This window comes from Pyrgilauda ruficollis, unplaced genomic scaffold (genome assembly GCF_017590135.1).
Source record: "Pyrgilauda ruficollis isolate IOZ18807 unplaced genomic scaffold, ASM1759013v1 scaffold46, whole genome shotgun sequence".
Taxonomy (NCBI): Eukaryota; Metazoa; Chordata; class Aves; order Passeriformes; family Passeridae; genus Pyrgilauda; species Pyrgilauda ruficollis.
In genome coordinates this window covers 4,925,994-4,996,807 of record NW_024526155.1, presented here as the reverse complement: position 1 = coordinate 4,996,807, position 70,814 = coordinate 4,925,994, and the positions used below count along the sequence as shown (strand labels likewise).

The 70,814-nt window shown below is 54.1% G+C and overlaps 1 protein-coding gene across 1 annotated transcript; it reads right to left on the bottom strand.

Annotated features, from left to right (window-relative positions):
* Positions 1 to 19,087: 19,087 nt before the first annotated feature.
* On the bottom strand, positions 19,088 to 68,378 carry CDH22 (cadherin 22). Its single transcript, XM_041478719.1, has 11 exons — positions 68,154 to 68,378; positions 63,899 to 64,193; positions 54,238 to 54,357; positions 44,987 to 45,154; positions 43,841 to 44,028; positions 42,769 to 43,022; positions 35,647 to 35,783; positions 28,564 to 28,685; positions 28,177 to 28,294; positions 21,015 to 21,266; positions 19,088 to 19,626 (listed from the first exon to the last, which is right to left on the bottom strand). The coding sequence occupies exons 1-11, from the start codon at positions 68,376 to 68,378 to the stop codon at positions 19,088 to 19,090; spliced, it is 2,418 nt and encodes an 805-aa protein (XP_041334653.1).
* Between the last annotated feature and the right edge of the window lie 2,436 nt (positions 68,379 to 70,814).

The window sequence follows — 70,814 nt, the reverse complement described above, 5'->3', positions numbered from 1 at the left end:
CAGAGCAGCCAGGTGACCCCACGCAAGAGATTGGACCTTTTAAAAGAGACAGTGACAAATGAAGCTCTGTTCCACTCGAGGCACAGAGGAAGGGGACAGGGAGGTGCTTCCAGGAGCTGCAAGCTGAAGGTCACCCAGGAGCCAGATGAGGCTGCCATGGGGCAAAGAGGGGGGGTCCAGGAGGGGACAGTGCAGGACAGAAAGGTGCAAACACAGTGGGACGGTGGATGTGGCACCTGAAGGACAGGGCCAGAGGTGCAGCAGTGCTGGGAGGAGCTGACCCCACCCCGGGAGCAGGGTCTCTGTGGATGATGCTCCTCAGCACCCTGGTACATGCCTGGTGCCAAGGCCTGGCCATGCCAGCCCTGCCCAGGATGGTCCAGCCAGACCCACTGTGGTCCTGGCAAAGCCCCCACACCAGTAAGTGATGCTGCTGCTGGGGACTTGTTTTCCCCTGATGAGCAGGAGCCCGGGGAGAGGAGCACTGTTCCTTGGGGAGGGGAGCAGGCTGTGTGGCCAGGCAAAGCCCAGTGAACCAGCCCTGACACTTTCAAGGCACCGTTCCTGCTGGGGAGCAGCCTCCAGCCAAGCCCTGGAGCTGCACCACCCAGGGCAGGAAAAGGCCAGCCATGCCAGGCCAGCAGGTGCCAGTGGAGGCAGGGCTGTAGGAGCAGCTGTTATTACTCACAGGAGATCCTTAGTGCAAGACATACTCCTGCAGAAGACAAATCACAGCCGACACACAACACTGTTACTCTGTGTTTATCTCCAGCTGCCTGAGGGCAAAAGCAGGTGAAGTTACAGAAAATGTGGGGTGTCTGGAGCTTAGCATTGCTGCAGCCCCGGGCAGATCCACAGCCCTGTCTGCACTGGAATCACAGCCAGCCTCTGTCCCACCAGCCTGGCACAGGCAGGGACAGAGCAGAGCCCTCGAACTGGGGAGGCATCTCCATCACTGCTGTGGGGCTGGATTTGCTTCTTTGGGTGCTGCTGCACCAGCTTGGAACCCAGCTGACCACGGAGGGTTCCCATGCCATCGTGCTGCCCTTGCCCCAGCACTGCACTGCAGCAGCCGGGCTGTGGGACCTGCTCTGGGAAGGGTTAACAGCCTTCCACACTGACACTGGAGTGGAATGGAAAGAGTATCTCAACAGCTGAGATTAAAACAAGAAAATGAGTATAGAAATTATGTTTGTTAAAGCGAAATAGCTAATATAATCCTCAAAGGATTTTTCCTTTTGACTTAAAAAAAATCTAATATCTTCATTTCCATACCTTTTTTAAGCTAATTTGTGGAAAATTAAAATGGTGAACCCACAAAGGCTGCAGTTTAATTGAATCTTGCATCAGCCCTTGGTGAGCAGTCTCTCTTGGATTCCTTGATTAGTTCCCTCCATTAAATCATTTTTGCATCGTTTAGCTGAGATACTGTCTTCTGGCGGGTCTGGGACTCAGGGACCTGGATAACTCAGTCTCCATCTGAGCAGATGTAAAACGACACGCCGTGCTCTGGAGAGCTCTCTTATTTGGCCTCCTGTGTCCGTGGGATTCGCTCCTGTGGCTGGCTGCCTGGGCAGGGAGCGGGCACGGGCTGCCCTCAGCACCAGCCCTGGCTGCAGGTGGGTGCAGAGCCAGGCTCTGCAGGGCTCAGGCTGGAGCGAGCCCTGGCAGGACAGGGAGCAGAGGGAGCAGAGGGAGCAGAGGGAGCAATGCTTGGCACTAGACAGCTTGGAGGGGGTGCGCTCATCCGGCTGTGGGAGGTGTGGGGTGAGGTAGGGACCACAGTGTGACATCCTGGCAGGGACAGTCCTTCCTCTCTGCCCACCTGGAATGCCCTGTGCAGTGCTGTGAGCACCAGCCCCGGTGGAGCCACCGGTGCCCAGCATGGGTAAGCACACACATGTGGCCTCAGCGCTGGCAGTCACTGAAGTTCACCTTCTGTGTCTCCCTGCTGAATCCCCTCTTTTTAAGTGTGGATCAATTACACCTAACAGGGATGGCTCTTCATTTAGAGCATTTGCAGCCTCCCCTGTCCCATGGCACAACAGTCCTACAGGGCCACTCAATCTCTCTGGGGGCACCAGCAGCAGCTGCACACCAGGACAGCTGGCCTGGCTCTGGTCCCAGTGAGCCATGTTCCAGCCCTGCCAGTCTCCTGACCCCGCTGCACTCAGACTGGTGGGTGCTGGATGAGCCAGCTCTCCCTCCTGCATCCCCTGTGCAACTCTGGCACCTCTCACTGCCCCAGCAGTGGTGCAGGAGTGTTCTGATGGCCTTGTCAGGCTATCATGTCCCATAGATTAAAACAGATTTATATAAAGTCCTTTTCACCCCATTAGATTACTCTGGATTAACCTTGATCTCAGTAATAGATGCTATAAATGTAAGTCCCGCTCAGGGGGATTTTATCCATATGTTCTTGGAAGGCAGAAAGTAGATAAATTCTTAGAGAAGGTCTTACTGAGCGATTAGAAAGATTTAACCTCTTCAGAGTCAGCTGGAGCTGCCTGTCCCTCTGCAGGGCAGTGCTCAGCCCCAGCTCCTCAGGCAGTGCCCCCCAGACCCAGCACCCCCAGACCCAAGCTGGGACACATCCTGTGCTGTCTCCCAGGTGGGGACACAGCGTGTTGTGCTATGTGACCTGACACTCTGCTGCTGTGTGGGGCTGCCCCAGGACTCTGCACCCACCCGAGAGTCCCACTGCAGTCATCTGGGGGGGCTGGTGGCATCCAGCACCTGAGCTGTGCTCATGAGGCCCCTTCAGAGCCAAGGGCTGCCCGATGCTGCTGCTGCCCTTGATTTATGGCCTGTGCTTTCCTTGAGAGCTTTGTGCTTTTCCATCAGCAGAAGGGCCAAGCCTGTTGGGCAGAGCCAGCTGCAGCCCTTCAGTGTTTCGTGGCTGAGAAACAGTTAATGCGAGGAGGGATGAAGGCAGGACAAGGAAATTCAAGCAGCTGTTCCAGCAGAGGAAGGGGGGAGCCAGCACATTGCACTACCCAGCACACGTAGGTGTGGCCCGAAGGGGTGGCAGCAACCAAAATTAATTCCCCATCCCCTCCTGCTGCTGATATTAAATTGCTCTAAGCGCAGGCTGGAGCCAGAGCCAAGCTCAGCTCCTCCAGGAGAGTCTGACCAGCAAGTTGCCTTCTGCCTGCTGATCAGAGAAGCACCTAATGGAGGAAGAAGAATTTGGCACTGGGCTGGGCTGCAGAGAACTGGCCCTGCTGGAGCCGCTGCGATCACGCAGCCCAGGCAGGAGAGAGGAACGGGCTGTTGACAGCACACAGTAATGAAGAGGAGTCAGCTCTGTGGAGTGGGGCAGTGCTGCAGAGCCACAACATTCAGGGCGGTCTCTGAACTCTCCTGGGGGTCCCTGGTGGGGGCTGCAGTGCTGCTGCAGACCCTCTAAGGTTGGAGCTGGTGGAAGGGTTTGACTTCAGCATTAATCACTGACTGCCTATCAGGCTCCCGGCAGGCTGGACAGTGGCAGGAAGGGGCTGCAGTTTCACCTGTTCAGTCCCAAGCCAAGGGGCACAGGGAGACAGCCCTGATAGACACAGCCCTCTCAGTGCTGCCCACCCTGTGGCTTGCACAGGCAGCCTGGACTGCAAATCTGTACTGCAAGGGCACCACTCGCTGGGCTGGGGGGAGGCAGGGCATTACCCAGACCTGCCTGCAGCACAGGAGGACCAGGGGGAGCATGTCATCCTGCTGCTTTTGCCCCCAGCCAGGCACCTCTGTGCACACAGTGGATGTACAGGAGGACCTGCACTGTTAGCAAAGTTTGATGCAAATGTGCGTGGTCGGCAGCGTCCTGCAGCCAGGGCTGCACCTGATGAGCTGTGGCACAGGGACAGACCAGCCAATCCAGCTGGTGTGAGCAGAGCTCTCTTGGAGGCAGCAGGCACAGGGGATGCAGAGTCAATACTGAATCCTCTGCCCTCTAGGGTGGGTGTGTTCATTACTGGAATGACCTTACTGCCTTCCTCCCACAGTGGCCATAGCCACACACACCCCCAGGGAGGGGAAGCTCCATCTCCCTTGGATCAGCCAGGACCCACACTCCATCCTGGCCCTCATCTTGGACAGGAGACATGGCTCTGCAGGGCCATGTCCATCCCACGTACCACAGGGGCCCTGAGCAGGTACAAGGCAGTTTTTGAACCATGATTTGTGCTGCAGGAAGAAGCACCAGCAAGGAGAAGTGACTGCTCCTCATAACCATCAGTGGGACCCAGGCTGATGGCAGCAGTGTGGAAGCACCTCTCTCAGCAGTCTGCCCTGACCTGCTGCAAGCCCTGCAGCACTGGCCCTGCCCTAGTGCTGCTACCCCTGGGAATCTGCAGGGCACCTGTGTGCAGCCCAGCAGGCACCCTGCTTCTGTCTGAGCCATGACTGCAGCGTGGCTCCGTGGGCTGTGCCGAGCTCCATCTCTCTTTCCTGCTCACCCAACTGCTTTGCATGCTCAGCCGAGCCTGCAGGCTCTGCCCACACCCCTTGCACTGCCAGCCTGCCCAGACCCCTGTTCTTTCTGGCTCAGGAGCCTCCTTCACACTGCCACTTGCTCGGCCTCTCCTCAGGATGAGGCTGCCACGGCCATCACCAGAGGGCTGGGGAGTGCCAGCTCTGGTGTGGAGCTGGTGGGAGCCCCCAGTGCTCTTGAGACACCCCACTGCCCTGGTGCTGACAAAGCAGGGTGGCTACAGGCAGCACAGGCACTACCTGCATGCTCCAGCTCGCAGGGAGCAGCTGGAGCAGAACAGCATCAGCCTCCTTCCTGCACCTCCACTGGGTCACCAGCCCTGGGGAGCACAGGGAGCCCTGGCCACGCTCACCATGTCCCAGCCTGCGCTGTCCCCAGCCGCTGCCGGGAAGTGCTGGGGTTTATCCTGCTGTGCTCCCCCTCCCAGGGGGCCAGGAGGTCTAACCGAGACATACAGAAATTCTGCCTGCTGCCATGAGCTGTCACCTCCGATTCTGCTGAATATTTAAAAACCGCCTGAATCTGAAGTGACAAATCCATCATTGACCATCTGCCACTCTGCACGGTCACCCTGCAGCAGTCCCTGACATTTCCAGCTCTGCCCTGACACGAGCCAGTAACTCAGAGATGGAAGGCATCAGCCTCAGCGGGCTGACAGGCGCTGCCCCCCGCCTGCCCCAGCCCCTCGGCAGCCCACGCACAGGGACAGCCGGGGTCCAGGGCCCTCCTGCCCCTCCCTGCACAGACTCCGTGTCCGTCTGCCGCCTCCACCGAGCACACGGCTCCACGGGCCACTGCCAGCTCAGTCTGGGGACAGAGCCAACGGGACACCCTGCTGAGGGCACGGCCATCCCCAAAGCTGGCTGTGAGCATCCCCTGCCATCCCTCAGAGGGTGTTGTCCCAGGGGACAGGGATTGCTGCAAACCCCATGGGCAGCACTGAATCCTCCTGCACCTGTACCAGAGGTTCCCCCAGCACAGCTGAGAGACTGGGGCTCCACTGTGGGCCCCCAGAAGCCTGTCCCTCCCTAGGGCTGCACAGGAGTCCTGCCACGTCTCCATGGCCAGCCGGAGCAGCCAGGCTGCCTCATACTCTGCACAAGGGTTGGGGGAGATGACAGCCTGGCGTGAGAGACAGCCCGTTCCAGGGCCCCTCCTGTTCCTTGACAGTGCCTGTCCTGTGTACAGCAGGCAGGACAGCATGGGATGTTGGGATGGTGCAGAGAACAGGCTGCTTTGAGGCAGTCATTCCCAAGAGAAGTGCACGTGTTCACTGCCACACATCCCTTGGCAGCACAGTGACCACATTCACTTCTCGGCTGTAGCCAGTCATCCTGCAAGGTGAGCCCATGCTCAGCCATGTCTCCCTGCCCCTCAGGGACAGGTCTGGGGGTCCCCTCTGAGAGGTGGTTTCCCCAAGGCTGCTCCCCACACAGGATGCAGGAGGAGTGTTACAACTACTCACTTTCCAGCAAGGCTGCTGCACCCTGCACACCTGGTTTGGGGACCCATGGGTGGCACTGCTCATTTGGGCACCTAGCCACTGCAATCCAGGCTCCAGCATGGAGCAGAGGAGGCCCAGGAGCTCTTCTGGAGCAAGGGATGCTCTGGGAAGGCAGCATGGCTCTTATACCCTGTGGCCCCAAGAAGGGCCAACAGGTCCTCTCTGCAGAGCTGCTCCTGGCAGTTCTCCACAGAGGAACTGTACTAACAAGGCCACAGGGCTCCTCACCAGCTCTCCTGTGTCTGCAGCAGCTCGAGGGGGAGGCTGTGGGGCCAAGTGCCAGGAGACCCCGCGGGAAATGCTGTGGGCCATGGCCCTACACGTCCTGCTTGGCTCAGACCCGAGCAGAGACAGCCGGGCTGCAGGAGAGCTCCCGCCAGCCACTCACTCCGCACTTGTAGCTGGCACAGAGCTGCAATTTACAATCAACCTGCTGTTTGAGCTAATTGTGCTGTAATTGCTGAGCTGTGCTCCCTCCTGTTCCACCAGCGAGAGGCGGTTCTCACACTTCTCTTGGCAAGCTGGCACATCCACGGTCGGCCCCGGCGCGCAGCTCGCGTGCTTCCACCCCAGCCATGCCCCAGGCAGAGGCAGTTTTCCTCTCACTCCTCTGCCAGCAAACAGCACCCCGTGCTTGGCAGCTGCTGGTCTCTCTACAAGCCCTCATTGGAAGCAGCTGCCAGAGGCCACAGGATGACCAGAACCACAGAGCCTCGTACACGTGGATGGGCAGGCACTGGGCACTTCACTGAGATGCCTCTGCCTCCTGGGAAGGCATCTTGCCAAAGTTTCCTTTATTCTGGATAAAATGTGGGCAATTGGAGGAGCAGAGCAGGCTGTGCTGGGTTCAGGGAGCGGCTGGGTAGGGCCTGGGGTCCCATTGTCCTGCTGCGAGGCAATGAGCAGATGAGCACTGGGGAAGGGAGATGCCAGGTCATCAATTGTAATTAAAGGACACTGTCACTGCCGGGGTTGGGCTGGCTCCCAGCAGCTCCTGTCACTCCCCCGTGCTGACACGGCAAAACTTGTACATCCTCTGTGCTATTTAAAAATCCTATCTTTAATAACTCGGAGACATCAGGAGCCTGCATGACAGGCACAGGGGGATGTCAGACACCAAGGGGACAAGCACAGGGGGAAGTCACTCCCTTGGGAGCAGGGCGTGCTGCAGGTGGTCCCAGCCGCATGTGAACAGGCAGGCGGCCCCCGGGCTCAGTGTCCCCTGCAGGCTCAGTGTCCCCTGCAGGCTCAGAGCCCGGGCTGGGTGCCCTCCGCGGTGCCCTGGGGTGGCACTGGTGCGGGGTCGCGGTAGGCAGAGCTGCAGCACCGCAGGCAGCACCGCAAGCTCTCGCCGCTGCAGGCGGCGTGTGCGCAATCAATCAGCGCTAATCAGGTCGCTCACTAATTGCGGGGCCTCCCGCAGGGTGGTAAGGACTGGGGAGCGCTGCCCGCCCCATCCCCTCTCCTGTCCCGGGCAGGTGTCACATCTCGTCAAAGGCGTCTACGGAGAGTGGGCGTTAAACACCCACAAAGGCGCTGGGATTCTTTCAAGTGAGAAGGGTTTGAAAAGTCAACTTTACTGAGAAAATTCATCCCTCTTCACATCCCAACAGTTTTTCTCCAAGGACACTGTACCACTGTGTTTTTCCCCCAGAGTCACTTGTGGTCCCAGCAGTGGGCAGCCTCATCCTCACTGCCTGCTGTCCATCCTGGCTGCCTGCTGTCCATCCTGGCTGCCTGGTGTCCATCCTCACTGCCTGCTGTCCATCCTGGCTGCCTGGTGTCCATCCTCACTGCCTGCTGTCCATCCTGGCTGCCTGGTGTCCATCCTCACTGCCTGCTGTCCATCCTCACTGCCTGCTGTCCATCCTCACTGCCTGGTGTCCCTGTGGGATTCCCAGCAGAGGACATTGGCTGGGCACTGACCCTTCTGGCAGGGAGTCTTGCCCAGCACACCTGGCTTGGCAGGATGCCTGCAGCTCATCCTCATCATGGGTTTGTGCTTTCAAGCTCATCCTCACCTGACAGGCTGGGGCCTATGTAAATTCCCACCATAGTCACACTGAGAGCTATCAAACTATCTAATTTAATTTCTTTGTGAAAATAAATAGCTAAAGTGGCCCTAGGTACATGCATAAATACTTCAGCTTTATGTTGGGCCTGTTATTACTTCTCCCAGCTCGTGCAGTTGTAATGCACACTTAATAAGTACATATTTATTGCATGCCTCATCCTGGTGGAAGAGTAGGGAATTTTTGCTGAATAAGCAGGAAAACAGCTTAGTCTGTAATAAAAAAGGGAGGGAGTTAAACAAAAATATGCTGGGTAATTAATGATTGAGCTTTGAATGGCCATAATTTTTTATTAAGCAAGTATGCAAATATGGCATAAGTGGCTGTGTTAGTATTCAATGGCTTTTTCAAATATTGATGGCTGATCTCTGGTAAGACTGTCTCTTTTCTTCATGCCTGTGTGCATGATGATGAGCTAACATGAGCACTCCTGTGTGTCCATGTGGGAAGCTGGGAGCACACACCCAGGGAGGTGTGCTGCTCCTGTGCAGCCCTGGCCAGCTTCACTGACCCACACCCCCTCATCTCCCTCCTGCCTGCTGCCAGCCGCTGGCTCTGGCTCCGCTGCTTTCTTTGCCTCCCCAATCCGTCTGTGGCACGCTTCATTAATCCTGATAAATGTGTGGGTTAGTGCTGGGAGAAGCAGCTCCAGGGATGCTGCCACCGTGGAGCTCCCTGTGCTCCGCTCCCGCTCCAGAGGGTCAGTGCTGGCACCCACCAGCCCTGGGACAGTGTCCTGCTGTGCAGCTGGCACCTGTGGAGCAGGGAGAGCAGGGGACAGGCATAGGGAGAGGGATAATGGGCCCCAGGCCCGTGGAGCAGAGATGTCCCATGCAGAGCTGCCGTGTCCCCAGGCACCAGCACCACAGCCATGTGAGCCAGGGCGGGCATGCAGGTGACAAAAAGTTACTGAGCTGTGGCCAAACCATCACTCCTGTGGGTACCAGTGACTGCTGTACCCTGAGCAGACCCCGAGTCACAGCAGGGCAGCACAAGAGGTGACACAGACTCCATGAGTAGCTGGCTGCCCCTTCTCTAGGAGGAGGGTCCCAAGGGTCATGTGGCTGTCCTGGGGCTGCAGAGGGCATATGGCAGCACTGTGGGTGTCCCAGCCACAGGGGCCAATCGAGCTTTGGGGACTGTTGTTGTGGCACAAGGGAGCCCTGGAGATCCTGGGGACTGCCCATGGACAGCACCAGGAGGCTGTGCTCCCCAAATGAGTCCTGCTGCTCTGTGGTCAGAGAAGTTGGCTTGGTGGAGTGGTTTTTGACATGCCACATGAACCCCAGGGGGAGCAGACCCCGTGTCCCTCTTCCCATCAGAGCAGCAAGGCAGGGAAAGACACCAGCCAGTGAGGACAGCCAGGCTGCAGGAGTGACAGGGCCATGGCAATGCACACAGCAACGCTGGCAAACAGCAAGCTGATCTTCCCATTAGCCCTCATTAGCACGTGGCTGAAAGACAACACGAGTTTAAATTAAGAAGACATCACAATGGTCCCAACTGTGTTACTGCTGTGCTCGGGAAGAGCCGACAGCTGCTGTTTAATACACCTTCAAGATCTGTCAGGGCACACACAGGCTGCACAGCACAGCCTCTGCCTCAGCACACACATGCTTCTGCATGGCTGCACAGCTCCACAGGCACACAGCACCTGCCTCTGCACGTGCCCAGCACCCTGCACATGTGTGTGCAGGGGTAGGACAGCCACGCTCAGCCCTGCTGCCCAGGATGCGTCCCTGGGGCAGGAGGTGCTTCCTCCACTGCCAGAACACCTTGCTGTGGCTCCATGTGTGTCTCTGTGCTGGGCAATGGATGTGTCCCTGTATGCCTTCGTGTGTGGCCACAACACAGCTCTCTTGCACTGTGCCCTCCTGGACCCGGGGAGCAGGAACGAGCCTGTGGATCTAAAGAACACCCAGGGTCAGACTGATGGGTGGGAGCTGCCAGGGGAACAGTGTCAGTCTGGGGCTGCTGCTCCCAGCATGGCAAAGTGGGATATCAGCTCTCCATATTTACAGTGCACATTCCCAGCGTGATGCCTGCCAATGACTCCCACTGCTACGGGGGAGCTGGTGGCTGTCATGAGAAGGAAGGAAAGAAAAAATCTGTTCGTGGGCATGAAGGGAGCCAGAACCATGTGATGGGAGCTGTAGGGGGCTGATGCTGGAGGTGTGAGCTTGCCCCTCTCCACAGGGACAGAGCAACCTGCTGATGTCCCCCATAGGTGTCCCACAGGGGTGTCCCATGAGTATCCCACAAAGGTAAGCTTGCCTGCAAGCTCATCTGCCAGCCCACAGCTCATGCCTGAAGGTCTGCAGGAGCCCCAGTCAAGGATTGCACTTGCCCTTTGTGCCAGGACTTGCAGAAGGGCTGGAGCGCTCTGGCTGGTGAACAGAACGGGTGGCAGGACTACACCGTGGTGGGGCTCACAAAGGACAGGATGTCCCACTACTCATGGCCAGGTGAGTGAGGAAAGCTGTGCTCAGGGATAGATTATGCTTCCAAGTCCACAGCAGCAACAAGCACTCTCAGCCATGGATTGTGAATTTCCCACACATTTAGTGATAGTATTGGAAATGCATCTGAGTACATTAAACTATTTCAGATAGCATTAACTGTGCTGGCCATGTGCTGGCACAGGGACACCTGCAGGTGCTGCCCTGGGCAGCTCTGGAAATTTCAACAGATTGGGAAGTGCTGGGCTGAGACAGCCAGGAACTGCTCCTGAGTCCCTGAGATCACTGGGCTCCTCTACCCTCGTGCCAGGGTCTCCCCACACACCCACACGGGGCAGTGCCCCAGGCAGGAGGCAGGAAAGGCAGGGTCTGGAGCCCGATGGTCTGCACTCAGCTCCCTGCAGGGAGCAGCCCAGACCCCCAGCCCTGGCAGCACAGCCTGCCAAGGCAGCAGAGAAATCAGTGTGGGGACAAGTGCCAGGTGCCCCTTCATGTCTAAGATGGTGAGTGGGAGAAGGAGAGGTCATCTCCTTCTGGAGGAGCAGAAAGCTGCGGCACAGAGCTCAGTGCAGACCTGCTGCCTCAATTATTTATAGGTACCATGGGTAGAACATGTTTTAATGACATTTGTGCTGGAGCTCAGCAGTGCGGATCCGCAGCCAGCCAAAAGGAATATGTCAGAGGCTTTATGGCCGCTAAAAGCAGCGTGTCAATCACAGTGGCATGCTCACCTCAGCCCTGGATCCGCTCCCCCTGCCCTGAGGAGAGCCTGCCGCTGCTGTGATGGATTGATGGGCAAACCCACAGACACACCAGCGTAAGTCACCGGGCCTTTTTTATGGGTAAATCACAAGTAATAAGCTTTCTCAGTAGAATTAGAATGACATCCTGGAAAATTATGCTCTGGTTTTACAGCATGTGATGGAAAGGCAGTGGACACTTTGGAAGGGGATGCCTGTCCTACCATCAGGCAGCCATGGCTCGAGGCTGGGCGTGGATGAAGCGAGCCTGGTTGGTGCAAACTTGAGCAGGAGATGAGACCTGGGGGTGTGATCTGCACTGGACTGCACCAGCTCTGCACACAGGACCCATCCCAAGCCCCAGAGGCCCTGGGTGATGGCTGGGTGCTGCTGTGCATGGGCAGTGCTGTGTGCAGCCCTGGGTGGGACAGCCTGGCAAGGAGCACGGCTGATCCCAGCGATGTCTGCAGTGACAGGAAAGGGATGTGTCTCTGCCTAACCTTGTACTCTTGCAGCCAACTTCTCTGTGCAGCTGGTGGGCTAGGGGTCCGCAGGCCAGGGCCCTGGCAGCCAGACCTGAAAGCAGATGAGATTCCAAATCAAGCCATCTGGACACAACACGCTCCAGCACCTCCAGCAGCTTCCCAGAGACGAACCTAGGACACAGAGCTCTGGTGCTGAAGCACCTCCAGCTCACCAGTGTGTCTGACAGCATGCCTTGTGCTGGGATTTAAAGACAATTGGCCCTTGTGTCTTTTTGCATTTCTGCTTGCAGAGTGTCATTTTCTTCAGAAAATGCTCTTTTGCAATTACTGTGAATTACACATGAAAAGCAAGCGACCACATATTGATTGGAGCCCAAGAAAAACACCAAAGCCATTTAGAGTAGATTAACTTTTTCTGGAAAACAGCTTCACAATTATTTAAAGAGATTAATCAGTTCATTTTAGGTCATTTACCATTGTTTCCATGGCCTAGACTGGAATATCCCCCTCTCAATTGTGGGTAGAGCCATAGGCCTTCTCAGGAGGAGGAGTGCCAGGAGGAGGAAGGGGGGTGCAAGCAGATGGTGCTGCTCTCTGGGTCCCCGTGGAGACTGAATCACAGCTGCCTCAGGGCAGGGCACAGGGGAATCCTCCTCAGCCAACCCAAATACCTGCCTGCTCCATGCCAGGTGCAGCCAAAGAACAGGAGAGCAGAATTCCTGGGATACATCCCGGGCCATCACTTGTGCACCCTCACTCTCCTCCCACTCCCCATGCCAGCATGCTGCAGGCAGAGCAGGCTCCTGCCCTCGAGTATTTCAAAGCGTTTTTTTCTTCAGGAAGAAAGAATTGAAGTCAAATAGCTCCTGTGGTGGAATACTTCCCAAATGTCAACACAATCTGTGCTACATTACGGGTAAATGTGATAATCTTAACGCCTGGCTTCTTAATGTCAGTGGCACTGAAGTCTGATGGATTGACAGACTGCCAGAATGACACGCAGTCATAGCTGATAAGGGCTCTCTCCAGGGAAATCACAGCTTTTTAAAGATGTTGGCAGCTACTAGCAAGTACCTTTTTATTTAAAAGGATTACAAGCATTGATTGCACTTCCTGTTTTCTTTTTATCACATTCCTGCACCAAGTGAAGCTTGTGCTGGGAGCTGAGCTTTTCAGACAATTATTCTGGAATAATGAAGGCGTGTCATGTTGCCTGTAATGAGTGTTTTCAATGCCTAATTTGCGTGCAGTGTGAAGGGATTTCAACAGCTGCCGGGCTCCTGGCTAAAGGTGAGTGACTCCTGACCGGGTGGAGGCTGCCGTGGGCTGCTCTGCCGGGGTGGGTGGCAACCGTGCTTCCCCCAGCAGAAGAGGGATTAAAACTCCACAATCACCACGCTTGAAACACAAGCTAAGGGGATGTGTTGTGCTTAGAAATGGCTGGTGGCTGTTTCCCCAGCGAACAGCTGGACCAATTCATGCTCACCTGAGCAGCTCCTCCACAGCAGCGAAGGAGAGAGATGAAAAATGGGTGTCTATAAAGCTGCAGTGTAGCTGGACAGGGCAGTTAACAACCCTGAGCCACAAACACTTGCTGTCACTGACTGCAGATGAGGGATGTCTAAGAATCAGCACCGGGCCTCCCAGCCACGGCCGAGGGGCACACGCAGGGGTGGGTGGATGCTGAGACTCACTGCACAGCCCAGGGGAGGCAAACACCAAGGCACTGGGCTCCTGCTTTCACCCCTTCTTGCTGCCCAGTGTCATGCTGTCAAATGCCAGATTTGACCCCTCACAGCTGGGTTCCAGTGTTGGCGAGGGCAGGTGGGATGGGATGGGCCACGGGAAAGCCAGGGCTGTGTGATTGCTGTGTGGGGAGCCCTGGTTGTGCTCTGCTGTGTATCCCAACTGCTTCAGACTCTGCCCACCCATGCTGGATTCAGCTTTGCAAAGCCAAATGTATTTCCCTAAAAATTTTGTTAGAAGAAGAATCCTGCAATCCACACTCATCTGGAAAGGAATTGTGAGGCTGGAGAAAGCCCAGGCTGGGATGTGTGAGTGACATGATGGCCAGCCTGGCTGCTCAGCATGGCTCCAGCACCCCGACAGGACATAGTCCTGCTGGCAGCAGGAACACCAGCTCTCCTCCACACTGCCCTGGCTGCTCCAGACAGTGAGGGGTGATTTCAGCCCCACTGACTGCCCAGAAGCACAATTCCAGGGCCCAGTGAAATTCAGTGATTTTGTTTCTCTCCACCTTCTCTGGCTGTGGTGACAGAGCTGTGACAGCTGCCTGGAAACACTGCTCTGCTCCCACCAGTGAAGAGGGGAGCAAGAACTGCTGCTGCTGAGCACAAAGCTGGGTCATCTCCAGATACTGGGAGCACTCCTGGGATGGGCTGGGAGGCAGCAGAGGCACAGCCAAGATGAGAGCACAAACCAGATTTCTGTGACAGCAAGAGAGCCCTGACAAGACAGAGCTGCTGCCTGCACCAAGCACAGGGCAGAGATGTAAAACAGATTTTGCTGAGCAGGGAGAGTCTGACACCAACCCTGAAAGCAGCTCAAGGGCTGGGTAAATGAAAGGACGTAGGGATCTGCGATATTAGCTGTGGTGGAGGTGGTAAAAGGAGTCAGCTTTCTGGTGATAAAGCAACTTCCTCAGAGGGTATGGGGAGAGAAGGAATCACCTTCCAGAGCAAGATATTGCCAGTGGGAATGGGAGGTAGAGGTTGACATAGCCTTGCTACATTCAGCTACCAGAGATGGATTTTCCTCCTGGGGATGAAGGTATCACTGCCCTTTTTTCACTTCCTTTTAATGATCCCAGCAGATCACATCCATCTTTTGCAAATACCTCTCTAGAGGAGACCTGGACACCTTGCCTTCTGGAGCTTGCCATGGCTCAGTGCAGACACTGGAGGTGACTGATGCAGCCTCCCTGTGCTGGGGATGGAAAAGGGGCTGCAGCAGCCCGTGGCTGATGGGACACAGCAGCACCAGGCCTGGAGGACCCCTTCAGAATGTGTGGCAAGTGCCACTGTCCTTGGCCAGCACTGCCAGCAGACAGCCACAGGTCACATCCCATGTGGTGAGAAGCATCATCTGCAGAGCAGGACTGGCTTCCCCTCCTGCAGAAGGAGGAGGAGAGGGACCTGTCCTTACCCTGCTCTGCAAGGAGGCTGTGTGCAACTGCTGGAGAGAGAGAAGCTGCCATAGAAGAATTCCCTCAGAAGGGCTGTGTTGAGGAGGCATGGAGCTATTCAAGCATCTTCACAGATGCTTCTGCAATCAAAGCTCTCAATAATCCTCCTCTTTTGTAGTGAAGGGTCTGGTTCTGACTGGCATTTTGTTGCTTTGAGCTCTCTCCATTTCCCCACAATATACAAGAAGCAAATCCTCCTGCACAGCGCAGGCTCACACTCCATGCCAGGCACTTATCACCTCCACTGCAATGAGCACGGTGACTGCAGACACCTCCTCCTCCTCATTGTGGAGTCCCCAGAACACTCCAGACCCCAGCCTCTAGAATCTCAAAGTGTTTGGGTGCCTGAAGTGGGACAGCAGGACTTGGAGAGCTGCAGCTGGATGAGAGTTCTTGTTGCCAAGGACCTGGGCTGGAAACTCGGCTACAAACACTCAGCTCTTTGCAAACAGCAAGGGGCCAAGTGTCCAGACCTGCCAGAGCAGGTGGCTGTGACCACAGCACTGACTGACTTGCTGTGAGGGGGCAATTAATGGTGCAATTAATGGTGATGCTGGCAGAAAGGCTTCCTCAAGGCTGGCAGCTGTAGAGGCACTCACTGTAAGAGAGAGAAGGAAAACTGCACGGACATTGAGGTGACAGCACACCCTGTGCCTCTGGAAAACCCTCCGGCCTCAAGACTTCCCCCTTCTGTCACAGCATCCACTAACTGCTGTCATCAAAGGTCACCAGATGCTTCTTCCATAACATTTAATGAATAATCAAGGGAGCAGGACGGAGTGGAGGCAAGGGGATGGTGAAGGATAAGGAAACACTCAAAGACCTTGGGGAACAATAATCCTGTTTTGGAGCCAGGACTGCATGATGCTGTTTAAATGACTGTTCCTTTGTGGAGCAGTTTTAAAGTCTGCCTGTCCTATCTGCTGACCCACACTGAGGCCACCACTGAGCTTGGCCATGTCCCCTCTCTCTGTGCCTCCTCCACCCCTCCATGGGGTGCCACTGTCACACTGATGGGTGCTGGAGCATTTGCAGCCACCTCAGTGAGGCTTCCCAGGCCCAGGGAGGGTCACGCTGCTTTTCCATGAGCACCTTGATCTTTCCCCAGCCCCTGGCCATGAAGGAAACCACCAGCAATTGATTTAGCTGGGGTCAGGCCGGAATGTCATTTATTTGCATGATTTCAGTATTAAAACTGAGTTTGAAGGAGGGTTTTTTAGCTGCTGCCAGTAACTGAACACTGCTGCAACACACAGCATCACCAAAATGAGAATGGGTCAGGTACCAAAGCTGTTGACAATGCTCAGCTGTACTGAATCCATCAAGAATTACAGAATCATACAATGGTTTGGGTTGCTCAAAGCACAAGCCAACTTTCTCCTGAAAGGGATGGAGAACACCAAGGCCATTTTTTTTCATTGTTCATTTTCATTTTTTTCAAGTTCAGAGAGAAAAAATGACCCTTCTCTTGAAGAAGCTTTTTCTGATGAGCATTTCAATGAAAAATGGGAAGAAGCCAGAGATGCAGCATCCTGCCAGTGGGAACACGCTGCAGGGGTTGGCTGTGCCATGGCCCATCAGCCACCCAGCCTCTCATGGAAGGCACCAAAGGGACCACAATGACAGGCCAATGTAAGGAAAGGAAAAAAGACAAAAAAAAGCACATAAGACTCAGGCTAGACGACAAGGAAATAATTTATTTCCAGGTCCTAGAAAGACCTTGAAAAAAAATAACAAGGGTGAGGAAATCAACCTTCCAATTTCATCTGGGTAGAGAAACAAACCCGAAGTGACTCCATCAGGCACGGTGGCAGCTGCCAGCTCCTCCTGCGGGGGCGGGCAGGGGGTGCGGGCACCGCGCTCCTCCCGTATTTACAGTGGGACAGAAACTAAAACGCAAGCGTGAGTGCATGCGCGGGGAGCACGGGCTGCTCGGGATGGGGAGAACCCACGGAGGGGTGCTAAACACCTACCCTGTCAGACCCCATCTCCTAGGACAGAGCCCTGCTATTGCACAACACTTGGCTAGAGGGTGGGCCAGTGCCCGAGGGGCTCAGCTCTGCAGCCCAGAGGGAAAACACGAACACATTCCTGAGGAAAGAGAGGGATTTCTCCGTTCTCCTGCTTGGAGGTGCGGGGTGTCGCGTGCTTGAGATGGTGTGGCCAGAGCTGGCACTCGAGGGCCCCGCTGCCTCCCCAGCATCATCACAGTGAACCAGCAGCACGCTGGGCACAGGTGCCAGCCGCAGCACCATCGCCTCCTCAGAGGGACCAGAGAGGCCACGAGGGGCTCCTGGTCCCAGCATGAGCCAGGCTGGGGCTCTGCACAGGGGCCATGGTGGCAGTGGGCAGGAGCAGCTGAGGGCAGGCACTGTGGCAGAGCCAGGTCCTGTCCCTCTCCGCTGCTGGCTCTCGTGCTGCAGCCAAAGGACCAAGGCCAGCAGCCGGGAAGCAACACACAGTAAAAAATGGACACGCGTGTACATCTACAGTCAAACCTTCTCCAAAGAGAGAAAACAGTGTCTGTAGTTAAACTAAAAGGACAAACCCAATGACAAGCCCAGGATGTGTCAGGCCTTGGGAGACAGTATCTGTTACCTATCAATGATATAATTGATTTTTTCCCAACGTGAACAGATAAGGAGCTGCACCAGCCAGGATGGCCTGAGGTGCTGTGCAAGGACATCACTCTACAGGCTGTTCAGTTTTCCCTGTGGTAATTGGCAGGCTGGGAAGGCACTGGGCACCCAGTGCTTTCTTCCAGCATCATCTGCAGCCAAGGAGCAATGCACATCCCACTGGCACCTCCCTCACCTGCCTCCCAAACTCAGGAATTACATGCAAAAAGCAGTCCTGCTGGGCACTCATGCTGGTTTGCTGCAGGATACTCTGCTGGGGGGGGGACACCCTGGGTATCCCGAGGTGCCACAGATGTGCTGCCCAACCTGCAGCCAGCTCAGCCCCAGAGCTGTGCCAGCAGGTTCTGGCCTCACACACATCTCCTGGGGATGGCTGTTCTGCTGCTAATGGTGATGCTCTGCTGTCAGCTGGGTGCAAGCAGGAATTATTCTTCCCAGCCAAGGGCCAGGGTTCTCCTGCACCCTGCAGCAAGGTCCTCCATGGAATGCAGCTCTCCCCCAGCCACTGTGGGCCAGGGAGCACTGACATCTTGCCTGCTGCCCTGTGCAGCTCACCCCATTTGGTGACAGCCAGTGCCAGGCTGGGAGCCCTGCAAACGCCAGGTCCTGTGTGAGGGGCTGGCAGAGCCCACTGGGGGTGGTACTCTGATGGCACTCCCCAGCACTGCAGCTGCTCTGTGGCCCAGGCCACAACATTGTGCCTTGGTGACAGGTGGGACATCCCTGTCTGCCACTGGGGCTGTGGGGCACACCAGGACTTCACAGACATCATCTGCTGTGCAGGGAGTGTTGGGGATCCCCTTCACATCACCAGCACCTCTGTGATCACCAGGCAGGGGTGAAGTGATTGCAGCATGGAAGGGAAACCTGGTTTGAGGTGAGCAGCGGTTCTGCAGGATGTGATCCCAGCGTGGCATCCTCCCTCCAACACCGTGCCCGCAGCCGGGGGCTGCTGAGAGCCCCACAGGGAGCAGCGAGAAGGAAGACTTCAAAAAGCAAGTAAACTTAGGAGGGGAAAATCTGAACAGAAGTTAAAAGCTTGTTTCCCTCAGCAAGGAAAGCTCTTAAAGAAATCAAAGCTCTTTAAATGCTCTGACTCAAGTGACAAAAACAATTTAGACAACAAAAGACTCCCGGTTTGCTCTTCCTCTCCTGGATGGGGATCACCGAACAGATCTATTTAAATGATAATTTGTGGGGGAGAAACCCTCTCCAAACCCTCTTGAATTAGATTTTCTCCTTCTTAAGTCAACGCGTAGTGCTTTAATGGAGACTGGCTTTGAGGAGATGAGGACACCCCGGTGGCTCCTCCGGGCTCCCCAGCCTCCCCACGCGGGTGTGGAGCCCCCGAGCCGAAGGCAGCTGCAGAGGAGCAGTCGCGGTGCGGCCTCTCGCCTGCAGCCGTGCAGTCTGGCCCAGGAGCACACGATGCCCGTGGGACCTCGTGCCCTGGAGCCCCTGTCCAGGAGGTGTCCGGAGCCCCCGGGGCCGGAGGGGCAGCTAGGACTCCTCGCTGTCCTCGTCGCCCCTGCGCCCCGCGTACAGCGCTGCCAGCTGCCGGAATCGCGGCCCCCAGCCCCCCAGGTAGGAGAAGTCCTGCTCGGAGCCGCTGGACCAGGTGTTGATGGAGCTCAGGGAGGGCACTGGGGAGTCCGAGCCCTCGAAAGCATAGGTCTGGAATGAGTCATAGGGCGGCACAGAGAGGTCCTCGTCCGCCTGCTCCACCTTCCTGCAGATATAGTCTCTGAACACAGAGAAGTCCAGGTCTGGGCTCTGCACCCACTGTGGGAGGGCATGGAGCTCGGAGGCTGGGCTTCTGCCTGGGCCCCCCTCTCCTGGCCCCCCGCCTCCATCACCAGCTTTGATCTCACTGAAATCGTAGAGGCTGCGTAGGGCTGACATGTCATAGGCCTCCGTGTCCTGCTCACCACCTCCTTCATCGTTGTATTTGATGACATTGTCCCTCATGTCCTCGTCATCCTCAGAGGTCAGGTGGCTTTTGTGGTGCCGCTTCAGCGTGAGGATCAGAAGGACCAGCACTGGGAAAGGAAGAGACAGTCAGAGGGGGCAGAGTCTCGGGGACGCTGTGCTCCTGCAGGGCGAGGATGACCCCTGCTCCCTGGCAGGGGTGGAGGCACAGCACCCCTCTGGCATGGGGAGCCCTGCCAGGATGCCAGAGGGTTCCCACCAGCCAGGCTCATCAAGCAGCAGCCCTGCTGTGTGCTGTCTTGGAGAGAGGTTTGCCTGGCCTCCAGGGCACACCAGGAGCTTCCCTTGCCATGCAGCGTGACCAGTGAGACAGGAGGGAGCGATGGATAAACACACAGCTGGACAGACAAACGGAAGGCTTCTGCAGAGGATGAGCAGGAAAAGGGGGTGCATGATTCATAATAGCAGCTGAATGTTGGGAGGGTGAATGTGGAGCAGATGGCACAGAGCCTGAGCAGCGAGACGCAGCTGTGTCCTGGATCATCATCCATTCAGCCCATCACCTTTAAAGCACCAATGTGCACTTTATTTGTCTGGGCAATTAGGCAGAAATTTGTTTGCACTGCGTTGGAAAATGAAACCAGTGTAAAGTGCACCCTGTGGGAAACGGTTTTCTGAACGGAGATGCAGCAGGAGACAGGGAGTGGAGCCATGCCAAGGAGAGGAGACCTCACCAAACAATGTGCTGCCTCCCACAGGTGTCTGGACAAGCCTTGGGCCAGCCAGTTTTGGGGCCACAGAGGGCTTTCAGCAGCTGCATCCATCAACTGTCCCGTGCTAAACCCGAGGGCATTGCAATATCCCTCGTTCAGAGCCTCTTCCCACATGCACACAAGCACATGCTCCCCATGCCCAACAAAGCTTGTGCCAGTGTGCCAGTGGCAGGCAGCAGCATTCCCAGGGTACAGGTCCTGACCTGGGCAGCAATCTGGTTTGACCACAGCCCAGCTCTGCATCCTGCCCACACACTCACACATGCTCTAACACTGACCTTTTCAGGTAAGAGCACACCTGTGTGCCCCACACCCACCATCCTGCCCAAATGCCAGGATCACACAGCCCCATCTGCTGTGAGATGCCTGCTGTGGGCACAGCATGGCAGCTGGCAAGCAGCTCTTGGCTCCTGCTGTCCAGGCAGGGAGCGAGCCAGCAGCTCTCCAGGCTCTGCTGGGCAGCATCACACCTGCCTGGCACAGGGAACTCTGCTCTGGCTGCCGTGTGGAGCCCAGCACGCATGAGCTGTGGCAAACATGGGAGCTTCCCCCCTGGTCCCCCCAGCAGGGGCTGAGGTTCATGCCCCCCATGCTGCAGCTACCAGGGAGAGAGAGATGCAGGGAAGCTCTGTGCCCACAGCACCTGCCTGCACACATTCACGTGATGCTGATGGAGAGGAGCTGGGAGAGGACAGCGAGGACTCAGGGGACAGGCAGGCACTCACCAACCAGAATGAGGACGCAGACCAGCAGCGCGATGAGGGCGCCGGGGCTCAGTGTGGCTGACACCACGTAGGCTGTGCTGTTGCAGGACTGGATGGCCCCGTTGCTGTCACAGCCACACACACGGATGGTCAGAGTCCCTGTGCTGCTCAGGGCTGGGGGGCCGCTGTCCACCACCAGGATGGGGAGCAGGTACACGTCCTGCTCCTGGCGATTGAAGCCCACTCTCTGTGTGTGCACCGCTGCCGTGTTGTCTGCAGGGAACAAGCAAAGCTGCAGCAAAGTCACCCCCACATCACAGCCTGCAGCACCTGCCAGGGGCTTCTCCGTGCTCTGGATGAACAGCAGCTATTCCTGCACCCCTCCAGAAGCTGTCCTGAGAGAGCCTGGGGCCTCCCCCTCCTCCATCACATGGACCCAGCTCATGGCTCCTTGGCACTGCAAACCCCCTCTAGCCTGAGTGCCTGAACATGGCCAGCTCCACTCCAGCACCTTCCCCTTTGCCAGCAGCACCTCAGGGCCAGCCTGGCATCTCCTTTGTCACCACACCTGGGAGTGAGCCTGGCAGAGCAGCAGCAGCACATGAGTGTCTGAAGCACGCTGACAAACAATGCAGGTGGCACAGACAGAGGGGAAAAACTTCCTAAAGACCCTCTGAGAGTGGAACAGAGTCAGGATAAAAATCAATTGCTGACATGTACACAAGAACAGACAGGTCTGCAGGTGGCACTGAGACTGCAAGAGCAGACACTGCTTCTTCCAAAGCCAAAAGCCATGAGTGAATGGTCCTGCCTCAGCCGGAGGGCCAGATACCCCTGTAATCTTCTGTAACTCCTGAAGGAGTAGGCAGAGCTTCTTCCAAGCCTCCCAGCCAAGTCAGGCATCCTCCTCCCCATCTGCTTACACCCTGCTGCTTCAGAGGCTCAGCTGGCACAGCACAACTCGTTAAGATCCCATTATCACAGCCACTTCACGGGACCCTCCAGGGCCCCGGTGCCAGCAGTGAACCCAAGGAGCAGCTGCTGCCGACCAGGAGCAGGGAGGGAGGGAAGGACCAGGGACTGACATTGGGACTGACTCCCTGCTCAGGGGTGCTGCAGGCTGCCAGCCAGCAGCAGCGTGGGCAGGATGGGGCTGAACAGCAGGTGACAACTGGAGCCAGGTGTCACAAGCCACTGCTGAGTGTCTGCAGCCTTTATCTAATAAACCATGGATTGGCCCACTCACAGCAAGGTGCTGCTGTCTACAGCCTCTCCTCATCAGACCTGATTTATGCCAGACCATCCCCTTTCTCTATGAATCAGCTCTTCCATTGGAAAAGACATGTACAGTAACTCTGGCCCTTGGGCTGCTGCCATCACGGAAATTGCTGTATGGATTGGGTGCTGCATGAGAGCACACAGGGCATGCTGGGGACAGGGGGTGAGCCAGGATGGAAAATCTGCTGGTCAGCCAGGAAGCAGATCCCAAAGGCTCTGTGTGGCAGCCAGGGCACTGCAGAGCACAGATTCCTGTCCTGTGGGACACCTGCCACTGTGGCTGAGACTCCTGGAGCAGCATGTGGCAGCAGCACCATGGCAACTGGGCAGAGGTGTCAGGAGGAACAGGGGAGCACTGGCACCTGGGTGCAAGGAGGCTGAACAAAGTGTGGTGGCAGCAACATCTCAGAACTGCCTGTGGCCTACCAAAGATGAGCTATGAAAAAAAAATTATTGTTATGCTAATCGTTTGCACAAAGGTAATGAGATCTCATTTGGTGCTGTCCCCCCTCCTTGCTGCAGTGTAGCAGGGGGATATAAATAACCTTAATGGCACTATCTCAGCAAGAGACCAGGACTAACTCCTAGCTAGTCCAGCTAAAAGTAAGCCTCAGACACCTGGATTGAGTGGGGATAAAACCACAGGACAAAAAGGAGAGACCAAAGTGCTGTAAGAGAGCAAGGCTCTTGCCACAGCCCAGGAAGGTCGCCTTTGCTGTCACTGTCACACCAGCCAGGTGACCAGCCTGGGGCTGGGGTCAGATCCTGGCTCAGAGGATCCCTGAGCACACAGCCCTGCACCTCCACTGCAGCTCAGCCCAACCCTCACACAGGGCTGATGGAACACAGTGCTTGGGAACTCCCCCAGCTGCTCCTCAGCACTGTGTAAACACAAGGGTAGCACCAAACCTCTCTGGAAATGCAGCAGGAGGCTGGCAACTCCCTTCTGTTTACAGCCAGCTCCAGCTCCTGTTAGGGACCTGCGACAAGGCATGCTGTATTTTTAGAAACAGTCTCTAGAAACCAAGGGGAACTGCAAATGCAAGTGGCAGAGGGGCAGGCACCAACCTCAGCTCAGCCCAGACAGTTTAGGCAGCCTGGCACCACTGAAAAAGAAATACTGCCACCCACCAAGTCAAAATAAAGAACACGGTACTTAAATTTAACAGCAGCATGACAGACAGGTCTGCTCAGAGAAACCTCGCCTCAGGAAGGGGCTGAGGGCTTGCCCTGTGACCCAAAACTTGATGCAAGGGAGCAACAAAACCACAACTACAAATGCTGCTTTAAACATCATGAAACTATATTTTATCTCCTGAACAGGATGGCAGGCGCCCTTCATCCCAGGAGGGAGATCCACAGAAATTTCACGTGTACAGCAATGAAATTGCTCACCAAGGCTCAACAGCCAGAGCCCAGCCTGTCAGGGACCACCTGCCTCTGGCACTGAAATGGCTCCACCACCTGCCCACCACCCCCTGCCCCCCACCACCATGAACTCTTCTCTGTTGGGTGTTTGCACCCCTGTTACTCGCAAACTTCTGTGTTCCCCTCTGAAATACTCAAAAAAAAGGGCTCTGCTGTATGTTTGCAGTCCTTTTGATCACAGAGCTGGGAAAATTTTGCCCAGGTCTTGGAACGTGTATCCTGGAAAATGCATCCAAAGCAACTTCCTACAAAACAATTGTCATTTCTCTTGGTGCAGTATTTTACACGTAGCTGACCCTCAGCAGCTGCTCTGGGATGTGTCTTGGTGCAGATTTGTTTGCATTGGCACAGCCCAGGCAGCCTTGGCCCCGCAGCCCTCGTGTCTCTTCCTCCGCAGCAGTTTCCTGCCAAATCCATTTCTGGGGTGATGAGCTGAGGAGCAGTGCTTCTCAGGAGCAGCACTGGAATGTGAGCAGACGTTAATCCGCAGCTTTCCTGAACAGACGAGTCTGGGTCTTCACACTTGGTTTCCTGCCCAGTCCCCACAAAGCTGCACCTTCTGCTGCGGCTGTGCTGAGTGTCCTCTGATGCCCCAACCCAAACCTTTTACTATCGTTGCTTTCTTGCTGCACAATTTGACATTTTCTTCATAGGTTTCCACTGCCACCCTCTCTCTGATCACGCAGTGACATTATCCTGTGTTACATCACATCACCTTGTGTGACAGGGCAGGACAGGCCCCTCTGTCCATCTGAGGAGCAGGACACTGGACGGGACAGGAACTGACATGACCTGGACACACAGGGACTCATCAATACTGTCCTAAGAGGAAAGTTTGGGAAGGCAATATACTCTGGCAGTAGCTTAATGTCACTAGGAATAATAAAATAATTAAGTCTCCCAGACTCCCTCTCCAAAGAGGCTCTTGGCAGCCTTGAAGATAGAACTAATAAATCCTTCTCATAACTCAATCTCAAACAGCGCCAGCAGAGCACGAGGGATTTTGATGTCCCTTCCCTCTCCCCCACTCACAGGGCCCTGTGAGCACCTGCCTTCCCCTTCTCCAGCAGCTGCTCTGCTGCACCAGAGCATGGGAACACTGGCTCTGGGGAGGAGCACCAGCACCTGGCTGGGCCTGCGGGCACACTGCTGCCAGAGCTGCCCCAAGGGAGCAGACCTCCTCCAGCCCCAGGTGGTGCAGCTGGTAGAAGAAACATCCTGTTTTTCCCTTCTGCTTCTTCCTTCTCTCGAGTTCTCTGGGTACCAGGCCACAGCACCACTGCTGCTCCTTTGCTGTTTGCTCAGCCCCGAGGAGGTTTGATGCTCTTTTACACACACACACCCCAACCCTGCCCCAGTCAAACGAGCATCTGCGCTGCTTGTGCTGAGAGGGGCATCCCTGCGGGGCTGCAGGAGGCTCCTCTATCCTCAGGCAATCCTCAAATCCTAACGTTTTGCTTTTGATTGTTAGGATTTTCAGATCTTCTATCACCCATTACATGCTCTTAATGAGACCTGCAGAGAGTTCAGACATCTGCTTGCCGAGCCCTTGAGCCCTGGAGTCAGTAGCTCCATGTGTCACTCCATATTACCTAGCACTCCTTCCAGGTTGCTGGGCTTGGATGCTTTCTACCATCCCTTCCAACACAATTAGCATTTCTTGGAGAACATGATTTCAGGCTTTAATTGCCTTTGATCCTGCTGTAATCAATTTTCTTAGGCCAGAAAGACCCAGCAAAAGGCGAGTTAGGAAACAGAGGATGGTGAATGCTTTGGAATGGCACCAGTTGGATCTTAATGTGGTCAGCTTCTCTAATTCCATCTCTTTCTTTAGTCACTCCATATGATGGGCATCTTCTTCCTGGATGCTCGCTGCTGTTACCACAGGTGACATTTGTTCCTTGTCTGATGAATCAGGAAGTGTGTGAGAGCTCCCTCAGACAGCAGAAGCAGGGGAAGAGAGGCACCAACAGGCAATGGTGCTGATTCCAAAATCCCAATTTGCCAATCCCCTGTAACTCAGCTATGTGTCTGCAGGGACTCCCTTGATATTTGCATCTCCATCCCAGAGCACCGGAGCCAGCACAGCTCTGTGTGCCACACCCAGGACCCCTGGAGGGAGCCCCAACAGTGCTGGTCCCCACCCTGCTGAGAACAAGTCACTCCCCGAGGTGGCTTTCTGGTGCCACAAAGGAGCCAAGTGAAGTAGGTGCAAAGCAAAAGAGAGGATTTAAGCAAGAGCTTAGAGAATCCATCTGTGCTGACATCCATCAGTGTCACTCCTTGGCTGCAAAAGCAATATTTATAAATCACGTTTCAAAACTGGCTACAAATTTGTACAAAGAAACAGATGGGCTGGTGGTAGCAGTTTGTCACCGCCGATATTTGCACGGGGGAGTAGAGACAAGTGCATGGTGAAGAGGGGTGAATGCAGGAGAGGCAAGCAATGGGGGAACACAAGGGAGGATGCAGCGAGGTCACCTACGAGAGCAGGGGCAAAGGTGAGTGTACCCAGGGCAGGTGATGGACTGGAGAAGGGGGCAGAAATCAAAGGGAGGGAGATGGCACCAAGGCACCCTGCTAGAAACGAGGGGTGCCTCCATCTGCCACAGGCAGCCACCTCCACTTGCTGTGGAAGACAGCACTGCTCAGCAACTGGGAGGGTCTCCAAACACTCTGGGAATAACCCTGCAGCAACAACATTTGTTTTCCCAAGAGCAGGAGGCGGGAGGTGATGCCAGCTTTTACTCATTTTATGCAGTGTTACACCACACAAAAAGCTCCAGGGATCATTTAGCACAAAGAGTTACCCCGTGCCACAAGAGCCTCATCCCACTCAGGAGAGCAGCAGCTCTGGAGGAGATGGTGGCACACGTGTCCTGCATCTACTGCAAGGCCAGCTCTTGGGCCACTGCTGGTGGACCCCCACATAGAGCCACAGAGCCAAGCAGCCCCTGCCAAGCCCATACACCCCAGCCACATGCCCTGCCAGATGAGCAAAACAGCAGTGGTGGCTCTGGGATGGAAGCCTGGCCATGGCAGACATCCTGGCCCAGAGCTCGGAGCCTCACAAGGGTCTGGGCAGGGATGGACACCCGGGTGCAGCTCAGTGTGTTCAAGCACATTTTCATAAGGTTTTTCAAAGAAAGTGAGGGAAGTTAATCACTGGGTGTGGGGCAAAATCTTGCAGAGGATTAAAGCCTATTTACATGATAAGAAGCAAAGGTCTTCTGAACAGCTGCCCTTGAGCAGAGGGGGAGGGACTCAGGTCAGGGACAGCTGTGCTACTCAGGACACAAAGCAATATCCAGCTGTGCTACCATCACATCTGAAGCTTTTCCATTTTGACTATCCCTAATAAAGCTGAACCAAACTGAGCAAGAAGGATCTTACGTCAGCAGAAGGCTCCTGTGATAAGCTCAGAACAAACTAAACCAGGCTTTTGACAGATAAAGCTGCAAAAGCAGAGAAAGAGAATGATTTTAAAAGAAAACCCAACCAAAACCAAAGAAGAATTTCAATGTGATCTGCTGGCCCCTGTGACAAGCACATGCCCATGTGGCTGGAGAAGGTCCCCAGTATCTGCAGGGGACCCTGCTCTACCTACTGCTACAATCAGCACCCAAATTCCCCTTAAACACCAACCAAAAAATAGGAAGCATCCTGATAACTACTTTTCTGGATTGTTACTGTCTACACAAACGCAGCCTGCAAAGTCCAACAGCTGCCAGGCTCAGCCAGCAGAACCTGCCTGGCACCCCATCGCTCCCAGCAGCATCGAGTCACTCAGGATGAGCTGCTGAGCTCAGGGAGGCAGAGAACCCCAGAGCTGCCCAGAGGAACAGACAGGCTCTGCCTGGCTGCCTGTCCCAAAGGAGAGGATGAGTCCCAGGAAACAGAGGAACTGCACCCCAGAGCCATCACCTGACAGGGAATCAAGCTGCGCAGGCTGTGTCCCAGAGAACCCGCAGTGGCTGTGGGCTGGCTACAGCATGGCCCCACTGCCTCCCAGGGCTCTGGAGCTGCTCCCATTTGTCAGAGGCACAGGGCTGGCCACCCACATGGCAGCCCCAAGATGACCCATGCTCCAGGATTTACCTTGGAGAGGAATAAATCATAACGCTCAAAATGGGAGTGTGCTCTTCTATAAATCCACATCATCTCCTTGCCTGCAGGCAGGTTGGAGATTTCCCATCAAGAAAGGGACTGAGAGCCCTGAAAATACCAAAGGCTTAACCAGGCAGCATGAGAGGAGCTTTGTAGCTGCTTGCAGCGAGGAATAAAGCTGGCAGAGCCTCCTTGAGGAAATCCAAGCTGTTAGCTGATCAGTCCCACCATTTCAGGTTGACAAGAAGCTCTGCAACATGCCCAAAGCACCCAGAGCTGACACAGAGAGACCATAACCCACCTCCCTGTCCATGGCCTGAGGTGCTGCTCAGCCTGAAGGATTCTGGGCCAAGGGTACAGCAGGACTCACCCTGAATATCCAGCAAAGAGAAATGGTGGTTGTTGGTGGCTTCAGGCGCCAGTGTGAAGTAGAAACGGTGGCCGCTCTGAGGCTCGTCCCGGTCCACAACACTGATTGTCTGGATCAGCTGCAGGGAGAAGGCAGAGGTGAGCACCAGAGCTGCTCCCACAGCCTCTCCCAGGGTCCCACGTGCAGGATCCAGCCAGCAGCATTGCTGGCTGCAGGCAGAAAGAGCCTTCAGCCCTGCAGACGGGCTCAGTGGGACAGCAGAGTGACTCCCACTGTGACAGGGGCTGCACAGGAAAACTCTCGGGCAGAAGGGGACAGATGGGCAAGCTGGCACTAGTCCGGAGTGCTGCCTGCAGCCCAAGACCAGGGCTGGGGGATTCTCACTACCTGGCCTGGCTTGGCATCCTCACACACAGCGGCTTCATAGGGGGTGGCAAGCTCAGGTGGATTGTCATTGACGTCCAGGATTCGGATACGGAGAGAGGCCCTCGACACCTGGGAGTGATTATCTGAAACAGAAAGAGAAGCAGGGCTTCAGGACAAAGGGACAGCTGCTGCTATCAGGAAGCACACCCCCTCATTCTCATCTGTCCAGAGGCCATCGTGGCTGCTGCCAGCACTGCACCTCTGCCTGCCTGTGGCACAGACTGTCTGCAGTACAGCAGCACCTGTAGAGCATGCTTCAGCCCCACTGCACCCTGCAAAAGAAGCCCAACCACGGGGCTGTGTGCCAAGGAGTCCTGAAACACCACCTAATCTACCTCTGGAAAACTGGACCAGCCCAAAGCTAGTCCCAGCCATTAGGGTCAGGATCTGTGCTTCAGCAAAACAGCACCAAGATGGGACAGAAAACTGGGATGTGAGATCCCCCTCTGACCTGGAATCCTGATCCATAGGCACTCCAGACTGGCAGCAACATCCCAGGGCCAAGCAAATGGAGCTGGGATGTGAAACAGCGGCATCAGCTAAGGGCACAGGTTGGTGGTGAGATCTGTCCGTCCACCCCTGCTGTGCCCAGGTGACCCAGGGTCAAATGTGCCCCACTGAGGCACGAGGCTCTTGCCCAGGGCCTCAAGCCTCTTGTTCTGACACTGGGCTTTTGTTGCCACTGCAGCCTGAACTTAAACACAGCACTGTCCACCAGCTGGCATGAGGGGGGTACGCAGTAAGACTGAGGGCAGCTCTCTCACCCTGGCACTCACCAGCCCAGCCTCACACAGGCAGTGGTCCTGGGGACCCCCCTCCCTTGGGGTTCACTCTGCCTGTGGGATGGGGCAGCATTTACACCTCCACTGACTGTAGCATCACTGAGCTGCACACACACTGCTGAGGGACACCGAGCCCGAGCCACAGGATTATAAATCACTCTGGAGGGCCTGATGTTTGCTGAAGCACCTCATATATCTCCAGAAATGAGAACTCCCTCTTACTCCATCTCCTTTGTTTTACCCAGAGGCTGCACCTGTGACAGAACTAATGCTTCTCTCCACACTCAGGCAGGAGTTCTGCTGCCTGCTTGTCTATAACATTAATAGTGGCCCCAACTGATCAGGTGGGGGAGGACCGAGGGGAGAGGAGATTTAGCGCTGCTCCATAATTAGCCAGGAATGTAAGCCCCCTCCCCAGAGCTGCCTTCACCCGGTTCTCACGTTATCACTCCCTCTCACCCAGACCAGCTGCTCTGGTGATTAGATAGTTGTTTTTGGGGGAGGGAGGCTGAAGTCGTGACTAAAAGCCTAGAACTATGTGTTATTTTAAAAGGCATATTGGTGCAGTGAAATTGCTTGCAGGAAGAGAGAAAGGGGGAGGCAGTGGGGTGAGAAGGGAGCCCGGGGAGGCGGTGGGGTGTGTGCTTGATGCCCACAAATGAGCAGGAAGAAAAAGGGTTCAGTTCCTGCAAGAAGGAGGATGACAGCGTTTCATCACCCCCTCCTCAACCCACAAGGAAGATGGATAACCATCCCTGCTGCTCAGCTCTGGAGCAGGCTGAGATTGCTGAGAGAAAGAGGAGAGAAAGAGGAGAGGAGAGGAGAGGAGAGGAGAGGAAGAGGAAGAGGAAGAGGAAGAGGAGAGGCTGAAAGGAGGAAGAATCCAGGACCCCAGCTCTCCTCTTCCCAACTGTAACCCAGAGGAGGAGTTACTCCCTTGGTGCCCCACAGTGTGGGAGCCAGCTGCGAGCAGGAGCCCATCCCAGCGCTGCCAAACCCAGGACCTGCTGGGATGGTGCGTGCCAGCTCTGGATATCCAGGTGATCCTGAGCAAAGCAGCTTCTCTTCAAGACCACCTCCCCCAGCCCCTGAGGAGGGATGTGATCAGCGTGTTCAGAGCCAGGCAGAAGCACAGGGCCGTGCCCAGCCCCAGCTGCCAGCAGCGGGGTCACATCCCTGCCTCGGCACAGAGCTGGAACCTGCACCGACCCCTCCCCAGCCAGGGCTCACCTCCCGCTTCCCTGGGCACAGCTCTGAGACAGTGACCTTTCTAAATGCACCCTGTCATACAAAAACTCTCCTTCTGCCCTTCCAAAACTGCTGAAGCCTGAGGCTCGTGCTCACTCCTGGCTCAGTGACGGGATCAAAATTTGACGTGTCCAGGAACATCGAGGTTAGAAAGGCAACTGCTGCATTCTTGTCCACCTTTCCAGTGAGGCACACATCAGCTTCTTTTTATTTTGGCTGTACAATGTACATTTGAAGGTGTCTCAATGCTTTATCAACTTCCCTCATCCTTTGAGCCAGTACCTGGATTTACGGGTGGAAAAAATGAAAAATGGTTGGATGTATTTGAAAGAAGTTATCTTCAAAACATCTGAAATATGTTTTTCATAACAGTGGCATAAACTGGTATTACGATGGTCAGAAGTGTGATTGAGATTGTTGGAGCACACCTGTGATGAAAGGCACAAAGCACTCAACTAACACAGGATTCACATCTGCGAGGTCAGAAACTCTGGCAGTGCTGTGTGCACGCACCCAAAATGCCCCAGCACAGGAGCAAAGGCTCAGCAGGCAGCTCCCAGCGCCAGAGAGAGAAGCAGAGAGGGTGGATGAGGCTGAGGTGTGGGTGCTGCAGGCACCTGCCCTCGCAGGGCTCTGTGAGGAGCACCTGGCCCGTGACTGAGGCCAGGGCAGCACGTGCTGGCTGAGGGCAACCGGAAGGGAAAAGAACCATCTTCCATTGCAGTATCTCTCCTCGGTATTCCAGCTCAGCTGACTGACATGCAAATTAGTTTAATTATTTCTTCTTCTAAAATAAATTATATTTTGCAGTGGCTGCAATATGTTGTGTCAGGCAAAATTACATTCAATATTTTTAAACTAATTGATGTCAGCCTTGAGAAAACCTGATTGACAGCAGCGAGAAAACTAGGCTGCTACCTAAACGCTTCCCTAAATTAAAATTAAACATGCCGTTTTTCTGCATTTCCTTCAGGAGTTGGAATGCTATTAATCTGAAAAGACTGAGGAAAGAGACATGGAAAATACACAGAACAAGAGGGAGATGCTGGAAGCACAGCCGTGCAGTACGGGAGCTCCAGGCTGGTGACTGGCAGCTGCCTTTGCCAACATAGGAGGAATTATTTCAGAGCCACTGGAGCTGCTGTGCTGTGGGACAGAGCTCTGCCCAGTGTTTCCACCCTGCTGCATCTGTGCCTGCCTCAACACAGCCACCAGCATGGCTCAGGGAGTGACAGCCAGACACCCCTGCCCAGGTGCCATGTAGCAGAACAGGCAGGACTGGCAGGGATGGGACAGGCAGTGCCAGGATTCAGGAGCATGAGATGGTCACAGTCCTGCTGCACAGCAACCCTCAGGCCAAGAGTTAAGTGCTTCAGGGGAATCTTCATCCACATCCCAGAGCATTTCCTTATTTAATTAATCATGTAAGTAAGTAATCTCAACAGGACAATATTCTCCTTTTAAATATTCAGATGCAAAACACCAACTTGGCCTCTCCCTGAGCTGCAGACAGCTGAGTGCTCACAGGACTGACACCGAGCAGCTCTGGGCAACTGCTCAGCAATGCTGTAGCCCTGCAGCAGCTCCCAGGGATGGGAAGGGATTGACAGTGCTTGGTCACCCCTGCTGTGGCAGGAAAGGAGGGGACTTGTGGCTTCTGCTGTGCCAGGATCCAGCCTTTACTCCTCCGGACCCTCACACAATCTCACAATAAAACACTTTGCATTTTTACACCCAAAGATCTCCCGCGGAGCTCCAAATCCAGCAAATGCCATTTCCCCTCCTCCCCACACACACCCCAAAGTGCTCAGCAGCTTCTCTGGGTCTGAGGAGAGCCCAGGGGAGCGTGGGCTGCCACATGCAGCTGCAGCACCTGGAGCAGACCAGCTCAGGGACACTGCTGGGCACAGCATCCAATCTGCTCTTCTGTGTGGAGACCAAATTGGTACAATACTGAATTCCAAATTTTTACATTAGTAAGGAAGTCAGAAGAGGCAGGAGTGGAATTTATTCCTCACCATCTCAGCAAACTGGCAGAAGAAAATGCAGAACAGAAGACTGGGATGTGCCACTCTGCTCTCTAGCCCTGATGCCATGGCTCTGGGGCACAGGGTGGGTTTGTAGCTGTTGTGCAGCTCCTGCCTGCAAACCAGAGTGCTGATGCCAAGGACAGAGCAGGGGCATGCCAGGGGTATGACTTGTCTGACAGGTGGCTGTTTCAGAGGCTGCAGCTGAAAACGTGGCCCCCAGCTGAGGCAAAGCAAAGTGGAAGCAGCAGTTAAGCCAAGTAACATAAATGGCTCTCACCTCTCCTGAGTCCTACCCAAACTCAGCAGCATGAGAGTCATTAAATTGCATCCAAACACAATGCTCTGATTAAAGCCAGTCTCCAGCAGGAAGATTTATCATCTCAATTACCAGCAGTGGACACAGCAGTCAAGGCCTCATCATTTTACATGAGCAAAGAGGAAAACAGGAAGAGAATCACTAATATTAGCCCAAGGAAGGTAAACAGCTTGCGAGGGAGATGAAGATTTATCTGTGGAAACGCTTGGCCTGGTCCCAGGCCAGATTAGCTGAACAGCCCCCATGCCTCCTGCCACACTGCAGGCCAAACGCTGCTGGTCCCTGGCTGGCCCGGGCAGCTCCTGCTGGGGGTGCCTGCCTGGGGGGCAGAGCTGCCCTTGCTCCTCACAGCACCCCATGGGCACAGCTGGGCACCTCCTGCAGCTTTTCTTACAGCTTTCAGGGGCAAATACACTCTGCTATCCACAGGTGGGAAATAACCTGCACACGGTCTCAGCTGCAGCAGCAGCACTGGTTGCCAGACAAGGCTCTCCAGGGAGGGGCACAGCTCTGTTTGGAGCTGCTGAGCCCCACAGGCTGCCTGTGGGAACAAGTGTTGCCAGTGGGGCTGGCTGTCCTTCAGCCTGCAGTGGTCAAACCCTGCCCAGGACAGCCCTGACAGCAGACCAGGAGGGCAGCTCAAGGATGCCACAGGGATGAAATGTCTTCTTGCAACACGCTCCAGGCCATGTGACTGGTGCCATGAGAATAAAGTGGGTCCTGGCACCATGGGAATACAGTGGGTACAGTTTCCCACCAGCCCCAACAAGCTGAGGCACCAGACACAGTCCTGGGCAGCCGGACTCCCACTGGGTTTGTTCCATTCCTCCTGCCAAGTTTACATCTCACTGAGGAAAGAGAATATACGACCACTTGCCTCTGATGGAGTTGGTGACGTCCGGCACTGTGGCATCCAGCTCTGTGAGCACCACAGAGCCCTGCCAGCACCCAGACACCTTTGTGCCAGGAGCTGCACTGCTGCACGTGCAGCTGCCAGCCCCCAGCTGCCCTGCATTCCCCACTCCATGGCTGATCCCCCTGTGCCGGCACATCCTGACAGCTGCTGCACGGCCCTGATCCCAACCCCTCCATCACTCAGAAGGCTGCACCTTTACAACTGCCCTTTCCGCCAGAGGATTCAGACATAAATTGTACTTTAAATTCAATATCAGTCATTAATATTTCATGATTACAAAACGTTAAGGATAATGTCACTGGGAAGAATGTCTGGGCAGCTAAAATGGATGAGTCAGAGCTCACCATGGGAGAAGTCAGAGCACTGAAGAGTCTCCCTGGCTTTTGAAGCGATCCAGCCTGACAGGCTTCCCTGCCAGAGGGGAGCTGCAGCATTTACTGACTTGTTCTGAAATCCTAGCCACAGCGTGTAAATATTGTCCTTCTGATTCTTGTCACCTCACGTTTCCTCTGGATGCTGAGCTGTGCTGCAGTGGTGCCATCCCCTCCTCCCTGCAGAGCCTCCCCATGGAGCCCCCAGAACAGGTCACAGCAGGGCAATGGACTGCCCTCCCTGGGATGTGACCAGGCAAGGGCTCACAGCAGTGCCACAGCCAGAGAGTGCAGGGGTCAGCCACTCCCATCACCCAGCACAGAGCTTTGGCACAGAGAGGGACTGGGATGCACCAGGGAGCCACAGATATCCCTTCAGGGCACTGGGGATCTGGCCAGGGCCACTGACCCTTCCTCTCCCAGGGCTACAGGGCCTGTGCCCTTGCCTGGCCAGAGTGGGTGGCAGGATCTGACCTCTAGGACCCAAGTCAGGCCTTGACCTGGCTCCTTGAACATGAACAGCAGTGTCAACACTCAAGAATGAGCAAAGAAACACTCAGAGCAAAGCCTGAAGAAGGCTCCTGCCCACAGACAGACAGGCCTTGGGACATGGCAGCAGGGATAAGGAGGTGCTCTGCAGCTACAGCAGCTCCCTGGTACCCACTGCAGGGCAGAGGCAGAGCACAGCAGGGCCCAGGCTACGCTGGTGACTTGCGCATCCAAAATATGGAAATCTTTGAAGAATATGGCAATGCGTTTCATTTCCCAGCATGGTGCCTGGGACATGCTGCTCCCACAGTCCCTTCCCACTGCTGCAGCCCCAGGACCTCCCATCCATTCCTTCTGTGCCCAGCCTGCACCACCCCAAGCACACAGAAGGCATCCAGAGCTACACACCCAGGTGCAGGTACAGTCTGTGAGTCCCAAACACTGAGAGCTCTGGCAGAAGCAAGTGCTGACAGTCCTGCAGTGCCACAGGGCTCCAGCTTAGGGGACATCCAAGCATGGCACAGGACTGATCTGGGGGGAGGCAGGTGATGTGAGCACAGCCCCCCGGGAGCCCCTGGTGCTGCTCAGCAGGTGTGAGTGCAGGCAGCAAGCTGTGCAGGGATGACTGGCAGAGATGGCGCAGAGATAACACAAATTTGATTAGTGTTCATCAAATATACTATTCGACCATGCTCCCTTATTAATGCTCGACTCAGGAAGAGTATTTTTAGGTTGTCTAGGGAGATGTCAGACTCAATGCTGCTGCATTTATTTTTCTTTTTTATTTCGGTGTTGATTAACACTCGTGTCTTGGCCACCCCTGCAATGACAGCACTCATATTCCTCCTCCTGCCCCACAGACTCTGCTCCACACAGCATTCCTCCACCTCACCTGCTTCCATGGCCAGGACAGTGATGTTGTGCCACCCTGCTGTCTCCCTGTCCAGGACCTTTCCTGTCACAATAGCTCCTGTTTTGGCATCGATGTCAAAGATCCTCTCGGTGTCCGTGCTGCGGTCGATGGCGTACCTGTGACCAGGCAAAAGGGGAAACCATCAGCAGCTGGAGGTGCCCAACCTTACCACCAGCCCCAGGGTACTGGAATCCAACACCACATGCCCTGTGTCACTGCTCTCCTCATCCTGTGTTGCAGCATGGTACACAAAGGCCACGTTTCTACTGGGCTGCAAGCCCAGAGCCTTCAACTAAAATTAAAGTGTGGCTTTTGGTGTGTAAAGTGGAACTGTGCACAGACTTTGGACAAGGGGAAAAACCTGCTCTGATGGGAACCTTATGCTTTGGATAGACAGAGAAATACAAAAATTGTGGGCTGTAACTTCACCTCTGACTCTGGGAAGCTTCAGCAGTGTAGGTTCAGGAAAAGCATGAACCAAACTGAAGGTGGGCACCCCTGCTTGAGGAGCCCATCTCACCTCTATCCTCTACTGCTCCTGCCACTGCATCCACCCAAGTGACACACCCAGAGGGCAAGAGACAGTAGGCTGTAAGCCACATCTGCAGACACCTCAACTGCAGCTACAGCTGCAGGGTCTGGACTGACCATGTGCAACTGGTGCAGCAGTCCAGACAGCAGGGCAGTGGGCAGCAGCCAGCATCCCCCCATCAACACAGCACATGATGCCAGCAGCCCCAAGATTTGCCCTATTTCAGGCTTCCTGTCCCACAAGGAACAGGCTGATGAGCTCCTCCAGCTCTGGCTGTGTCCAGCTGCTCAGCAGAGACACATCACAGGCAGCTCTCACCCTGCTCATTCTGCTGCTTCAGTGCTGCCCCAGACAGCCCCTCCTGAGGGTGGAACACATGTACTCCCTGGGCCATCTCCAGAGAGCACCATTCCCACTTCTCCCCAAGGGAAGCCCCACAGCTCGTGAGGAGTCAGACACCAGGTTTGGCCCTGAGCCTTCACCAGGACACCTCAAATCCATGCATGTCCCAGTGGTCTGTCCTGCATTTCCAACCATTACACATGGAATGGAGCAAGCCAACATAAATCGAGGCACAATGAGGTGTGAGCTCCTGAAGGAAAGGGCTGGAAGGGAAGTCTGATCCAGATGAGGCTGTTGAGCACAGCCATAGCACAAATAACACAAACCACCACTGCAATCAGAATTAGAAATCCAGAAGGCCTGCAAATCACAAACAATACAGCATAATGTTATTGTGTACAGCATCTTTCACACACACTGAATCCCAGAGTGCTTCACAGAATTAAATAATACAAGACAGCAAAGAGTACAAAGGATAAATTACCAAAAGCAGGGCTGTGAATAAATTAAAGCCTTCAGTCACATGTCCAACCACAGAAGGAAGATAAATATAGGGACAAAGCAAACTGGAAAGCTGGTGAGGTAGGACTGAGAGGCCACACTGGACAGGAGCAGAGCAGGACAGGCTCCAGGCTAGCAACAGGTTCAGGACAGGGGAAGTGCTCCATGTGCTGCAGAGCGGTTTTCCAGCTGTGGGTCCATCACCCACATGGCTCACAGCCAAGGAACATCAGCTCACCTTCTTCATGACCAGAGATGCCCTGTGCTGTTCTGCCCCACGCCCTGGGATGGGACCAGCTGCAGATGGGAGTGCCTCTGGCAGAGCCCCTGCCCATCCACACAGCTCCAGCTCTGATGGAGGCACACAAAAAGGCATTCCTACAGTCTAACCTGTTATACAGTACCAGATTACTTTTCCTAGTTTTCCTAGCTCTCTCCATTTCAGACAGATGGGGAGATGAGAGAGTAAATACAACAGCACTTGCTTGTAGCCAAATAAAAACATTCAAAAGTCACTATCTAAATTCATTTGCACCCAGCCACCACCTAGTACTTACATAGCTGGATTCTTCCTAGCCCCTTGCATCGAGAGGTGATGGACATCTCTCACACAAAGGCATGTAGAAGCTCATGTATCTCAAAACCAGCTACTAGGAACTGCCTGCATTTTCTGCCCCAACTCCCAGCTGGCAGCAGAGCTTTTACAGGCACACAGCCAACTCCAAAAGGGACAGTGACACTGTGCTGGCATGTACTGCAGCCTCTCATCCACTCTCTGCTCACTCACTGCAAAGGAAAAGGAGAGGTATGGCCACTCTGAATTGTACAAATCAGTTCTACGTTCTGCTGGAAAGAGGACCAGAAACTGGGATGACAACAGCTAATACCTTTCCAATAGCATAACTAATTCTACCTAACTGCTTCCACTGTTCTCCCACACCCCCTGACCTCGAACATGTCCTGCCTTCCACTCCACTTTTTCATGCTGTTAAGTTCAAGATGGTACTTCACCCTCCCCATGGCTTCCCTGCCTCTCAGAGAAGCACATGGCTGTTTTGATCACACTTCTGTCATAAACAGAGACATCAGAAAAAAATATTTTAAAATCCACACAGAAAAACCCAGTTAGTGATGGGAGACACCCCCAAGCCTGGACACATCTGACAGGGCTGCCTGCCAGCCAGAGGGGAGGAGGATGGCAGGGAGTGTTCAGGGTAATGCCACTGGGATTCTGTTCTTATGCTTCTCATAGCTTTGTTGCTGAGACTGTCTTCTGTCCCTTCTGAATAGTCTGTAAAGGACATGCTGCCTGTACCCCATGGCCAGGCACAAACCAAACCACAACTCTGATCCCTTTGCCACCACTGCTACAGAGAAATGTCACCTTCTCAGTGTGCCCCAGGGAAGGAGACAGAGCTCAGCACACTGCCTTGGCCTGACTGACTCTGCTGCCACTCACTGTGCCTGTGGAGGTGGCCAGTCCAGGTGGCTCTGCAGCTCTCTGCAGGTGCCAGAGGCCATGGATGTTCTGGAGTACTTGGCTGCTGTGGGAGTTGGGGACTGGGAGGGTGGCACAGGGATGTCCATCAAGCCCTGCAAGCCACAGCCATAAGCTGCTCAGAGCTGCAGATCTCACAACAGAGCTCACCTTCCAACAGCTTCCATCTCATCCCATGCTGGAGTGAGCCATGCTTTGCTGTGCTCACTCACATCACTTTGTGCAATACAGCCTCCACCACCAGCCTCTCTACCTCCACTCCAGCTTCATATTCACCCATCCCACTGCAGTCAAACAGTGCTTCTCACCTGGGAAGAGGCAGCATTTAATCCCTCATCCTCCAGGGACTCAGAGACAGGACCTATGCTCATCTCCTGCAGCTGCCTGGTGCTCTAGAACTGCAGTCCCCAGCTCTGATTGGGATGCAGACCTTGTACTCCATTTCCCTCTCTTCCTGCTGGCACTGCCTGTTGGTTTGGATGCTACAAGTGACTGTTTAATTTCAACAGCTTTCTCGGTGCTCATCTTTCCCATGAATGCGTTTCTCAAGCAGTTTGTTTCACTTTTCCCCTGAACACAAGAAAAAGCACATTTTATGCCATGTGTTTTGTTAATAGGGAGCTTTTCAAACACTGTATGAAAAGCTTTTTGTTGTGTTTGTTTTTTCCTCCTCTCCCTTTTGTATTGAAGCAGGTTGTAGTTCTTGCTGTGCTGTTGGAGTCTATAAAATGCCCATGTCCAACACGTGTCTCCAGATTTTGTGAATGCCAGACAAGAATATCTCTGAGAACCTTAAATCCCAAGCAACATCTTCCCAGTGCTGATAAAGCCTGGAATGCACACAATCAGAGCACAGGCTCCCACTGCAGAGAGAGAAACAAAAGGCTCCCATACAAACAGCCTCACACACACAGACAGTCTATCACTGTATTACTTCATACAATGGCTCAGCTGAGAAAAACTGCACTACGCCCAGAAAACACACAGCTAAAGCCAAAAAGCTAACTGGAAACGAATTTTTTTTTTTTTCTGAAAAGAAACAGTTCCAGCCTTTGATAGGCAAAAAACCCCCTCGAGGATGGACTAAAATAAAAAGAACCAGACCTTTAGGAGGGCATTGCCCACACTGGTACCACCGAAGGTTTTGTGCCCCACAGAGGGTTCATACAGCTGCTTGGCTCAGCATGGCTCCCTGCTCATGCACGGGTGTCACTGGGAGGGTGTCCTTCTCTGAGAGATGGGGTGATCTCCAGGTGCATCCTCACACCCAAGGCAAGCAGCTGCCAGGGGCTCTGCAGGCAGAGCGCAGCTGGAGTGAGGCAGTGAGGAGGTGCCTCAGGGACACCCCTTCAATCCTCACATCTTTGAAACAGGTCACTTCGACCCAGTCCAGCTTGTGGGAAGGGATTTGTTCTCAAACCAAGTCGCTGCATCCTGTGGGACACGTGGATCTCCAGGAGGGCAGGGGAACATCAGGCTGGAATGTGCCTCTAGCAGTTGCTTTGGGCAGCGCAGCAGGAGTCGCACAGCCTTGCTCCTGCTGGCCTGGAGCTGAAAACAAAAAGCCAAGGGCACCTCCCTTCCCGTTTGGCTAAAAATACCTCCTAAACCTCGTTACTGGCAGCCTGGTGTCAGCAGGACCAGGAAACCCTGACAGAGCTGATTTCTGCTCTGCTGTCTCTGGCAATCCTTGTTCTTTCCTGCCTCAAGGGGAGAGTGCATCTCGACTGACAGAAGTGGTGGCTGTCCCCTATTCACAGGCAGAACCAACACACAGACCCGAGTCCGGGAGAGCAGCCCCGGCAGGAGCACAGCCGTGCCTCTGCTCCCACCGCTGGCAGATGAGGAGCTGGAAGTTAAAGGGATCCACTGAACTGCAGCAACTTCAAAGGGCTCATACCAACTTCAAGGCACCGAGGATCAAATGCTGGTCATGCCGTCAGGACCAGGTGCTCTCTAACGTATCAGAGGTGAAGTACAAGTGCTGGCTTCTTGTGACTGTACTTCCAAGCAGCACACTTGAAACGAGAGGTGACTTATTGCCTTTCCTGCTGACGGGTTAGTGTCACATCCTGGTGCTGCAGGGTGCTGGCATTAATGTCTGTGCACTGCTTTGAAGCTGTTAACAGCTGCCTACGCAGCAAAGTATTTTATTAAATTACCTGGCTCGCCAGAGGACAGGGAAGCAGGAGAGATCCAACTCTACCTTCCTCTTGCATTGGTGCTCCATCAGCACGACCAATATCAACCTGCAGCTGCACTGGGTATATGTTAAATGTCTCTGAAGGCTCACCCTGCTGCACTGCCACTGCTCATGACAGCAGGGACTGCCAGCACCAGGGAGTGAAGGGATGGACCAAGTCCCACAGGGCAGCATGGGGGACACAGGATGAGCTCCCTGCCTGGGGATAGCTGGAGGCAGGACACGTATTTGAATGCATCAGCCCTGCCAAGGGAGAACACATGACAATTCCCAAGCTGCAGCAGATGCCTGGGAGTCCTGTTGGCTGGGTCCTTGTGTCTGAGCACGAGGCATTGCCTTGCCAACACTGAGCTCACTGTAGGAGAGACTCCCAAAGCAAAGTTTGGGCTCTCACCATCTCGTTCCTGCCCAGTACTTGAATCTGCTTCTCTCTGGTCCAAGTCTCCAGTGCCTTCTGTACAGCATTAAGATTCTCCCTTCACTGCTTTCTCTTGGTATGTCTGAAAACAATGCAGCAAGCTCCACAGGGAAGCAGCACAAAGAACAAGAAAAAACAAGAATAAGAATAGTTCTGTCCCCAAGGTCCCTTTTCTACAATTACAGATCAGAAAATAAAATCTATGTTCTGCAGCACTGCTAGAAACAGTCAAGTGAAAAAGCACATGCACATGTGCATGCACACAGGTGTGTGGACACACCACTCTCCTGAAGGGTGTGTGCTGGCAGACATGTGCTCAGGGGCAACAAAAAAAGAAATCAGACACATAGCCTGACTGGAGAGGGACTGGAGAATCACAAGATGAGGTGAGCAGACGTATGTTGAGAACACATTCGGCACTCAGCAGCCACTAGTGCAAGTGGTGCAGCACTCACATACACAGTTCCTGGCACACCAAGGCTGATTTCATTCACATTCCCCCCAAAGTCAACTTTGAGCATCCAGCTTTGTGACACACTATTCTCTGCTAGCTGCCAGGTATCTGTAGATGGCAGCTTTCCATGTGTAAATCCATTTCTGAGCTTTCTAATCATCATAGTCTTTGTTTGCACAAGGATCAGGAGACCCTCCTCATCCTACCATGAAACAGAAACCCATGGTTACACAGCACTGAGCTCAGTGCCCCAAACAGGCACTGGGGGACATCACTGAATGCAACCAAGGGCTGTAACTGAGCCCTCTCTGGCCTGTCCCCCTCCACCCCACATCCCCATCCCTGTCCTTCCCAGTCTCTTGCTGCGGGGCTGACTCCCTGCAGAGTTCTCAGTCACAGCCAGTGCTGCTCCCTGGAAGTGAGCGGCTCCACGGGCGCCTGCAGCCCCGCCGGCACCTGGCACCAGAACACACATTTCAAGGAAATTTTCCACACGTTGAGGATGTTTTCTGAACACCAGATTTCCAACCCAACTGCTCGTGACTCAGGCCAGTTGGCAGGGCCAGAAGGCTGCTTTGTGCCTTAGGTAATAACAATTTAACAAGGTAACAATCTCTTTAGCCACAAATTAAATGGAAATGGGAAATGTCCTGTGCAGATAAGCTGCTGCCTGGATTATGTCCCCTGCCCAAAAATAAACTCCTCTGATCTTTGATCCTATGCACACATGCACGCACACAGAGTCGGGCTGCAGCTCTGCACCTCCCAAGCCTCACCTCATTTATCACTCTTCACCACTGTCCTTCTGCCACTCCTGCTGTCAGGTACCACTGCAGATACCTTGCTGTCAGCAGCAAGGACACACAGGTATCACCCAGCCACCTTCCCTGGCACTCCCTTGAACTCACAAAGCTGTCACCTGTCACTGACGTATCTGCCACCTGAGAGACCACTGTGGCAGCTTGCACTCACCTGCCAGCTGCCCGTCCCACGAGACACACACACTCAGCCACACACTTGCCACTTTTACCTGCACTCTCCCACCCCCTCCGCCCCAGCCATGGCCACAAGCCTTCCCAGGCCATGTGTCCCTTGCAGGTGACCCCATGCCCACTGCTGGACTGGCTGATGTGAGGGTGGGGCGGTGCTTTACCGGACAGGGTGGTTCGCTGTGTCCGGGTCCAGGGCAGTGACCACCCCCACGACAGACCCAACGTGTGCATCCTCCTGGACCTCCATCAGGTTGGAGGGGGGCCGGAACTCGGGGGGCTCATCGACGTCCAGCACTGAGACCCGCACGATGGTCTGGTCCCGAAAGGTGCCCAGGTCCACAAACCGTGGGTCCACGAACTTGTTGAGGGCCTCCACCACGACAGTGTGCACTTTTTTTGACTCGTAGTCAAGAGGCTGGGACAAGGGAAGAGGGTAAGCCACAGCCAGCCCAAGGAGCCCCTCTGCTGCCCCTTCCTTCACCGGAGACATCGGGGCAGCACTAGAGCCACAAATCTACCTGCCCCCAAGCAGTACCTTTGTAGCAGCCTGGGGGCTTCTGCTTTCCCCTCTGCCAGCAGCACCCACACCAAGGGGGCAGGAGGAAGCAGAAGCCTCCAGCCCACTCCCCTCAAGGCCCCCAACAGGGTGCCCAAGCTGTGAGCAGCCAGGATTCACTGGGAAGACAGCACAGTGTGTGCTGCACATGAGCGAGTTCTCATCATTAATCACCCTGCTCTTATTTCTACAGGGGAGGCAAGCTGCATACAGTGGCCTTGAAGAACAATCATTCTTCCCTGCCTGCACCAAGTATTTGCTTGATTGTTTTTGCCACCAAAAGCAGATACAGTTAAAGTGCTGCTGGTCAGGTACAGGAATTAGGTGGGCATTTTTCTCCTCTAACAGGTGCTATCAATAACAGCTGTAAGCATTCCTCTCTATGCATGGTGCTTCCTCTGCACAGCTCACTGCTTCACTGCCACTCCCAAGCTGGGGGACTCCAGCAGGCACTATGTGCTGCTTCTTTTCAGCATTTTCTCCCAGACACAGCCCTGTGTTTTGCCATGAAGCCAGAGCAGAGCTCTCTCCCTGCATCAGCAGGCACAAAAATGCAACTGTAACTGCTAGAGCAGCACTCAGACCATTTTCTTCAACTCAGATTCAACAGCAGCAGTCCCCAAAGGAAAGGGTCCTCCTAGGGAGCTGTGCCCTCCCTACTCAATCAACACTCTCACCTTCTGTACTGTGATGACAGCCTCTTGGGTGTTGCTGTCGGTGGTGACTTTGAACATCTCCACCCCTTCCTCATCCTTCACTTGATATGTCATGTCCGTGTTCTCCCCGACGTCAGAGTCCTCTGCCTTCACCCTCCCGATGGCAGTGCCCACGGGGGCCGTTTCAACAATGCTGAACTGATACATCTCTGGAGGAGAAATGGGCACCAAGGTCACTGCTTCTGCCGTTGAACTGCCCCCACCCTTCACACACTTCCCTGGGGCACCTTTGGGCTGGGAGGGTTGCTCAAACCCCACCGTGTCTACGGTCCAGAATGCCCCAACAGGAGAAGTAAATACACCAGCCAAAAACAAGGGCTGAGGGAAGATAATTGGGGAGCACTGACATTCCAGGTGCTGTGTGAAGTAAGGGCTGATTTCTCTGCGTGGACACTGCCCTGCAATCAGTGCTCTCAGATTCCTTGCAAAGATTCTTTTGCAATTTCTGATTTCCAGGAGATGCAGCCCAAGAGCTGAGCCTCCCCCAGCTGCAGACCCTGCCCTGCCCTGCCGTGAGCTGCCAGGCCACTGCTGGAGCGCACTGCAGAGCCCTCACAGCCCACTCCTCACAGCAGGATCACCCTGCACCTTGTCTGGGGAGGCTCCCAGATCAGACACCAGCACCAGCCACAGGCCATTAGCAGCAAGTTGGAAAGCAGAGCTGTGCTGTGACAAGGCTGCTGCCCCTGGGCAGTGTCACTGTCCTCGCGCTGGGGCAAGGGTGTGACAAGCTCTCACACAGCAGCCAGGACAGGCCAGGCCAGCAGCCAAGTTCCTGCCCCAGCTCCCAGGGGACAGCAGCATGGTGGACCTTGCTGGCTTCCAGCTGCTTGGAAAGGCTCAGGAAAGGGCTGGCCCTGCTCTCCTGCCATGCAGGCCATGCTTGCTTCCAGGCCCTGCACTGGAGCGGGGATCTGGCACCCTCTGTGCTGCCAGGAAGGAACACATTCAGACCCAGGCCAGGAGCTGTGTGTGCCATGGACCTTTGGTATTGCCACCCTGCCAGCAGCTGGAGTGGCCAGGCTGGCTCAGCCTGCAGGTTCCATCCCACCACCCACAGGAACAGGACGTGCCCCAGAGCCCACCCCCATGGGCAGCAGGACTCACTCTGAGGGAAGCGTGGCGGGTTGTCGTTGACATCAGTGACCACGATGGTGACCGTGGTGGATCCAGACAGGCCACCCAGCTGTCCTGCCATGTCTGTGGCACGGATCACCACCTCATAGCGGTCCTGCGTCTCACGGTCCAGGTCTGCCACGGCGGTCCGGATCACACCTGGAAACCAGCAGCACAGCTGAGCACAGGCAGGCCACAGAGCCACTGGAGATTACTTTGGACAAGATCCAGACCTAAACAGGATCAGCTGGATCTCCCTCCTCACACGGGGCAGATGCTCCAGTATTGCACCAACCTTCATGGCCCTTCCCTGGACTCACTCTGGTAGGCCCACAGAATCGTATCTGCTGTCTGGTACAGCACTTGCATCTCACCAGTGCACAGAAGAAGGGATTGTCACCTCCCGCGACTGCTGGGGACACTCTCCCCAGCCACAGCCCTGGTGCTGCTGGCTGCCTCTGCCTCAGGAACACACTGCTGGCCACAAACAGTGTCTGCTGAACCCTCTGCAAGAGACCACGTGAGCAAAAGCAACTAAGGGGAGAGAAGGGCACTGGGGAGAGGAGCAAGCCCAGGAGGTTGTCAGCCAGCCAGAAACATCCCAAAAATCCTCCTGAAGCCCAGGAATGGCCACAGGCCCAACCTGCTCCCAGCAAGTCTCCTCATGAAGCGTGAAAGAGTCCCAACTGCTGCTTTTCCTGAGGGCTACTTGCAGCTCCCACCGGGTTAAACCCTGGCACAGAGGAGGTTTGTGCTTTCCTCCAGGGTGACTGGGAGGTGGGTGAAAGATCTGTGGAGGTCAGACGGTTGGTGGGGGCAGGAGAAGAGAGGATTCATCCTCACCCCCATCCACATGCGGGGGTTGTGCTGGGGTCAGCCTCAAGGTCTGCTCTGTAAAAACCCAGGCTGAGTCACAAAACCCTTCTGGCACAGATCTGCAAGAACCCACTTATCTTGATCTGCTGAGCAGGAGCCAGGCTTGCTGCAGCACCCCTTAGAGAACAGGGGTGCCCCTGCCCAGGCTCTACCAGGTACCATGGCCTGGGCATGTCTTGGGAGGACTTGTGTGATGTGGAGAATAGGGGGGAAGGCAGCACACTTCTAAAAGTCTGTCTGCACAAAATCCCTTATTTTCAAGTGTCCTTCTAAGTTAAGGAGACCAGAGACGACAAAACACACGCTCTGTGTCAGAGAATGCACTGGAGCTCAACAAAATGAATGGTATGGTACTACTTCTTACAAAAGTAACTCTCTTAAAATCAGTGTTTATAGGTCTCCAGTATTCATCTGGGATTGGGGAAATGACCAGGACTAAAATATAAAGGAATGTAAAACAAGAAACAAAGAGCAGTAAAAGCCTGAAAACTCTGTGCATGGCAGAAATTATCAGTCACCCATGACTGTTTCATTTAAATGGAAACAAAGTAGGGAAAAAAAATTTGAGGATGAAAGGAAGAAAGAAAAGACTCTGGCCTGACATGACACCAGGGTCAGGAAGGAAGGAGTGCCTACATGGATACAAGGTCATTAGCAACACATTCCAGTCCCACTGTACCAGCAGCAGCCTATAACAGACAGGAATCAGCTTAAAATCCCCTCCAGCGCAGTTTTTTAACATTCCCACAGATTTAGACATTGGTTTATGTTTTTGTAAATCCTCTCTCTTCCAGCGTTTTCTGTTTAACTATCAGCTTTACCTCCTCCTACTGTGAACTGCAAATTCATCTCTGCTTTGTTTCACCAGTAATCCTGCCTGGTGCTAAGGACAGACTGGAGGAGGCTGCTGGAACGGGTCCCCACTGAGGGGTCTGACCCAGAGGGAACAGGGAGCTCCCCTCTTGCTGAGCAAACAGAAGAGAATCATCCAGTGGCCTGAGCACCTTGCAATCCATTTGGTGATGTGCAGCACATCAAGCAGTGCTAGAGCACCACAGGTCCAAGTCACCAAGAGCACAGCAGAGGGGGAGCTGAGTTCCAGCAGGCTGCAAGGAGCCAAGGTATGGCTACAGGGATAGACCCCAAGGCTACCAGGTATCTTTACTCCACAGCCAGAAGGTTTCCAGTTTCCCCATTCATGTGTCTGGTGTGGCTTTGTGCACCTCCAGACAGGGGCTCACACTATGGAGCCACTGGTGCTGTGGCCCAAAGGCAGCCAGAAATGCCACTGAGCTGGGAGGATGAAATTCCTGCCCCTCGCCCTCTGCATGACATTACAGGTGCAGCAGGAGCTGGCAAAACTGTTCAGGAGACATTTATCACTCCTTCCTTTCTGAAACTAGCAATTATTCCAATGATTAGCATTGTTAGGATTTATTATAAAGACATAACCACCATTTCAGATCGTTGCCATTCTCCAGCTCTTGTGGATAGACACAATTGTCACCCAGCTTCCCTTGTCCCTCTGTCAGTTCAGGTTCTGTTTTACCTGGACTCTCCTGCCTTCAGCCCCATAGATAAGGGAGCAGGTGGTTATCCTGTGATGGGGCCCAGGGTGAGCTCTGACCCCCTCATTCACCCTGCTCTGCTCAGAGGAAGCCATTCAGCAAGGAATCCCAGTTCCCCTCGCACAGAGAGGCAGAGGGGACGCCCGAAAGGGAGGCAAGGACACCATCCCAGCAAGGATGGCACCATCCCAGCAAGGATGGCACCATCCCAGCAAGGATGGCACCCTCCCACCTGGGCAGCAGGGCCAGCCCTGCACAGACACCCAGGGCTCAGGGGCCAGCCCCAGCTGCTCGTGCTGACAGGCCTCTCCTGCCACTTCCCCGTGAACACAAAACCGTTATTTCTGGGCCAGCACTATCTCATTGAAATTTAAGCAATTCTGTTAATTAACAGGGTCTGAAGCATTTTATAATGAAAATGATTCATGTCAGCACAATAGTGATGAATTGGGATGAGAGGGAAAAAGCTCATGCATTCACCAAGGCTGTAATGACTTAACTGAGCTGCTTGTAATGATATAGCTCATAATACGCCATGCAAGATGGGAGGAAAGTGCTCAGGCACTTCCCAGAACACCTCCAAGGTCACTCGTCCCAAGAGGGAGCAAGTCCAGGCCGTTTGGCACATGCAGAGTAGGGCAAATGTCCCCAGACAGCTCCTGTTCTTCCAGCAGCACAAGGCAGACAAAATCTCTGCCTGTGGCAAGGGTGGAGACTGATCAGAAGCTCCCTCTCATGGTGCTGTGTGTCCAGTCCATCCTGGAAAGGTGGGGATCTGCTGCAGACAAACTGCCAGACCTCCAGGAGCCCATCAGGATTGTCACTGGGATTTTATTCCCAAATTGCATAGGCCACACCAGGCCACCAGTCCAGGAGTCAGGCTGGCTTTGTCTCCTAGGCCCAGGTCCTGCCCACCATTTGCTAATGGCCATGGCAAATCAGGGTCTCCACACAAGCCCCACAGCCATGTGGCACTGCCTCAAACACCCACCAGCAGCAAACCCACATGGTCCCATCTTCCAGAGCCAAGATAGTCTCTGCTCCCAAAACCTGACCCCCAGGTTTCTTCTCTGCAAAGAAGCTGCAAGGGATGGAGAGAGACCTTCCTCAAGGCTGTACAGAGAGCACAGAAAAGTCATTGCTATCATCTCCCAAGATTCACCTTCTTTCCAGCTGGAAAAACTGACAAACTTGGTCTTTCCCAGACACTGCTAACAAAGCAAGAACAACCTCGAGCTCAGACTTGTCTCCCCCATTCTTGTCACTATCTGTTATAGCTGAATAATGTGGACACATGGTGGCATACCCTCTGGTACAAGGCAGATGTGGCTTTCCAGCATGATCCAGATTAATCAGTATAATTACCAGGCAAGGGACACTTAGAGCATCACATAAATACCACTGAATCTGCTCCAACAGCAGACTCTCCTCGGGTGACAAAAACAAAGCAGGACAAAGCACTCAGCAGGTAACTGCCTTCCAGGAATCCCATCATGATGGGCTTTGCTCTGCTCTCAGGTACTTTTAGGTCAGATATCCACATCCTCAGAGACTGCCTGGACAAGGCACCTTCCAGCTGAGGGCAGGAGCAACAAGGCAGAAAGTCATGGAGTAACAAACAGGGACCTATCCTAAGGAGCTTCCTGATCCATCACAGCTCAAAGCAGGCAGTCTTCAAAGGCAGATGAGATTACTCTGGGCCTAAAGAATCAAGTTTTTAGTATCTCCAGGGATGGAAGCGCCACCATCATGGTGACAAGCCTTGATTTCCTGCCATTTGGGTCTCTTTAGTGTGCATACCTGAGAAGAATCTGGGTCTGTCTTCTCTATCCCTCTCCTATTTAGCTGGATAAAATAGATTAATTTCTGCCAGCAGCCTGGTCAGTTAGATCAAACCCATCTCTGCCTCAGGCCAGGAATGGCAAGACACCTGCCAAACTGACTGCAGATTCCTCACCTGTGCCCTCACCTGCCTGCAGGGACACAGAAATACCAATATATCTGCCAAGACATGAGTCCTGCTGGAAGCACACATCCTGCAGGAGGTCAGCCCTTGCAGAAGAGGTCTTGGCTCCAAGAACCAGCACTTCAGTCTCCCTCCAGCCCCCATCCTGTCCTTCAGCTCAGCACAATTTGAGAGGCAGAAGCTAAAGGTGCTCTGAGTGAAGTATGAGGCACAAAGGGTCAGGAGGTTCATGGAGCACCTAACAAGGGCTTGTTCCAGGCTGCAATCAGCCTTGCCCATGCCAGTGCAGAGCCAGCACACTCACCCTTCCTTTGTCCCTTCTTTTAGCAGCTAAGTCCCTCATCACTTAACATTAATTCCCTCAGCACATTAGTAGACACACTCTAATTTCTTCAAGATGACCAAACATACAATTTGGTCCCAAATCAGCTGAAGTTCCTGTACCAGTCTCAGAAAAGGGCTGTTAATATTCAGTCTTGCTAACAGGAGGAATCCTCTTAAATAAATGTGGTTTCTCTGCAGACTCTTGTGCCTTACACTCAGACTTGTGCCTGTGCACAGCTCTGGTGGATAAGGGACAGGGATGGGGCACAGACCTGCACAACCTCTGGCCACACAGGAACACGTGTGCTGATACATCTGTGTTTCCAGGCACCAAGGAGCATTTTTAACAAACTGGGAAGAGCAGCAGAGAACTTGTTCTGCCTCCCACCACCACATCACACAGATCAACAGCTCATCAGCCCAGCTCAGTGTGCAGCAGCCTCCCAGACACAACTCCTCTCCCAGCCCAGCCTTACTGCCCCAGGACCAGGGCAGGTCTGTCTCCAAACACAGCAAGGCTGGCAGGTAGGGATGACAAATAACCATCAGCACACAAATAACCATCAGCTTCATCCCAGCAGGCCAGCATCTGCATTCTCCCTGGCATCAAAAGCTCCAAGCCCTTATGGCTCAGTCTTTAAATCAGGACACAGACTCTAGAACTCAGGAGCTGGTTTAAGTCATCACAAATGCCAGAATGCATTTCAAATACCTTCTGAGTTCTGCCTTTTCCCTGCATCCAGCAGTGACAGATTTGAAGAACAACCTCTTCCTTACGGTAAAAAGCCAGGCTCCCATGCACAGCCCCAAACTGACAAGCTGGCTTTTAAGGAAGCAAACATAATGAAATCTATGGTGTTACACACTGTGGTTGCTCTATAACACTCAATATCCCCACAAAGGGATGAACAAGACTGCTGGAAATAGGGACACCAGGCTGTGGGGTGTTGAGCAGTCTCAGGTTCCCTCCCAAGGAAGGCAGTGTGCAAGGGATCACAGGCAGCAGTGAGTCTCCAGCCACACTGCCCAGGGATAATAAAGGGCACTGCAAAGGACATGGGAACAGACACGAGTAGGCAGGCACAGCTGCCTGCCAAAAGAGAGATTTGCCCCTATAAAGGTGAATCTGCAGTGGTACAGAGAATGCAGGGTGATATAAAGCAGCATGAAAACATAGTCTGTGGATTTAAATGCACAAATTTCTCCTCTCATGTAAATGCACTGAGAGTTCCCACACTCAGGTGCACATCTCCATATTGGAAAAGAATAAGCTTGAAAGATCTTGGTGAGGATGAGATTCCTGGAGCTGGAACTGGAGCTGCCACTAAACCTCCCACCCTGTGTAACTTTGGGAGAGCTGGGCTCGTGGCCCAGCAGCAGTGAGGGGGATTCTGCTGTCAGATTAGTGCTCTCACCCAGAGCCAACACCCAGCACAGCAGCAGAAGAGGCTGTTTCCCGCTGGAAGCAGCAGGGCAGAGCTGTGTGCTGGTTGCTGTGAGAGCACAGCCTCCTCAGCAGATCAGGGCAGCCACAGCACGAGCACTGCTGCTCACCTGCTGCAAGGAGCAGAGATTGGCTGCACCCTGTCTGAGCGAGGAAGGCAGCACAAAGCTTACAAAGCTTAATGCCTGCAGGCTCTTGCAACAAGCCATGGGGATATTCTTACAGCTGGCAAGAAAACCTTGCCTCAAAAGCTTATGCATATAAAGCTCCCCACTCACACAAAAAAAAAAGCCAGCCTTGACCTCCAGCAAACACAGGTGAAGTTCTTGAACCTGATTTGGTGTACACAACACAAGTTTCAGTCTGTGAAACTAATCTCAAAGCATGAGAGTGGCTGCTGTATATGAAAGAAAGAAAAGCTCGTGCATCAGCTGTGCTTTCTCTTCACCATCATTCAATTCTGGAATCTTCCTACAGCATAAATGCCATCCTGCTGTTCCCACTATTCCAGTGGAGCCATTTAAATGCTTGTCTCCCTCCGAAAAGACCCGAGATGCTACAGGCACTCAGGGCTTACTGAATGGCAGGACTTGGCACAGCACAGCAGCCAGTCAGTTTGGGTTTGCCCAAACTTTCAAACTGTGAAAGGTCCATTGAATACAAAATCCCAGCTGAACACTAGAGCTGGAAACATCCAAGAACAGGAGACAAAGTGGGCTACACACGGTCCATGTTCTGTACTCAAGTGTGGAAACCATGTTTGTACATGCCCCACCTGTGCTATGAAGGAGGGTGTGAAAAGAGCACAAGACAAGGGGGGAAGAAAGAACCTGTGCTGGAAGGAGTCAGGGGCTGAGGTGGTGTGCAAGGCAGCACATGCATGCATGCACCTGCAAGAAACAGCAGAGAAGGAGGTCAAAACCAAAAATGGAAATCAAATTGTTCTTCATTATCATATATTATAAGAAATGTAACATGCCAAGTTTTTATGGTTCCTTTTATGGCCATTAATAACAATGGTGGCTCTGAGAGCTACGCTGCTGCTATGGATAATTAAATCTTATGCTCAGGGCAGAAGCTGGGCCACCTCGGGCAATCAGACTTGGATTCCCCTGTGCAGCATAAAGACTTATTCTGACAGAACAAGAGTGGGAGCAGGTTGGGGTGTGCTTGGGTGGGTATGATGACACTTTGTGCCCCCACAGCACTGCTGCACCCACATGGGCCAGCGCTGACAGGGGGCACAGGACAGGCTGCAGCCACAGCTTGAGGGGCTGATGGGCAGAGCTGCAGCCCTGCAGTTCCTGCAGTGCTGCTGAGGCAGCTGCCACAGGCCATTTGGAGCTCAGAGACCCCCAGAGTCAGCCCCAACACCTGTGTTAGCAGCCAGATATCCTGCAAGCAGATGTGCTCAAGAGGGGCTGGAGTCTTCTGCAGACTTGTCAGCAATTTTGCCTTTGTGAAACACAAGCAAGTAGAACAGTAAATCAACCCCCCAATGTACGAAACAGCCAGCTTGAGAATTAAGACACAAAAAGTCAAGGAATCAAGAAGCTTGGATTCCCAGAGTGACATTAATTCTCACCACAGTCCCACAGGGCACATTTTAGTTTATGCTTTAATACAGAGCATTAATGTGGCAGGAAGCTGAGCCTCTGCACGTCCTGGCTTGTGCAGTTTGTCCCCAGTGGTCCCTCTCCATTCCAGCAGCCAGACTTGCACTCTCACAAAGCTGTCTCAGATTAACAGGATCTCACATGCACCTGAATTTTCAGTGTTTAGCCTATTGTTCCTACACACACAATATAAAACAAAGCAAATCTGGGAGAGAAGAGAGCCCAGGTGCAACAGCTCCTGAGCAAGGGGTGGGTACAGTCCCAACCTGCTGCTTGTGCCCTCTCCCCACTGCACCAGCCTCAGTCCAGACAAAGGCATTTCCCAGCACATGCCACAGTGCTGCTGTCAGGTGTGTGCAGGAGCTCCCAAACTCCCAAATCTGAGCATTCCTCCAGCAGCAGCCAGGCTGGTGGCAGAGCCAGGGCTGGGCCCAGCCTCCCCATGTGCCCCAGAGCACTGTCAGCAGGTGGAGGGTTTCTTGCAGGTGCAGAGGCTCAGGCACACAGACCTTCTTCACACTCTCCTTACAGCAGCATCTCCAAACAAATTCCAGCCTTAGAAAATATCAGCCCAGACACAGATCAGCCTGACAGAGATGTGGTACTTCAGCCCAGGGGCTGATCTCAGTTCATGCCACTGTGGTTCAGCAATAGGGTGGGGAGGACTTTGCTGTCCAGTTTTCCAAGACAAGCTGCAGCTCCTTGGCCTGCTTGTCCTTTGACAAATTTTCGTTAAACTATGGGCACTTTACTGCATGCTTTGCGCCTTAAATATCCCTTATTAGCATTTGAGTGTCTTCCCTTCTTAGCAAGCTTGTGAGGCTCTCATTAAGGGTAATGAGAGTCAAACTCCTGGGAGGCAAGGAGAATATATACCCCAACATCTCCTGGTTATGCTCTACTCTAACCAGTATGTCAGAGCATCATCTGCCAGGGATTTATTACAGAGGCATTTTACAACAGGCTCTATTATAAGTTATTAAGGAATGGAGCAGCTTCTACTGTTCTTTCATTAAATATTAATAGAACATTTATAAACCTATCCTTAATTTAAAGTGTTACCTTTAATCAAAGCCCTGGTGATAATGATGCAGCCTTTGGTAAGGCCCCTTTGGTAGTATTTAAACCTTCTCCACTGAAGTTTTATGTGCCTGTGGGGGCATTCCTGCTCCAGGCAGAGAGGAGCTCTGGCGAGTGCAGGTGCAGACCAGGCACTGTGGGCAGGCAGCTGCAGATCCTGCCTGCTGCAGGAAGGGCATGGAGCTGGGCAGCAACCTGAGCACGGCTGCTGAGCTTCCTCTCCAACAGCCCTGCAGTACCAGCAGTACCCCAGCATTTTCCAGCACCAGTGGCCAGCAGGGAGAAAGAGATCTGCTGGCTCGCAGTCATGCCCAGGACCCACAGCCACTGTGGGATCTCGTGGCCCAGCCCAGCTGGGTGCTGCTCACCTGTTTTGCTGTCCACAGTGAAGTGCTGCTCCCCCTCCAGCACGCTGTAGACCACCCGGGCGCTGCTCCCATAGGTGGGGTCGTCGGCATCAGAGGCCATCACCTGCATCACAGAGGTGCCTGCAGCAGGGACAAGGAGGAAAACAAAGTCAGGCAGGAGTTTAGAAGAGCAGCACAGACCTCAGAGCAGGGCCCAACACTGATTGCTTGCAAATGATGAGAGAAAAGAGAACAGCTGCGTGCAAATGCAGCATCACCTCCTTGCCAAACGCCTGAAAGCCAGGACTCCAGACACAAATGCCTCTGGTGTGCTGCAGAGTGGCACCAGGGACAGGATCCTGGGCCATCCTCAACAGGACCTGCTCTCCAGGAGATCACTGCTCTGAGAAGCTGGGAGCTTTTCTCGCAGTAGCCTTCTACTGGACCATCTGGGAAGAAGCTGGGGATGTCATACTGACACCTGCCCTTCCTGTCAGCATAGACTGACATGGTCACCTCCAGACCACAGAGGGACCACCCAGCTGGAGCCTAATCCACACTGCAGCAGGCAGACCTGCACAGGGACAGCAGCCCCAGGAGAGGACTGCTTGCCCAGAGCCAGACATAGCACCAGGTCCTCATGCTCTACACGTAGCAGGGCAGGAGGACTATAAATTGGATAAAAGTCCATCAAATGTCTGCAATTAAGTTATTGATTTTCAAGGCTGCCTCATTAAACTGGGTACTTCACTCCAACTGTCCCTGTGACGGCTTTAATTTGACATCATGTTCAATTTAACAAAAGCAGGACCCAGGACATGAGGGTGGGGGCAGGAGCAAAGGGACTTAGATCTAGAGAGAGACAACAGAAGGGAGAAAAGAAGGGAAGCCTACCCCTACCTACAGACACCTTGAGAAAGGAGGTGGTGTGACCAAAGCACTGTGAGGACAGGCTACCCTGTTTCATCTCCAGCAGCAGACTCGGTGCATCCCTGCCCAGAGGTCAAGCACTGGCAGCAGTCAGACAAAAACAGCCTCTGTTCCTGTGTCACAGGAGGCAGATATGGAGCTGAAACCATCCAGAGGAGGATGAGGAGCTTCAGTCCCTGGTGCCTTTGTCAGCAGACCACAAGCCCAGAGGCCACAGGCAAACCAGGGATTTCCTGCAGCAGCCCTGCCCAGACTCAGGCAGGAGAGGAGGCAGCACAGGAGCAGCTGGGATGCACATGCTCCCCCAGTCCAGTTCACTCTGATCTCCTGGAAAGGGTGTTCACTGAGGGAAATGAGCAGTTACCATGGTTGCTTTTCATTCTCCCTGGCAGCCTTCTCAGAGCTGCAGCTCTGCTGATAACAGGAGAATCCCCCTCATCAGTCTTCAGCAACAAGCTAGTTTGAGTCAACTTATTTATGCTTTGCTGTCTCCAGTGAAGTTATGGTGCATCCCTGCCAGGCACGTCCAGATTTTACACCACAGCAACACTGGCTCTCTGCCTCGCAAACAACTGTTTAAGAAATACTATTGCTGCATTTTCTCCTCCTCTCCCTGCCATAACACAACTCCTTCAAGCAGGTATGAGCCAAGGCAGATCACTCCCACACCAGCACTGCACATTCCCTCGGGCAGCCTGGCGTGCTCCCTTGGGAAGCTTCTGATCAGAAAGCAAAAAAAGGGACCAGGGAAAGGAAATGACACCAGGGTCCCCAAGCATCTTTCTCCCAGCTGCAGTAGAGAAGCCTCCTAGGGATGCTGGAGGTGCCAAGTCTGAGAATCACAGAAAGCAGTACCTGCCCATGGGAACAAGAGAGGGCACAGCCTGGCAGCAATCAGCTGAGAGCCCAGTGTCCACAGCAGCACCCACTCCTGCACCTGCAGCACAGCCTGCTGACCCTGACTTTGCACAAACATCCCTTGCTCCAAGAACCAATTGTTCCTGCTGAGGGTTAGGAGATTCAAACCTCACCCACAGGGACCCAAGCCCACTAGTTTACCTCCCTGCCCCTGCCCTGTATACCCTGTGTCAGGACTGCACATTTGCAGACAGAGAAGGTGCCTCAAGGACCACAGCACAGCCTCTTGTTCCAGCCCTCTTTGTGCAGTCATCCCAAACCAGGGATCATGAGAGACAGGCTGGCCACTGAACATTCGCACCAGACTCCACATCTCAAGATGCATTCATGCAATTGCATAACTCACCTCCTAACCCATCCCTGTCAGACACAGCTGTACTCCCTGTGGTCCAGTATTTACCTGGATGCTGCCAAACTGCAGAGTCTGAAGAGGAGGCACCAGCTGTGCCCACGCAGAGCACGGTCTGTGTCACCATTCCAAGCCATGCCTTGGACAGGTGAGGTAGGCTGCTGCTCTCAGGCTTCCTGTGCCAGCACTGAAAGCTTGTGGCCCACAGCTGCTGGGCACTCCCAAGAACTGGAGCAACAGGGCAGCAGATCCAGCTCCAGGTACCAGGGGTGAGCCCCATGTTTGGGACCAGAGTTTTCTGCTCTAAGGCAAGGGAAACCAAGCAGCATGAGGAGCATTGCAGCAAGACACCTTCACTCAGAGGCAGAGATGGGGCACAGTGCCCTTGGGCTGCAGCCAGCAATGCCAGAGGTGATGAAGGCTCTGCCCTTCCCCACCTGCCCTCACAGCATCTCATTAACAAAAGAGCAACATCAGCCAGGTAGGGAACACTGACCCCACTTTGTGCCTTGACTTCTTGTCTGCAAAAATGCCTGCTCAAGGTCACCTAAAGAGTATCAGGAATTTACTAGTTTAACTTTCCAGCATCCTCCCCTAACCTCCATTTATGCCTTTCCCACCCCTCCCTCCCATTCTGTTTCCATGTGAAGAGCAGTGGTTTTCCATTTCAGCTTAACCTGGTCCCCCCCTTCCTGCAGAGATAAGCTTTGCCTGGCTCCCACCCTGCTCCAATATTAGTCCCTGCTCTCCAAGCACAGCACTGCCCACAGCAAGTACAGAATGTACAGCTTTTATTTAGTTTTCTGGCACATGCCTTAGCCATAAAAGATACACTAAATAAAATCTAAACATCCATCATGTACTCTATCACCCGCCTCCCATAACCAAGAAGCCTGAGCCCATATCCAGAGAGATAATTAGACATGTAAAACGAGAGAAGACCTTGGTTCCTCCCCTGACAAGCTCACTCCACAGATCAGAGGAAACCAACAATTTTACATAAAAATTAACAGGTCAGAATCCATCTCTTATTCTCCCTCTGCAAAGGTGAGGTCTGGCACAGCAGATCAAACAAACCCTGATTTCCTCCAGAAGGAAGGCGGAGCAAGACCCTCACTTCCAGAGCAGTACTTCCCTCAGCCTAGCTGACTGTGTCTGCCAGCCATCCTCTGTCCCCACGGGCCCTGCTTGGGCTGTCCCCATTCCACTCCCTGAGCGATCCTGGAGAGCTGCCAGGGCCAGCCCTGAGCCCTGAGCCCTGCCAGCAGCATCCCTCTGCTGTGAGCAGGGTCAGCAGGGCAGGCAGGGGCTGCCCACACCCAGAGGTGCCCGTGGTGCCCCAGCAGCTGTGGCATGCAGGGGCTGTGTCCCTGCAGGGTCCCTTCCCTGGAGGGCAGAGCTCAGCCCCCACAGCCACCCTGCCATGCTGAGTGTCCCCAGGGCTGGCAGGGCGCAGCAGCTCAGCCCAGTGCCCTGGTGGGATGGATGGGGCTCTGCAGGGCGCCTCTGGAATGCCAATGCAGGCCTGTCCTGGCATCTGTGACTGCCTTCCCACAGGATCCAGAGCCTCTGGGGCCAGTCCCAGAAACCCTGCATGAAGAAGGCTGAGAGCTCCAGGCCACTTGCTATGCCACTCACTCCAAACACGTTCAGCTAAAAGAAACGTTGACAGGCAAACTCCAAACACATCCACGAGCAGAGAGGCCCTGCACTGAATCCACAAGCAAGTGGCTGGGACCTGTCACTTCCCCAGGGACAGAAGTACAGCCAGGCTCTGGGCAGGCAAAGAGGCAAATGAGCAGCAGGAAAAACCAGCACTTGCTAAACTTTACTGTCCCTCCTCATGGCACAGTCACCCTTCTGTGGTGCTGGATTCTGCTCCATATGCTCTCCAGACCAGCTCTGGGGCTCAGATGCCACCTTCAGGTCGGGCAGAGACCAGGGACTCTTTCTGGCCATGCTGAGAGCTATTTCTGTGTGGATCTGGCCAGCTCCAGGACAGCACACGGGCACTTCAGCCCTGCAGAACACCAGGGACCTTGCAAGGAGCGCTGTGTCATGCAAAGCCACATTCCCTGGCCTGATGCCAGCGTGCAGCACACTCATCCCAGGTGCCTGGGTGCCATGGGGCAGGAGGCAGGTGGGAGTTTATAAACAATGCAATTTACAGCTTTTCTCTGGCCCCAAACACCTACAGTGGCTGATGCACCCCAGACACATTCTGAAAAAAAGAACTAGAGTAGCTTAAAAATTACTGGAGCAGAAGTGAGTTTCTTGCAATCTTGTGAACATCCTGACTTGGTAGGAAGCCAGGCCCAGAGGAGATTCACTGCACAGCCCTCTCACCCCGCAGGACAAGCCCCAAGGCAGTAACCTGGCGGGGTGCAATTGCTCCAATGTGCTACTGTGAAACTTCTTTTGGGGAGTCTGGCCAGAGAAAGGCACTGCACAAAGCACCCCAGCCCCTGGCACGGAGCAGGTAAGCCTGGTGCCATGGGGAGCAAACCACAGCACTCCATGGAGAGGCTCAGGTTCCCTGGGGGGCTGCCAAAGGCAGCCTGGATGAGGTCCTCACTTGAGCAGGGAGTGTGTGGAGCCTGTCCCGTGATCTAGAGCACAGTGCAGAAGGGGAAGGACTCCCCTCACCAAGGACAAACAGACAGGGAAGCCCCAGCTCCCAGCAGCTTCCAGATACACAGAAGCGACTTCAGCACTTTCTAGCAAGGGGCGGGGGGGGGAAATCCGATTGCCTGCAAGTGTTCTGGCTGTATGGTAAACAAAGTGTTTTTCTCTGCTTCCAGCACGGAGATTAAACAATTTCTTTTCACAATAATCACTTCTGTATTCAGCCAGCTTTGTGCTGGAGTCAGGGCTTGACCCCAAGTTTCTGTCTGTACAGCCAAATCGCCTCTAATCTGGACATGGTGCTACACAGAGAAATGAGAGTGAAATGCACCAAGGGAGGAGTGATGCTCTGATGGAACCATGTGCCTTTCCCTGGCATTTCCTCACTCCAGGCCCTGCCTGCTCCTCAAGGACCCCACAAGTGACCTCTGGGCTGCAACACCCACCCTGTGCAACCAACAGAGTTGTCTAACAGGAGGCACCATGTGCTGGATTTGGGCTCACACCTGAGTGCAGCAGACAGCTGTTAAGCAGACCCCAGGGAGATCAGGAAAGGAGCCCAAAACACAGCTAATTTTAGCACCTCCTGTAACAAGGTGAAGCTCCTGCAGTTCCAAGGCAGCTGGCTGGGTCCCGTCCTACATTCTCCTGAAGCTGCAGGTCTCTCCCTTTGGTGCTGGATTCTGCTCAGCTCTGATGTTTTGGAGAGATCCACCCAGGGGTATCCACAGAGGCTGAGCCTGGGGTGCCAGCACAGAGCAGCCTGCAAGCTCTTGACCAGCAGCCTCTCCCTGAGGTGACAGTGAAGCTGTAAACAGGATTTGCAGCTCAGGCCCCATCCTGCACACACACTGCTCCTTGGTATGCATACTGTGGGCACAGGGCAGTCAGTGAAAATACCCCCCAGGAGCCCCTGCCTTCCTCAGCCTGGGTGACTCCAGGGCATTGCCTCCAGCCCAGCTCCCTCTGGGGGCTGAGCAGGGACCTCTCCACCCTCTACAGACCCAGCTGCCCTCCCTGCCAGGCTGCAAAACTCCCACAGCAGCTGCACTACTGCTCCTGATGCCCCAGGCCAGACCAGGTTTCTCCAGAAAAGCCAGTTGCTGGTTTTGCAGCTGGTTCTGCTGTGCCAGGGGAGGCCAGATAAAGCTATTGGGTCAGCTTTCATTCTGAATGTGCTTCTTCCAAGTGCAGGATATGCCTGTGTAGAAAACAATGACTTCTCCAGCCTGGCTCAGAGGCTGGGGCTAGCTGCAGGCACCACCTCTGCCCTTTACAAATCCCTTATCCTCCTGACCATCCTGCATCTGCCACTATTGATCCATCAGATAACAACAGCAATCCTTTTTCTTTTCCCTTTGCAGAGGTTTACAATGAGTCTGGATGAGTTCATGGAAGACAGATACTAAAGCTGACTAAACCCCCAGAAACCACCCACAGCCAAAGAAATTTCCAAGCTGAAAACAGATGCTGGCTGGGAGAATATTAAGAGGAGCATCACATGTCCTGTGTGTGATATTCCTCCTTCCTAAGAATGCACTTTGACCACTGCCAAGGCAAGATCCTGGAACAAAGAAGCCTTTAGTCCACCTCAGTCTCAGAGTCTCAGGCAGCACGTACAAACACACTTCCCTGGCCCCAGCACAGAGCAAGGGCAGCTGTGCTGCAGAGCACTCCCAGTTACTCTGAGAGTTTGTGCACTTCTCTCATTTGTTATTCCCTCTTAGACACTAGGAAATCAAATGACTTTCCCTCCCAATTAGTACTCCTTCATTATGCAAATAATGTCCTTTGATCTGCTCCTGCTGTCACAGAGCGGATCTGACTGTATTTGGTTTATTCCTCTTCATGCCCCAGGAAGGCACCCACCTCTGGGAGCTGGGACTCTGCTTTTGGCAGGGAATGGAGAGTGCAGCTGAGAGCTGCCTTGAGTGAGAACAAAAACCACCCAAGCACAAACCCCAGCGAGGTCTGGGAAGGCAAGACCACAGGAGGAGGAAGAAGAAGGGGTCACCCTTAACTCTTCAGGCTGGGATGCAGAGCAAAGGCTTCAGAGCAGCAGAGACAGGGAATGAGCAGCTCCCTACAGCTCCAAACTGGACAGCAGCCCTGCCCTTGGAGTGGCCCCATCCCAGACACCCTGTCACCCTTTTTTTTACTGAATCCAAGTGGTGCTGAGAGCAGGCATGGCCACCAGCAGGTCCCCAGGCTTTGATCTTCATACACTAATAGCCAACCTAAGTTCTCCAGCCTTTGTTCTCCTGCTTGGCCAACACCAAGCTGGGATCACCTCCATCCACACTCAGGAAGGCAGCAAGGCACACTCCCCAGTCACTCTCATGGAAATACCCCACAGCTCTAGGGGAGATGCTCTGTCCAGCTCAGAGACAGCAAATATCAATAATCAATACCAACCACAACAAAGCCATGAGCACACCCAGCCTCGATGCCACAAAAGAAGCACTCCCACACAAAAAGGGCCTGGCAGGTCTCTTCCCACAAGAATATCCTGAACTTCACCTCCCTGGCCCAGCAGCTTCCCATACCCTGCACCCACAGCCCTTCCTATAGCAGCTGGAGCTGAACATCTCACAGCAGGTCCACGACCAGCCCCATCTACCTCCCAGCTGCTGAACCTGGGAGGCTTGAGCAGAAAGCTCCTTGCCAGCCATGCCCGTTTATGCTTTCACAGGCTGTGTCCATCTTGTCCTTTGTGCTGCCTGTTCCTGGGCAAAGCACTGGTAAGCTGAGGGAGAAGTGGGAGGGAGCTGGGACTTGTAGCAGCAGCAGCCTGTGGGTCCCTCCAGCTCTGCGCTCACACCGCTGGGGCCCGAGCAGCAGCACCACGGGAAGATGATGTGTGAGGCTCTCCCTGGGCTGTCTCCAGGGCAAGGCTGCTCTGGAGGAGCCCGTGCACTACCCAGGATGGCCAGACTGCAGAAGGCTCCGAGGCTGTGGCAGGCAGGTAGCCTGGAAAGCAGAACAGGCTCTTGGCTCCAGCTCCCCTCTCTAAGCACACAGCTGGGAAATGCAGCCCACGCCGTTCACAGCACTTCTCTTCACTTTTAACTTCCGAGTATTTTAATTTGCAGGAATCGCCTTCTTTCATGTTGTGAAACCGTGTTTCTTTCTCCCTCTGATCTCCAATTTCGCATAGAAACTGTCTCCTTTGATATGTCTTGTTCACATCAGTCTGATCAGGCAGCTCCATAATTGTTAGTGATTTTCAAAGAACTGGTATCCTTGTCTAATACCCAGAGTTGAGAATTCCTTGCTTTTTAAAATGTTGTTCAAGCAAATTAGATTAATTTAATTTCTTTCTTCCCCTTGGGAACAGGATGCCTCTTGCTTTGGTGCCCACATGCTGTCTTTAATTTCTCCAGGAGCACCCAGCTGTAGTTCAAGGGGTCACTCTCTGACTGAGGGAAGGATTTGCACAGGTAACTGGAAGCAGAGGGAGAGCTTGGGATGCCTCAGGAGAATTTTTTCTCCATACATGAACAGAATCCAGGCAGCGGCATCTCCTCTGGTGCAATTCCTGCACACCTGTACCTGCTGGAGGCCATGCACCAGCCTTGCAATATGCTGCACACGAACCATGGAGAGCTGGAGCTCTGTCCTGAGGCAGTGCAGACCTGAGCACCATCCCCTGCCCTCTGCTGCCAGGATGCCTCTGCAGCCAGACTTTCCTACAGCAGGACCTGGTGGTTCCCCTGAGCTGGCCTCTCAAGCCCCTGGTGCTGCCAGCTGCTCCCCCTGCCCTGGGGGCTCTCTCAGTCCTGCACTGTTACTGCCCTCTGTGCTGACTCAGCCCTTGCTGAGACCTTGGGGTCCTGCCTGATCTTCAATGTCAGCCTTTCACAAGCTGTCTGCTACCTGGACACAGCCTTTGGGAACAGTGATTTACAGTTCCTGCTTGCAGCACATGCTGACACACAGCCTGCTACAGGGGTAGCAGAGAGCCCAGCGTGCTCAGGGAACGCTCTGGCTCCAGGCAGTGCAGCACAGCCATTCTCCTGGACTCCAGCTGTGCTCAATAGCATGGGAGCCCAGCAGAAGCGAGGCCAGCAGTGCTGCAGCTCACACATCACCTCCCTGCATTCCTCCCAAAGCTTGGATGAGCACAGAGCTGACTGTCCTGCTCTGCCATCCAGGGGGATGGACTCATGCAGCCTCATCATCAGCCTGGCCTTCCGAGCTTCAGTGAGGCTGATCACCAACACGCTTAAGAGGGACCTGGTGCCACGGGGATGGGCAGTTAAGGCTAACAGAGGGAAGCCACACTTCTGTCACAGGGACGTGAATTGCCCAATCTCAGCCAACAAGGCCTGGCCCCTCAGAGAAGGGCAGATCCAGCTGAGAAGGGCAGATCCAGCTGAGAAGGGCCTGGCAGTTCTGCATGGGGACTCAAAGGAATGATGTCTGAGCAGCCCCGGGGCTCAGAAGAGCAGCACAGCAGCACACAGAGGATGGCCTGAGCTGTGGGAGAAGCACCACTCAGACCAATCTGAACCACAGGCAGATGTGAGCCCCTTGATTTGTGAGAGTTTAGTCCAACCACCCAGCATTTAGGATGGAGGGGGCTGTGCAAAGCCAGAGTCAATGCACAGCAGGCAGCTGGCACCACAACGACCCATCCCCAGAGCACGGCTTAGGGCTGAGACTGAGCGCTCAGCCAAAGGCTGGCAATCAGCTCAGAGGATTTATCCACTTGTTTTTCTTAAGCCACCTTATTTATTTTTCCCTTTTGGCTCCCTAGCTCTGCAATCCCTGAGATTTGCAAGTGGTTTTTGTGGGGTACAGCAGGCTCAAGGTTTGACAGGGGAGAAGTGCAGCTTTCCCAGCCCGCAGCAGACCTACCGACGGGGGACAGCTCTGCCACGCTGCCGATGTAGGGCCCCTCCAGGAAGCGTGGCTCGCTGTCGTTGATGTCCTGCACCTTGATGATGAACTCTGACTCGGGCTCCAGCAGCTGGTCCGTCTGCCGGTCCCGCGCCTGTGCCCGCAGCGTGTAGAAGGTTTTCTGCTCCCGGTCCAGGCGCTCGGTGGCGTGGATGTCACCTGTGATCTCATCGATGAGGAAGATGGTCCCCGCGCCCTCCCCGGAGATGGTGTACTTGATGGAGCCGTCTCCCTCATCCGAGTCCGAGTGGATCTGCGGGGGAAAGAGGGAGAGGGTGGGAGCAGGCTGGGGCTGTGCTTGTACCCAACCCTAGCCACCTGCACAAGATGCCCATGGTCCCTGTGAGATGCCCCTCTGCTCTTGTTGGACTGGACAGTCACAGGGAGCACCACCAGACAACTCCTGTGCATGAAGGAAGGCCCAATAAACTGGAATTTCAGGCCTGCCTTTACAGCTTTGCAGATTACAGATTCTGCCAGTGCCCACCCCCAGTACAAACCAAGGGACAAACCCCTTTAATAAGGGGTTATGAGATGATGGAAAGGCAAAGGACAACCCAACTGCAGTCCAAAGAAAGAGGCTTCCCTATGGACAAGGACCCAGGACTCTGGCAGCATGGGATCACGTCTACCCAAGCTGCAGAGGTACCTCACCATCAGCATCCCTCTCCTTCTACACAACCAATTGCCCAAAGTCCATCCTCATCCACCTGCTTTGCCTCAGCCACAGCCACCCTCCATGATCTGGGCAGCTGGTGCTGACAAGTCTCCCTGCTGAAGAGCTCACACACTTGTTGCACCCCTGTGCTGGGTTTATGTTGCAGGGTAACAGGGGTCACAATATCCCATCATCATGCCCAGAGCCCCACCCGGACAAAATCTGCAAAAGAGTGTGACAAATTGGCTCATGTTCAGGACTAAAAACAGACCCCGAGGAAGATGCCTTTGCAGGCAATCTCTGCTGCTTCATTTTTTAATTAAGACAATGTTTGGAATTAGGAAAAGAAAGGGTAAACAGCAGTCCCCCGTGGACCAAGAGCTGACTGGAATCCAGGCCAGACGTCCAGAGATAATTTTATTGGTGGCATTAAACTGAGTTATGAGGTTTTTACAATCCAGCCACTTATGAGAAATCTATTAACAGTAACTGGACAGGCAGAATGCATCTTGACAGAGAGCAGCATGGGCATTAATTGGGACAATCCATAATGGGACAGGTCCCCGGAAAGGTTTCATCAGCTGCTTTCATTTGTTTCCTACAATTTTTGCTTAGAATCAGCAAAGTCATGTCCCCCCTCCACAAAAAGAAAAAAGCCGTCCATTAATCGGCTAATGAAATATGAAAATGTTTATGGGCCATTCAATCTTCCAAACTGCAGTTCTATAATCCACCTTTCAGACATACAGCTCTACCAGCAAGAATTTATACCAGAGCTGCCTCTTTTTTTACGATGCCTTCATTATATTTGTCTTGTTAGATACAGTTTATGTATTTATTTCACAAGTGAGGGACCCACACGTTAGGCAATTCAATACATTTTGCACAACAGTCACAAATTACTGCCCATGGTGACACATCTCTCAAGGCTTGCCTGGAAGGAGACCTTCACTCAGCTCACAAATAGGGCTGTGAGCCCAGCAGAGTCTGGGACCACGGTGATGGATTTGGCTGGAAATGTGCCTATGGGGTGGTCATCCTGCCCTGGCCACCTGGAGCATCCTGCCCTGGTCTGTGGGGATGGTCGTCCCAGCCTGGCCATCCAGTCCCAACCCTCCCTGCTGGCTGGTGGAGACCCTGCTGCCCTCTTCACTTTATCATTCTCTCCCATCTCCCACTGCTACTCCGTGAGCTTTTCAGAACAAAGAAGGAGCACCAGGTCTGTACAGGCAGCCGCACAGGCGGCAGAAACCTGCATTTTCTGCTGAACATCGGGCTCATGATTAATAATTAGGCTAGAGATAAAGCATCCAGCACCACATTGAGCTCTCAGCACATCCTCTTCACATATTTGCTCATCACTGACTGCTTGGAGCAGACACCAGCATCCCTGCAAACCGGAATGCTAGGAAGAAAAATGGAGCCTGGGCTCAAGGGGCTGCAGAGATTGATTTACAGGGGAAGATTAGAAGAGCTAAATCTGTGCTGCTTGGCTAAACAACAACTAATGGGGGAGGGCCAGATCTCAGACTACAGAAACACAAGGGGAGATGCCACAGACTGGGATCACATGCCAGGGATGTTCTCTCCTCCCTGTTACAGCAGGCAGGCTTGGGGAGCACCACGCTCCCACGCAGCCTCAGGGCTCCCTCCACCCGTGGGCACGGCAGGAGATTGAAGTCACACAGCTCTGGCACACGCTGGGCCCCAAGAGCACAGGGAGCACCCAGCCCTGCCTGCAGATCAGCCCCAAGCAAGGACAGCAGTGTCTGCAGAGCTGGGACATCCAGAGGGCGGACAATAGGCTGATCTGTCCCATTTGTTAAACAGGAAAATTGTTTCCTTGTCCTAAAAGACTACAACCAGAATTCTTACGAAGCCATTAATTACATACTAATAATTAAATCAAAATTAAATATGAACAGAGGTGCACATTCCTTATTAAAAGCAATTAAACAGAAAGCACAGATACACAAATAAAAAATGACTCTGGGGCTAGAAAAGAAAGAAAATCAAATAAAAACTAGCCCGTAATAAAGGCGCACACTGTTTGCTCCAACTCATAAAGCCCGAGTTCATCAATTTTCTTTAAATATTAGCAACTTAATTAAATCTGCTTTTTTCCCTTTAATCCTCTCCTCTATCTAAAATAGATCTGTCCACATGCAGAAGTTTGTAACTAGTGCTGACCCCATAATTCTATTTAAAAAACCCAAAGAAATCCACATCAAACTGACAGCAGCCTCAGGGGAAATTACAGTTCAGAAGAAGGATTAGCTAGAGAACCCAGATTTTATGGAAATGGTATCGGCCCTTCAGAAAGCACATATAGGTGTGTGAGAGGCATCCACAGAGGGCATCCCCAGCTCCTCTGCAGGGTCCCCCAGTGCAGGAAGGCTCCGGACCCACAGACTGTGCTAAGAGGGCTGGCACACTGCTGGGGACAGAGAGTGTCCCAGACGAGCACTCCATCCTCTCCCAGCACCAGGAAAAGCCTGGCCCTGCTGGCTTTCAGCCCGGGGGATCACAGGCAGCGCTGTCATGCTGCTGTTGTGAGCCAGGCGGGTGATGTGGTGGGTGATGTGGAAAGGGGCTGTAAAACGGGTGAGTTGTAGGTTTCGGTTCAGCTGGAGCCGAGGCAGTGCCAGGCCTGTGACAGGGCCCAGTGCCTCCGCTGCTCCCAGGGGAGCCATGAATTAGCTGTGCCTGCTCCGAGGGCGGCGGAGGAGCGCGGCTTTGAGTGTCTGCTGAAACGGACACAAATCACCACTGAAATCCCCGCTGGCCCCCAGCCAAGAAACCCATTTCCAAGCTCCTCCAGACTCATGCCCAGACGGCTGAGGCCATCAGACAGCCCTGCTGTACAAGCTCTTGGGCACTTTCCTTCAGGGTGAGCCCATGCCTCCAGCTCTAGCTGGATTGTAGCGTGTTCCTCTGACTGGTCCCAACAGCCAGCACTGCCTTCACCCAAATACAAACACCACGTCTGCCTGACATGTGGGGCAGCTGCTTCTCCAAAGCTCCCAGAAAAGGATAAAGCCCAGCAACCCCCAGGTGAAATGCTCCTTCAGCCTCAGGACACCAGAAGTAAGAGGGAGCAGAGGTCCATGTCCAGCATTCCCGGGAGGTCACACACCAGGGAAGTGTGGTGAGCTCCTGCCTGCAGACCCAGTCCTGCCCAGCAAGGCACTGTCACCTGCCAGCAGCTCCCATGGACACAGGGCTTCTTGCCAGACACCACAAGCAGCCAGTACACCCAGTACATGATTGTAGGAACACAGATGTAAATCTTGGTGTGTCCTGTTATCACCCCTGGGAGCACCCCTGGTGATTAGGAACACAGATGTAAATCTTGGTGTGTCCTGTTATCACCCCTGGTGAGGTTAACCTCACCACCCCCAGCAGGGACCAAGCTCCAGCCATCACAGCCCACAAAGTATTTCACTAGCCAGGCTCCCGTGAACAACCTTCACATGAGCCCTCTCTCTGCTCAGCATTGCCAGCATTTCCTGCCCCTGGCTCTGCCAGCCCCATGGAGACATCAGGTCAGCTTACCTTCCCCACATAGAGCGGCTCCGTGCCCGTGTACTCCTCCACCACAAAGAACTGGTTCCAGACCCAGCCACGCTTCACTCGCCCGCCGGCCAGCAGCGCAGGATCCCCGGGCTCCCCGAGGCCAGGGCCCTCCACCGCCGTGTGCATGGCCCAGGACCCCAGCTCCTGGATGGCACAGAACAGCAGCAGCATGGTGCACAAGCAGCCCTGCAGACCCTTCGCCATGGCACTCTAGGAGGCTGCATGAGCAGGAGCTTCTGGATGTGCAGCCAGCATCCTTTAGGGAAAAGTAGGAGGAAAGTCCACACTAGCAGCGTGAGGCTGCCTGGTCAGTGCAGAGCATCCCCGTCCCTGCTGCATGCCGTGGCCTGCAGCTGGAGTGCTCCTGTCCTGCGTGAGTCACATCTGTGACGAGAGGCGTCCCGGACTGCCCGCTGCTGCTGGCGTGGGAGCAGTCAGTGCTGGTGCCTCGCAGGCTGCTCCTGGGTCTCCAGAGAAGAAGCTGGCAGCTGGCATTTGCCCCCGGGGACAGAGCTGCAGGGCTCCGTGCTGGGCTGCCGCCGGTCTGGCTGGGGAAGGGGGCGAGGCACAGCCTGCTGCCCACCCTGCCAGCAGGCACACGGGGCACAGACACCCACTGCTGGCATTCACAGGAGGAGGAGGAAAGCTCTTCCACAAAGCTTTTCACAGAGCAGTTAACAGGATGAGCTGCTGCGGCCAAACGTCTGCCTGTCCTGTGGCAGCCTGGGACTACTGTGCAGGGGTTGTGGCAGTGCAGGTGTCTGTGCCACACGTGCAGTTCACAAGGCCATTTGTAACTCCCATCTTCAGGGGAACACCATCCCAGTGCCTGCTGAAGGGTCCTTTGCCCAGATGATTCCGGTCACTTCCATTCTCTTCTGGCTCACGCAGGGAGGTGCAGGGCAGTCAGCAGCATCTCCAGGAGCCTGGAAAAAGCCAAGGTGTCAGAGCTGGTGTGAAAACACGGCCCAAGGTCCCCCTGTGCTGCTCCTCCAGCCTTGCTCAGTATCTCCCACCTGCCCTGCCCCAGGTGCTCCACAGCAGGGCCAAATCCCATAGGTCCTGGCAGAGCAGCAACACAACAGGGAGGGCTGCAGAGCTCCCAGCACTGCAGACATCTGCTCCAGCAGGGACTCAGAGACCAAGGACCCTGCTGACAAGAGCACCCCCTCACCACATGTTCCTGGCTGTCGAGAGAGTGAGGTCTGTGCCTGGAGGGAGTCACTGGTGCCCATCCACACTGTCAGGAGAGGTGCTGCAGCACTCCTGGCACAGCACAGCTGCTGGTGCCTGGCAGGACCAGAGCACAGCAGTCCTGCACAGGCAGACAAGGCTCACACTGAGGGATACCAGCCCCTGAGCATGGCAGGTACAGCCTGTCCAGACACTCCTGCAAGCCATCCCTGCAGAACCTTTATGTCAACTCACCTCTGCAGCCACGGGCAGCAGAAAAGCATCTGTTCAAGAATTTGCCACCTGGCTGACTCTAAAGGTAACAGTTTGAAAAAGGGCTCTGGTGTAAGCTTCACGCCACCCTAAAGGCACTGAGGGCTGACATGAGACCTTTAGCCCAGGGTGCATTGCATCCAGTGAGCACAAGGAGAGAAGAAGCCTGATCAGGAGATGGGGATGCAGCATCCACCTCTCCCTGCACCAACGCCCTGAGGTTCCACCAGAGCTCTGCAATACCAGCCACAGCCTGATCTACTCATGAAACATGCACCAGTCTGCAGAATTCATCTCCTGTCAGCTGCTACTCTTAAGAGGAGGCAGAAAAAGGGTGAATGGAAAGGCAAATGATCCTGGACTAGATGTCCATCTACTTCCCATAGAAAGGGAACTGGACTGTGCTTCGCACAGACCCCTAAATAAATCTGAACAGTTCAGAGGAGGGACAGCTCCCACGTATTTCTCCAGCCCTTTCCCTCACTTGCTATTCCCCCATGTGACTCCACCAATGGGACTGCTTCCCAAACAGGGAATGTCTGCTGCACTCTTTCCTGCCTGCATTCACCCTCTGGACAAACACTTCTCTGAGAACCACAAAGCATCATCCTACACTGCCTGTTCATGGTTCACAAGTTGTGTGTCACACAATGTGCACAAATCTATTCACCAAAAGGTTTCACACACATCCCACCCCATGCACAGCTAGGATCACTCATACTCACTGGCTTCTTTTGTCTATTTATGCCTCATTTGTGTGCACACACATTTCCTCCCCATGCACACACGCTATATTCCACTCACACATGCACATCGGCTGTCACATGTGCCAGCCCTGTGCACTACATGCTCCAAGGAAGACGGGGTCTCCAGTGTATTTTTATGTTAGAAATCATGGTACAGAAGCACTAACATTGCTCCCCACCCCTCCTCCTTGCCAGCCCATTTATTATGAAGATATTTCCACACCAGCCAGGTGAGGTTGTTGGCAATGCCACAACTGTGTCTTGCAGCCAGGCCTCCCCACGCAGAAGTGCTTCCTGTCCCTGCTCCCACAGGGCAGCTGGTGAGGATCCCTATCAAACATCAAACACCAGAGTATTTAACACTGCTCACTTATTGAAGCAAGATGACCTGTAGGTTGGGGACGGACTGAGCCACCTCTTCCCACACAGAGGGTAAAGTAACTGCACA

Coding starts and splice junctions, on each gene's coding strand:
- CDH22 (XM_041478719.1), bottom strand. CDS start 68,378: ATGGCGAAGGGTCTGCAGGGCTGCTTGTGCACCATGCTGCTGCTGTTC. Junction 54,358..63,898: donor GGCAGAGCTGTCCCCCGTCG/GTAGGTCTGCTG, acceptor TCCCTGCTGCAG/GCACCTCTGTGATGCAGGTG. Junction 19,627..21,014: donor CTGCGTCCTCATTCTGGTTG/GTGAGTGCCTGC, acceptor TTCCTTTCCCAG/TGCTGGTCCTTCTGATCCTC.